The sequence below is a fragment of the Microtus pennsylvanicus genome, chromosome X (assembly GCF_037038515.1).
Source record: "Microtus pennsylvanicus isolate mMicPen1 chromosome X, mMicPen1.hap1, whole genome shotgun sequence".
NCBI classification, from domain to species: domain Eukaryota; kingdom Metazoa; phylum Chordata; class Mammalia; order Rodentia; family Cricetidae; genus Microtus; species Microtus pennsylvanicus.
This window is the reverse complement of record NC_134601.1, coordinates 100,350,509-100,422,597: the sequence shown is the minus strand read 5'-3', so window position 1 is coordinate 100,422,597 and position 72,089 is coordinate 100,350,509. Positions and strand designations below refer to the sequence as shown.

The 72,089-nt window shown below is 39.2% G+C and overlaps 1 protein-coding gene across 1 annotated transcript; it reads left to right on the top strand.

Annotated features, from left to right (window-relative positions):
* The first annotated feature begins 32,000 nt into the window (after positions 1-32,000).
* Positions 32,001-36,379, top strand: Nr0b1 (nuclear receptor subfamily 0 group B member 1). The gene is made up of 2 exons (XM_075957596.1): positions 32,001-33,185; positions 35,784-36,379. Exons 1-2 carry the CDS (start codon positions 32,021-32,023, stop codon positions 36,026-36,028), a joined length of 1,410 nt encoding a protein of 469 aa, XP_075813711.1. The 5' UTR covers positions 32,001-32,020; the 3' UTR covers positions 36,029-36,379.
* Positions 36,380-72,089: the final 35,710 nt, after the last annotated feature.

Sequence of the window (72,089 nt, the reverse complement as noted above, 5' to 3'; positions counted from 1 at the left end):
ATGTTTTAGAAGCCAGGAAAAGTGCTTTGAATGCCCTTTTGCAGGCAATGGGTTCCAAGAACATGTCACAGTATGTGACACCTGAGCAGCTGGCAACCCTGTGCAGAGCAAGCATTCATAGTAGTAGTGTCAGGATTAGAGTGATTGTGGTCATTATTTGGGTTTTTGAATTGATGCTTCTTCAGTGTGCTAACCAAAGAAATTGACATACTTGAAACCTCAAGACCATTGGGTGATTTCTGTTGGAGCTCGTCATCAAAGACCTTTTCCTTGTGGTAGATGGATCCCCTGTTTGATGTTTTTTTCAAATAGTGAAGAAGCTCAAGAAGCATCAATTCAAATTAAATAGTAATCTGTTTAGAAAGAATTCCAGTCATGATGTGGGAGTGTCATATCAATCAGAGTGGCCCCCTATGTGATGGACTAAATCCACTTAAAAACCTGAGAAGGCTTAAAAATAAGGGAGAGAGAGTTTAACATAGATTTTTGCTGTTTGTTAGTGGCGTGCTGTAGAGAGATTTCCTGATTTGGCATCAGCAGCAGAAAAAACGCTGTGTCATTTTAAAGCATGGCTTCCTGGGGCTGCGCTGCCAGCGTGAACTCTGGCTTTAAAGCATTTCAATGGATTTTATGGGACTGGATATTTGTGTTTCTTCTTGGGATCGGAAGGAGAGTGCTCTGAGACCCTGCAGATGGCTCAGCGCTCCCCGCCTGCACCTGGGCAGACAGCAGAATCAGGCTTAGGCAGGCGGAAGAGCATGGCAGATTCCTGCCGCCATATAGAGATGTGTTTTCAGACTGTGCAGTGCTCTGCGTGTCAGATTTGGATGTAACTTGGATGAAAAGAATTTCTGTGCTGCACGCTCAGTCTTAGAATTAAAGTGCTGAGTGCCACTCCTACCTGGCGGCCCCAGAGCTACCACAAAATGGTACATCCTACATTTTGAAATTTTCCTGACTCAGCAGCAGGAAAAAACTGGCTGTTTTAAAATGCCGGCTTTCTGGGCTGTGCCGCCATTGCGATCTCCATCTGGCTCCTGCGGGAGACAGAGCTTTTGAATGGAGCATTTGGAGTAAAGCTCTATGGCTTGCTTGATGGCAATGTGGACTTGCTATGTGCCTGGAACAGTGCATGCCACAGCTCAGAGGCACAAGCAGCTCCGCCATGTTGGACTGGGCGGGGGAAGCAGGCAGTATCTGTTTTTGACCTAGGAATGTCACAGCTTAGATTTTTAAGCGCTTAGTGATTTAAAGGCGCAAAACAAACTGCTCCTGGATTGTAAAAAAAAAAATTTACAGATTCACAATAAAACAGATTCAGACACTGTTGGATGAATGTACATAGGCTTGGGAGAGAGAAGAAAAAGAATATAAAGAATAAAGTTAATGTCTTAAAAAACGGGTAAAGTCTTTAAAGAGACAGAGTACAGATAGTTAAGAGATTAAAAGAAATAAAGAAAATTAAGCCACGTAAAAATGGAAAATTCACAGAGAGTCTGGATTATGTACATTGTGTTTTCTTTAAAATTTTTGACTGTGAAGAAGCTAAGTACAGAGACACATTTCATTACATGGGCTGCCAAGCTAAACCAGAATGGATATAAGGGTATTACGATTTCAAAATTTGGGTCTAAGGATATGATGCTTTGGAGAGGGTCTTCTTTTGTTTTCACAGAGGACCAGACCCTGATCATTTCTTCTATTCTGATATGGTATGATGGAGGACACCCTCCTGAAGGGTTGCTGTGAGCATCTTCAGAAAATTGCTTCGCTCAACTGCCAACTGAGATAAACCTGGCACACAGGTTACACCCTAAATGATCAACAGCGCCCCCATTCAACAGGAAGCAGTTTGGAGAGAAAAAACTGTGCCTATGTTCCCAAAATATTGTTTATAAATGTTCTTTTACATTTAAAGGGGGAAATGATATAGGTATGAATAATTTGCATTGGTATGGATTTTAAGGTCAATTTTGTTATATGTATATGTATTTCTGATCTTGATTAAGGTATTGTGATTGTGTAGTTCATTTTTAAAATGTAATGTATAATTAGGAAATGTAGATTAATGGATAATCATCAGTAATAATCAAGCTTGTAGTCATGTTAGTTAGATTTTCTAGATATATAGAGATACATTTCAGTTAGATAGACATTCTTCATATCTTTCAAAGACTACAGAATAGGGCATTTAATGTTTTAATAACTTAGGACTTTTCATAACAATGAGACACTCTGCTCCTGGCAGCACTAATCTACTTCAAGAAGAAGATGGGCATCGAAGAGGATCCTTATGGAGTTTGATAGCCATTTGGGCAAGAAACTGCTCTTGCCTGGACTATTGCATAAACTGGACACAGAGAACTGCCTTTGAAATTTCCTGCTTTGTGGAAATGTCTGCTGGAAACTATGGGCCTGTAGGCCAAAGATGGATGCCCCAATGGTACAGAGAAACTTTGGAAGACTGTCCAGGCAGCAAGATGTCTCTGTCATTTCTAGAATTTTGGATTTCTTGTTTGCTTGGGTAATATTATATCCTTCTGGAGTCTTTGATGGAGTTAAAGAATATATAGATAGTTATAGTTTTCCTTAGTTATGAAAAAAGATAAAATAGATATAAATATTGTAACTGTAATTCTTGCTTGATAACTGTTTCATTATATGTAATTTTGCTATGTTAAAGTTAAAGCCTTCCTTTTTTTGTTTAAACAGAAAAAGGGGAAGTGATGTGGGAGTGTCATATATCAATCTGTTGATTTCATTGGTTAAGCAATAAAGAAACTGCTTGGCCCTCATAGGTTAAAACATAGGTGGGTGGAGTAAACAGAACAGAATGCTGGGAGGAAGAGCAAGTGAGCTAGACTCGACAGCTCTGCTCTCTGGAGCAGAGACGCCATGCTCCCCTTTCCTGGGCGGACGCAGGGAAAGCTCTGCTCTCTGAGGCACACGTGATGAAGCTCTGACCCAGGATGGATGTAGGCTAGAATCTCTCTGGTAAGCCACCTCGTGGGCTATACAGATAATTAGAAATGGGCTAGTCCAGGTGCGAGAATTAGCCTAGAAGAGGCTAGATAGAAATGGGCCAGGCAGTGCTTAAAAGAATACAGTGTCCGTGTAATTATTTCAGGGTATAAGCTAGCCAGGCAGCCGGGGTGCTGGGGATGCAGCCCCGTTGCTCCTATTACAACACAGTCAGTCTTGAAAAATGAAGATACAGAATGAAGGGAGGGGCAAATACAATCCAGATCGTCTGTGTGTTCTCAAAAATGTGAAGATCAATTTGAAGTTTATGGCTTACCAAGGAGCTTCTGAGAAAAGAATGATTTAAACTATCAGGCAGACCAGAGCTGGGACCAGATCAGTGGCTGCATGTCTTGCTGTCATGCACCACCCTGGGTTCATCCCTAGCTCTGTGAGAGAAAGAGGGGGCGGGTGGGAGGACTGTTTCTCCTGATGGATTTAATGCAAGAATACAAAAGGGTTTCCTTTGAGTGCACATGCTTCCCAATGCATTTTTTGTTTTGAGAAAGAGTCTCACTAAGAAGCCTTGAATGCTCTGGAACTGAAAGAGTTCTACCTGCCTCTACCTCCTGATTGCTGGGATTTAAGGTATGGTACACCATACCTGGTCTCCCAAAGCCATCTTTTTTTAAAAACGTCTAAATTATGAATAATAATTTAAAGTTCAGCACTTGAAAACTTGTCAGAAACATGGAGAACTCTCTGGTGTTCTGTTCCATCTCCAGCATATTTTAGGCACTAAAAATGAAGCTTGGAAAAACAGAGACTCTCAGGTAGGCTGATTGTTTTCTTCTTGGTGCTAGAGTAGCACTTGATACCTTGCTCCTGCTAGGCAAGTACTCTCACTAAACTATACCCCTAACCCTCAGGTGATTCTGAACTACATTGCAGTCAAGAAAGAGACTTCAAACAACACTGTTTTTAAATTTTTCAAGAAAGGAAATTATATCATTAGTGTTCTTTAAATACAGTATCATTTTTATTTCAGCTAAACATTTAACTGAAAAATGAAAGCCTTATAAAACATTTTTGATATACAATATAGCAGTTATGAACCTTTTGTGATGTTAATGAATTGATTTGTCACTCTTAAGAGAGAGTGAACTAATGAGGTGATTGTATCCTGTACAGGAACTCTGAGAAATTAATCACTCCTTTTTTTAATTTGATAAAGAACCAAAATTAGTAAAAAGTATTTTTGAATAGACAACTTTTAATTGAAAAATAAAATAAACAAGTGAAATTACTTTATAATTATATATTTAATATAATTATATAATTATAGATTACAAAAATATAATCTAACGTTAATTTATAAAATTAGGAAGTTTAATGTTATGCTCTATTTAAAAATAATGAATCAAAGTACTCCAACTCCAACAAGTAACCAATTAAATATTAATAAACAACTTCATAATATTTTTTCATGTTAAGTATTATTCAAAATTCAATATATGTGTTATACTTAGAGTGCATTCCAGTTTAGAATAAGCACATGTAAGGTGTGGTACAGTGCATATATTGGTGGCGGTGAATATATTAGGCAACAAAAGGATAAAGGGGTAACAGTACATTTCTTTGTAAATCTTTTCAAATAAATTTCAAAGATTTTGTGTTTTGTAATATCCTTTCAACCCCCTGTTCATTAGGCCATGTGTATTGTGTGTGTATATGTGTTTGTGTAGAGAGAGAAAAATATATATGGCACAACAATTAATGGTGCATACTGTATTCAGAAGTGAAGTTCTCACAACATATTCTCTTTCATATATATATATATATATATATATATATATATATATATATATATATATATATATTTTGATATTGAAATAAGGCACAAATTCCATCTCCTGTGATGGTAGATATACAACACACAGTGACATTCAGAGAACACAAGGAATGAAATGAAGCAGTATTTTTTGGGTGCTTGAAGCCAGTTTTTTTTGAAAGCTGGCATTTACAATACTTTCTGGGGCTGTGCCAGAACTAAGTATACTATGAGCTAGGTGGGGTCAGAGATTAAAAAACGACACAAACAGGCAGAGATATCCAGACACTGAGGTAGAGCAGAGAGGAAGAGAGAGTGAGTGGGGAGGGAAAAGGGTTTGGATTATGGATCCAGGCAAACATTCTCTCTTGATTGTGTCTGAGAGCACGGCTGTTCTTGGGTCTGGCAAGATAACATAGATAGCTTATAATGAAATTATGCCACTTACAAGCAATGCTCCTTATCTTTGTTTTCATTCTCTGCCTCGTTACTTCTTTATCTACCTGTTGATTCTTAAGATTGTATGCCTCAGTAAAGTGTCAATAGCAAGTTTGCCTATGCATGCATTTTGTGCAGAACACAGACTGAATTAGGTTAGTCCTCCAAGGCTACTAGTAAGAGTTTCCTGACTGCATTGATAGGTTTTTTTCCCACTCTCTGAGATACATTTATTTGGATCCATTGAATAAAATGGATCTCATATTTCTTTTTTTTTATTGAAAAAAGGAAAAAAAAAGTTTCCGCCTCCTCCCAGCCTCCCATTTCCCTCCCCCTCCTCCCACCCACACCCTCCCCCCTCCCTCTCCAGTCCAAAGAGCAGTCAGGGTTCCCCGCCCTGTGGAAAGTCCAAGGTCCTCCCCCCTCCGTCCATATCTAAGAAGGTGAACATCCAAACTGGCTAGGCTCCCACAAAGCCAGAACATTTAGTAGGATCAAAACGCAATGCCATTGTCCTTGGCTTCTCATCAGCCCTCATTGTTCGCCATGTTCAGAGAGTCCGGTTTTATCCCATGCTTTTTCAGTCACAATCCAGCTGGCCTTGGTGAGTTCCCAATAGATCAGTGTGGGTCTCTGTCTCATAGTTCTTTTTTAAAAATCAAATTAACCCTCATATTGTTACTGCTTAGTTCTACTATCATTGCTTATACTTTTCAGTTAACATTTACTGAAATCTTACTAAAAGCTATCGTGTGCTGAGAATTGATTACATCATTTCAGGATACTAGAGAAGCTAAATAAGAAGGTGAACCCAAAGAAAAACATATAGTCATCAGCCTGGATATTGGAAGTAGACAAGATTCCTGGGCAAAAATTGGGAACTGGGGGGTGGGGTGGGATGGGGGAAAGGGGAGATGGGGAGAGACAAGTGAGAAGGGGAGGATGGAGAGAGCTTGGGGAAATGGGATGGTTGGGATAATGGAAGGATGGATATGGGAGCAGGGAAGTATATATCTTAATTAAGGGAGCCATTTTAGGGTTGGCAAGAGCCTTGACTCTAGAGGTGTTCCCAGGGGTCCAAAGAGATGTCCCCAACTAGGTCCTGGGGCAGCTGAGGAGAGAAAGCCTGAAATGGCCTGATCCTATAGCCATACTAATGAATATCTTACATATCACCATAGAACCGTCATCTGGCGATGGATGGAGATAGATACAGAGACCCACATTGGAGCAATGGACTGAGCTCCCAAGGTCCAAATGAGGAACAGAAGGAGGGAGAACATGAGCTAGGAAGAAGTCAAGACCGCGAGGGGGGCACCCACCCACTGAGACGGTGGGGCTGATCTATTGGGAGCTCACCAAGGCCAGCTGGACTGTGACTGAAAAAGCAGGGGATAAAACCGGACTCTCTGAATATGGTGGACAATGATGGGTGCTGAGAAGCCAAGGACAATGGCACTGGGTTTTGATCCTACTGTGTGTACTGGCTTTTTTGGAGCCTAGGCTGCTTGGATGCTCACCTTCCTAGATCTGGATGGAGGGGGGCGGACCTTGGACTGCCCACAGGGTAGGGAACCCAGACTGCTCTTTGGACTGGAGAGGGAGGGGGAAGGTAGTAGGGCGTGGGAAGTGGGGGGAGAGGGAGGAAAAAGGGAGGCGGGAAGGAGGCAGAAATTTTTAATTAATTAAATAAATAAATAAAAGAATTTGAAAAACTCATGCAGCATGCAGGCTCTTTTCTCTCTTGTTAGATTGATGATTCTTTTGGTGGTTTTTGTTTGTTTGTTTGTTTCCATCTCAAAGTTATTATCATCATATCTTAATCTAATCTAAAATTATTCTAAGACTTTGTTTTAACTATGGTGCACACAGAAACCTGTGAATATATGTTTCAATATCAATATTAAAAGAATAAGAGCCAAACTGTCTCCTGGAACTCAATTGTTTTCCTTAACAACTAAAGCTAACCGTGTACTATGCAGCTCCTATTAAAACTTATAGACCCCCCCCCCAAAAAAAACCACCTTATGGGGTGTACACAATAATATATTTGCATTGCAGATAATATTAATGTTTAACTAAGTTGAGAAATTTGTCCACTTTTGAATATAGTCTGCAACATTAATTATCGTGCTATACTACATGTCAGAAATGAAAGTTAGATCACTTTCTTTAGCCCTTGAATCACAGCAGTTACATCCATCTTTATCACTCACTACCATTTCATTCAATATCATTTGTTTTTGCTCTACCTTGTCTTCAAATGACTTAGACTCTGAAGTAGTCACAAGCAGAACATGATCTTCTAGCAAATTCCTTTTCAACAATTGGGAATGCTGAGTTATCCTTTCTGACATTCTTTATAATCTATCCCATTCATGTATCAAATATCATTTTCCCTCACTTCGATCATTCTTAGTTCTAATATTTCTTTTAGTGCATTCGTTTCCAAAGCATTCCTTTCACAATGATCAGGTAGCCTGAGAGATTTTGGAGGTTTGTGTAAGCAGAGACTGTTTATTCCTTTCCCAACCATCCAGACCTGAATAATCACACAGAAACTAGATCAATTATAACATTGTTTGACTGATGTGTCTTAAGTGTATTTCTAGCTAGTTCTTGCATCTTAAATTAACCCATTTCTATTAATCTGTGTATCGCCATGAGGCTGTGCCCTACCAGTAAGTTCTGGTGCCTTTCTCCTTCGGCAGCTACATGGTGTCTCTACTATCTGCTATCTACACCTCTTCCAGCCTGGCTATATTTTGCCCTGCCATATGCCAAACCAGCTTTATTCATTAACCAATAAGAGCAACACATATACAGAATGGCATCCCATATCAGGCTTGGAAAGGGCAAATTATATTTTGTTGCTGTCCCAGTTTTCTTTATATTTAAGACAGTGTCATCACACTTGGCTGAAAAAATGCCCTTAATTAAGTCTGAGGAGAGAGTCTACACCTCTTTCCTATGTATAATGCCATTATTATTATAGTATGGCTTTTTAAAAAATTTATTTAAGTTTTGATTACGTGTGTGTGTATGAGTTTATGTGCATCACGCACATGCATCACGTACATGCAGGTACCCAGAGAAAAGAAACTGTTGAATGCCCTGAAAGTAGAGTTACAGGTGGTTACAGGTGATTGTGAACCACTTGATATGGACCTTAATCTTCTTTATCCAATACAAATACTGAGCATAACTTTCTTCTCAGTACATGATTTATGTCTATCACACCAATCTGAAAAGTCCCTCAGTAGACAGTATCCACACTGCACCAGGGCAGAATATATATAAATAATCATGCTTATAAAACAAGTGAAAGATGAAATGTGTATTTGAAGGAGAAATATGATATAGGAAAATCTGAAATCCTTGAAGTAGAAATATTCAAAAGGGGATGTAAATTGTTCTTATTTAAAAAAATTCATACAATACATTTTGGTCATACCCTTTCCCCTCCCCAAACTCTTCTTCCCAGAACCTCACCCTATTGTAAGCTTCATGTTCTTACTCTCTCTTATATAATACAAAAATAAATATTTAAAGACACACAGAGAACAACAACAAAATGATGTCTTGTACTGGGCCTCTATTCCTGTGTATGAATTCTTCTCTGGAATGTAGTTGATCTACTCACTCTAACTCCATGAAAGAAAACTGATTTTTTCCCCCTCTCAGTTGCTATCAATTACACATAGTTTCTAGTTAGTAATGGAATTTTGTGTATAAATTAAAATATATATGTTGCCAAAACTAAAAATACAAAGATTTTCAGCCTTTATAGAAGCAGGCTTATAGGTAAAAGAATGCCAAACAGGAAATAAAACAAATGCAGACTCTAATCTAATCTCCTGTGAATCAAAGACATATGTTTTGAAAGATGGGGGATGAAAACAAATATTATCATTATTGCCAATAGAATAGGTTTTTGGCTCTCTATAGGAATCTTTGCATTTTTATAATAAATACGAAGTCATTGGCTACATATAATTATAACTATAATTATTAAAATTACAGCAACACTAAGTGATACACATGATAGTATAATTCCATGATTTCGTAGACACTTATATTTAATATATTTTCAGTTGAAAAAAATAAAAAAGATAACTAAGACATACTCATAAGGCATTCATAAGGATAGGATATTATTTCACCAAATCTATGTGGGCATTTAAGTCTCTTTTGAAGTAAAGAGTATGCTTTTTTCTCTTGAGATTGATTATCCCTTAGCTGTTGGGAAAACATTAAAATGACATACATGCTTTAAGGTACAGTTAAGATCAACATTTCTCTTTCTTGTCTTAGGATATATTCAATCTTTTATATAGCACTCTCAAAGTTCTTTTTCAAATAGGATTCATTCTATCTAATATTTATTGAAAGTCATATGTACAAAACCATATGCTAAGCTATGAGGGTGCAATGTGGATGAAATAAGAGTTTGGTTTTTTTTTACACTTAAGGAGTTTGTAGATAGCCTGGTACAATTTATTTATGACAACTCTTTACATGAAACTATCTCTTTGGTAGAGAGAAAAAATAGCATAACTATTGAAGGCAAAATTTTAGTAATTTTAATGTTTTATGCACCCTAAGAATCAATTATCAAGCTTTAACAAAAAAATTCCTAGACAATTACATATTCTAAGCAATTTTTATAATGAGTTTCAATTTAACCAAAAGAGTCTAATTTACTGGTCATGTTGTCGTAAATACCTTTAATTTCATTTAAAAATAAGTTTTTTAATAATGAATGACATTCAACAGATGACTGGAACAATACACCGAAGTAGTAAAACCACATCTTAGATTAAAAAAAAAATAGGTATCTTGGACACAGTCAGAAAAGGCAGCTGTGTCATTAATCATGTTGGGAGGACAAACATTCAATACTAATTGCCCAAATGAACAGGAAACACTGGGTCTCCCAAAGATATATAGCATTTTAATTACCATAACAATCATCCTTCCAGCCTCCTGCCCCAATTTGATTGCTTACTGATTTCTTTCTAATGATACATCTACAAATACTTTGTTACACTAACCAATTATTGGAAGTAACTGATTGCATCAAAGTGTCCTTGATGTACTTTATCCCTAATAATCCTTTCTTGTTCGTATTAGCCTCAGAAATATCAACCAGTCTGGAATAGATCTCCACTTCTGTGAAACCCAGAGACTCTCCATAAATTCCTTTGCAGGTACAAATGATGCTTCTGTCCTTTAGGATGAAAGCAGCAATCCACTGGCCCTCTGGATTGTGTGCCTATTAGTTCTTTTTTTTTAAAATTAATTTTTCCATTCAAAAATTTACACTTCCTCCCCTCCTCCCATTCCCCTCCCGCTCCCCCACTACCCCTCCTCCCCTCCCTCTTTAAGAGAGAGCAGGGAACCCTGCCCTGTGGGAAGTCCAAGGCCCTCCCCCCCTCCTTCCAGGCCTAGGAAGCTTTGCACCCAAATAGACTAGGGTCCCAAAAAGCCAGTACCTGCAGTAGAAACAAGTCACAGTGCCTTTATCAATGGATTCTCAGTCAGCCCCCATTGTCAGCCACATTCAGAGTCCGGTTTGATTGCATGCTCATTCAGTCCCGGTCCAGCTGGATTTGATGAGCTCCCATTAGAACAGGCACACTGTCTCAGTGGATGGACCAACCCCTCTGGGTCCAGACTTCCTTGCTCATCTTTTCCTCCTTCTGCTCTTCAACTGGACCTTGGGTGTTCAGTCCATTGCTCTGGTGAGGGTCTTTGTCTCTATCTCCATCAGCTGCCAGACAAAGATTCTATGGTGATACTCGAGATAATCATGAGTGTGATAGTGGGGCAAGGCCAGTTCAGACACCCTCTATTCTGCTGCCTAAGGACCTAGCTGGGGGCATCCCCGTGGACAGCTGGGATCCCCTCTAGAGCCACGTCTCTTGCCAACTCTAAGATAATATAAATATCTTCTTCCCTGCTCCTATATCCGCCCTTCCTCCATCTCCACCTCCCCCCATCCCCCAAGCTCTCTCCAGTCTTTCCTGTCTCCCTTCTCTCTCCCCCTCTCCCCTTCACCCCAACCCCAACCCAACCCCTACCCTCATGCTCCCAACTTTTGCCTTGCAATCTTGTTTGCTTCCAATTTCCAGGAGGATCTATATATGTTTTTCTTTGGGTTCACCTTGTTATTTGGCTTCTCTAGGCTTGCGAACTATATAGGCTTAATGTCCTTTGTTTATGGCTAGAGTCCACTAATAAGTGAGTACATACCATATTCATCTTTTTGTGTCTGGGTTATCTCACTCAGGATAGTGTTTTCTATTTCCATCCATTTGCATGCAAAATTCAAAATGTCATTATTTTTTATAGCTGAGTAGTATTCTAATGTATATATATTCCACACTTTCTTTATCCATTCTTCCATTGGGGGGGGGCATCTAGGTTGTTTCCAGGATCTGGCAATTACAAATAATGCTGCTATGAACATAACTGAAAAAATGCTTTTGTAGTATGATTGGGCATCTCTTGGGTATATTCCCAAGAGTGGTATTGCTGGATCCTGAGGTACACTGATTCCCAATTTCCTGAGAAACCGCCACACTGATTTCCAAAGTGGTTGCATAAGTTTTCATTCCCACCAGCAATGGATAAGTGTTCCCGTTACTCCACATCCTCTCCAGCATAGGCTATCATTCGTGTTTTTGATTTTAGCCATTCTGACAGGTGTAAGATGGTATCTCAAAGTTGTTTTGATTTGCATTTCCCTGATAGCTAAGGAGGTTGACCATAAGTGTCTTTTGGCCATTTGAACTTCATCTGATGAGAATTCTCTTTTCAAAAAACCCAGGATAGCCAAAACAATCCTATACAATAAAGGAACTTCTGGAGGCATTACTATCCCTGACTTCAAACTCTATTACAGATACAGTAATGAAAACAGCTTGGTATTGGCATAAAAACAGAAAAGTTGACCAATGGAATAGAATCAAAACCCAGATAACCCTCAAACCTATGAACACCTGATTTTTGACTTATGAGCTAAAAGTATACAATGGAAGAAATAAAGCATCTTCAACAAATGGTGCTGGCATAACTGGATGTCAACTTGTAGAAGAATGAAAATAGATCCATATCTATCACCATGCACAAAACTCAAGTTCAAATGGATTAAAGACCTCAATATACATCCAACCACAGTGAACCTGATAGAAGAGAAAGTGGGAAGTAGACTGCAACACATGAACACGGGAGATCCCTTCTTACATATAATCCCAGTAGCACAGACAATAAGAGAAACAGTGAATAAATGGGACCTCCTGAAACTGAGAAGCTTCTGTAAAGCAAAGGATACTGTCATTAGGACAAAAAGGCATCCTACTGAATGGGAGAAGATCTTCCCTATTAGTTCTTTAAGAAAATAAAAATAAGCCGGGCGGTGGTGGCGCATGCCTTTAATCCCAGCACTTGGGAGGCAGAGGCAGGCGGATCTCTGGGAGTTCGAGGCCAGCCTGGTCTACAAGAGCTAGTTCCGGGATAGGCACCAAAGCTACAGAGAAACCCTGTCTCGAAAAAACCAAAAAAAAAAAAAAAAAGAAAAGAAAAGAAAAATAATACTGTCACACTGAGGCTTCTTTCCAGTAATAACATAAATAACTTTTGCAGCTCAGATGTCCATGTAGGATAACAAATACTTAAAGAAAAAGACTAGCAGCATATCCACAATGTACTTTACATAATTGATTGGAAAGGTGGCACACTTTGGTTTGGAGACAACACTTCACTATGTAGCTCATGCTTTCCTTGAACTCTGTATATAAGCCAAGTTGTACTCAAGAGTGCAGTGCTCCTGCCTCAATCTCACAAACACTGGAATTACAGTCAAGTGAAGTCATGCCTGACTTAAAGCCTTCATGCCATTTAACTCTTAGAATAACTGTCTTCAGAAGCTGATCACCTTATATTATTTTTATTTTATTTATTCCTTTAAATTTTGTAAATTTATACATTGTATTTTAATTAAATCCATTTGCCATTATCTTCCTCCAGTGCTCCCCAGTACTCCCCTGTAGTCCTCCACCCAACTCCCTCAAAATGGCATACCCTCCTTTTTGCCATTGTTACTAGTAACCACCTGCGTCCAATTACTGTTTCGTTGATCTGCTTTGGTGTGGAGCCATTCCCTGACACATGGTCGTCCTACCAGCAGTCCAGACCTGAAATGTGAGGGACTTTCTTCTCAGTAACCAATTCAGCTGCCAATAGCTTCTCTGCCAAGAATTAGGGAACTTCCCCATGCCTATACTCTCAAAACAATAAATAAATGAAAAAGAAAAAAAAACTTTTCAAGTCAGAAGCTTCTTTTTGCAGTAGATGGATGGAGGTTAATACAGGTACCACAGATGATGAAAGGGCAGAGGATCCATAACTATGGAGCTCTCATTCTCAAACAAGACGTCTATTTCATACCACTTCCCTTAAAGGCTCAAGATCAATCTAGTAAATATTTCATCATGGATGGGAGTAAGATCAAAGAGCCCTTCTCTTTGTAGAGAAGTTGCAGGCGGTACAAAGCTACTAGGTGAAAAAAAAATCAGTTTCCTTCAGGGGCGGGAACCCTACTAGTTTTCTCATGCTACTGTGAACAACCATACACCCACATGAGTTTGGACACACTGACTGGACGCAGTAGATTATATATAAATAAACAAGAGGATATGAACATGAGGAGATGTGCTGGAAGAAGGTCATAGGAGAATTCGAAGGAGGGAGGATTGAAGAGTGGATTTGCTCAAAATAAAATGCTTTCAGGGAATAATGGGGAAAAGATGCTTCTTCATCCCTCCTTCCCTTTTTCTGTATTTTTTTCCTCCTTTCCTTCTTCTCTTCATTTTAAAGTTTTTTATAGCAAATATATTGGTAGTAGATCTAAAACTCATAAACAAATAAATATTATTTGGAATAATGATTAGTATGTAACTCACATTCCGTCTTTGTAGGTAGTTGCTATAACTCTGAATTTCTGTTAAAAAGAGAAAGCATGGCTGGAGATGTCATAATGGCCCTAATGCACTCTAAGCGAGCACTTGATTCTTGAGCAACAGCCCCAGTGAAAGAAAAGTCTTGATGCACAGTTTGACATAACCATACAATATTAGGGTGATTTTCTTCCATGATAAAATAGGATTTATGTTTTTGCCTCTGTGTGCAGATAATTTGCAAACCCCAGCTTCTTTCTGCAGTAGATGGAGGTTGATACAAATATCCTCAAATGACTGAAGTGCAAAGAATCAGTGACTATGGAAAATTACTTCTTCCTATTTACTTATCCCCAAACATTTCTCGTAACAGAATATTAGAGAATATGTAGGAAGTTCCAGTTGCTAAATTTTCAGTTATTTATAGCCCACACAATTTTTTGAAGAAAAATCAACAGAAGTTCATATGACTACTAAGAGCTTAAAGTGTTCTGCTTTTTTGTTTACCCATGACTGAGATAAGAGGTACATGCACTCATGTGGCTACGGCGGGAGGGTCCAGAGTTTAAAATCAATGCCAGTTTCGGCTCTATACTGAAATTTAGACCACCCCAATATACACATCAAAACCCTTTCTCAAAACAAAATAAAACAAAGCAAAATACATCAAAAAATGCATGAAAAACCTACATCTCTATAAGCCCATTTTACTGCACTGTGAAATACTATAAGCTCCCTTCAAATCACCTTTTTCTGAATTTTCAAGTCACTTAGAGTCAACAAAGTCAAAAGTTGATATTTTAAAAGATTAACATAATTTTTTATGCTTAGGTAGACTGACCAAGAATACTAGGTAGAAATTTCACATTACTAACTGTAAATATGAGGACATTACTACCAACATTAGAGAAAAAATAATTCCAAGCAAATACTACAAAGAAGTATACACTAACAAACCACACACCTTAGACAAAATGAAAAAATTCCTAGAAACTCACAAGCAAAAATACCTGACTCAATAAGAAACAGAACATCTAAATGAGCATGCTAAGAGTTTAAATTGTTTATCAAAGAAATTCCAACAAAGAATTTGTGATTAGGCAACTTCAATAACGAAATCTACTCAATGGCTAATTCCCAGTTAATGCCAATATTTCTTATAATATGCCAAAGAATAGAAGAGCAAGAAATGATTCCAATCTGATCCTTTATTCCTATCCAAATATATGTATAATATGGCAAATACAATTATATATAATTAAAGTATATGGTGTAATTTGACTTACGTTTACACTGTGCCATGATTTATACAAAAGTTAAATTACCTCCTACATAGTAACTCTTGTTGTAGTGAGAATATGTAGATTCTATTTTTTCTCCTAATTCCAAATATACAATAAAATATTAACTATACCAATCATATTATATACTTGTTTACAAAGCTTGATCTTCTACCTGAAAGTCTGATCCTTTTGCCCAAATCTTCACTTCCCCAAGTTCAAGCACCTGGAAAACATCACTGTCCACTCTTCTTTCCTCATTCATCTTTCTTTAAACAGGGTGTCATTATGTAGCTCAGATTAGCCTAGAACTCATTTTGAGCACAGGCTTGCCTCAAACTTTTGATTTTCCTGGCTCAGCTTCACTAGTGTTGGGATTACAAATTTGCAATACTATACCCTGGTTACTCTTCATTTCTGTTAAAGTTTTCTAGATTCTAAACATGTCATATAGTATTTCTCTTTCTGTTTCTGGTTTGTTTTAATTAATATAAAATCCTTTTTGTGCATTCATTTCACAAATATCACGAATTTTCTTGTTTTCGTAACACACACAGGGTTTCTTTTACAGTTGAGACACAAAACACAAATTCAAAGGAAATCTGGAGTATTTGGAGCTACAGAATAGGTGGCAGGGGAGCGAAATACAGTCAAGACTTTGAAACTAGCACATAGCACTTCATGAATAAAGTAACACTTATTTTAAATTTTTTAGAACTTATTCTACTTCAGAAATATCTGTCTACTCCAAAATTCATTTTCTTTTCTTTTCCTCTCATAATACAGCAGGCAAACTTCTCGGAACACATGGTTGGGAGGAAAACAATTACTTTTCCCACCTACTACTATTATTGTGCTAAAGGAACATAGCAATAAAATAACTTTTAATGACATATTGCTATAGCCCTCATCAGAAAAGCTTTTTTTTTTTTGCAGTAGGTGGGTATAAACACAGAGACAGACCCACAACTAAGCAATGTTCAGAGTGTGAGAGACTTTGGAGCACTAAATCCTAAATGGGATGTCTTTATCACCCCCCCCCTCGGGGGTCTGGGATCTATGCAGAAGAGGAGGAAGAAAGACTGTAACAGATGTGCTAGATGACACCAAGGAAACAGCATCAGCTAGGCACAGCAGGACTGAGGCACACAGGAATTTACAGAGAGTATGACAGCATGCACAAGACCTGCACAGGTTTAAAGCCAGAACTGAAAGGGAGAACTGGAGACAATTCTTACCCCTAACCAAAAAGCTCTTTCAATTGATGTGTGTTGGAAAAGAGTAAGTCAGTTTTCCCCAGTGAAGTGTCACTGGGTATATAAGCCGCATCCAGGGTAGGTCCCATGTCCAGGAGTAGTTGACCAACACACACACACACACAAAAACTTCATGGAGTTTCTGCTTTATTATTTGTCTTATTGGTCTTTCATTTTGATTTTGATTTTTTTGTTTTGTTTTAGCTGAGAAGGAGAGAGAGAGATTGGGTGAATAGGGAGGATGGGAGATTTGGAGTTGGGAAAACAATTCAATCAAAATATAAAAAAAAATGAATAAAATAAATTATTGTTCCCAGTTTTCCTTAAGCCAGCTATATGTTTATGACTAGGTTCAGTGTAGCATGAATAATAAAAACCCAGAGAGAGAGATAGGGGTTCAAGTTGAAGATCAGAAAAGCAAAGCAACCAAGCCACTAGAGAGCTCTTACTTCTACCAAGGCTCAGACAAAGTATTGATCCTGCAGTGCTCTCCACCAACCTCAGATTCCACACTCCACTGAGTTCCTGTCTCTTCCTGTTTATATTCCTCTCTCCCGCCAGCCATATCATTCCAGTCTCCACCTCCCTAGTGCTGGGATTAAAGGCGTGTGATCCCAAGTGCTGGAATCACTTTTGTGTGAGCTCTGTTTCTCTTTTAGATAGATTCAAACTTGTGTAGTCCAGGGTAGTCTTGAATTCACAGAGATTCATCTGCCTCTGTCTCCTGAGTCCTGGGATTAAAGGTATGTGGCACCACTTCCTGGCCTGTACGGTTCACTGGTGTGGCTGCTTTGCCTTTGACCTTCAGGTAAGCTTTATTTATTAGAACACAGATAATATACCACAATAGTTCAGGTCAGTAAGGTGCAGAGAAAATGGTGGCATATTAAATTACTAGTAAATATGTTAAGAGACATTTAACCACCTAATTAGTTTGTCATTCATCATCCTGCTTCTTAGAAAGGAGAGTCATTGGGTGGAGAGAAAGTTGTCATTTTGACTGGAAGGCTTGTAACAGTATCGGAGAGAAACTATAGAATGGTGCCCATGCTAAATCCTAAAAAATATTGAAATTACTTAAGAGCCAGGAATTTTCATACAGGTCAATTGTAGGTAAAACAGACCAGAAATTCTATTCTGTTAAAGGAACTGTTGTTTTGAATTGAATGACTGGTTGTCAAAAACTTATTTATCCATACCCAACTAAGTTTTTAAAAGAAGGTAGGAATACATATATTATGCAATAACAATTAGTGGAAAAGTAGCTATTAATTTGAAAGAGAATAGGAAAAGGAATGTGGGAGAGTTTGGGGCAAAAAAAATGAAGGAAAAATGTCAGAGTTATATTAAAATCTCACAAAAAAACCCAAAAGGGATGTGAGAGGGTGATTAAAATGAACATTTGGATACACTGAAAGAAGAAATATTATACAATGTCTTGAGAGATATTCAATAATTATCATGATAAGGAATAAAATAGTATAAAATCCTGCATTTTAACCTATCCGACTCCTCTGTTACATACACATTTTATGTAAATTAATCAGAATTCAAAACTGTATCAAAAATATTGTAATGATACATTACTATAAAAGATAATAAAAGTCTACTTTACTAAGATATGATTTTTTGCTCTTCATAATGTCTGTGGCACGATTATGGATATATAGAAACTCTAAAGCTACTATGATATCAGCATTTGAAGAATTTTGCTCCTCCAACCAAAGGAAAGTATATGCTCTTAGTATGGTAGAAACCTAAAAATCATGGCTGACTCCATAATTTCTCTTCTGCCATACTATTTGTTGCAGAATAGTAAATTCAAATGTTTTTATGTCTATAAATGAAAGAAAAAAGAGAGTCAGGTTTTTTTTTAAATACTGTTGTAAAACATCCAGGCATTGCACAGCTATGCTCCATTTGAGCTCTCAGCAATTGTGATGACTCACAGAAGATCAGTACAAGATTGGGACCACTAAAGTTTTGAGATGGAAGGGAGAGAGTTCATGAAGGAACACATAAGGGGTTTACAAGAATCCTCCCCTTAAGATATATAGGCATTTGGATTGGTGCATAAATCATAGGGGATAGGTAGTGTTCACAACACAGACATATAAACATATACAAGGCATTCCTTGGCGGTTTATCCACCTAAATGTCACCAACGCTCCTGCAAGGTGCCCTAATTAAATTAATTATTCCACCAAGCATCTCTTGGATAGAACAGTTTCTTTGAAGCCCATCATAGAATTAATAGGCACAGAACAACATAGAAAACCATCCATGGAACATGTAAAGTAAAAGAAATGGTAGGTTTTATGGGACTTAAATAACATATTCGTCACACCTTAAGAAATTAATATACCATGGGACGAATGTGTCCAAAGTACAACCATGTTCCATTTGGAATGAAAGAAATATATCAGTAGTAGTTTATTTTCCTTGATTTATTTTTGTTAGCATTTATGAAGCAGAGTTGACTCTTCTTCCATCAAGTGCTTATTTAGATAATGTTAGTACAGAAAAGAAAAAAGTTAAGGCCTGTTAACTCACTTGACTGGAAAATGGAAAACAAAACCAGGACCTCAAAACTCTTTTTGTATTGAGCAGGGGGATGCTAGAGATCCTGATTTTAAAATGTGAAAATTTGACCCATCTCATCTAACTAGTTGATTCTGATCTCAGTATTATATTTTTATTCCTTCCTTGGAGTAATGAGCAAAACAATTTATCATACTCTGTGCAAGTGGTTTAGTGTCATCGGAGAGCTGAACATGAGGATTGTAGTTTTAATATGAGAAGACTGGTGAATATAGCTGAACCATGAATTGCTTGTATACAGTAGGGGAACTTTATATACGGCTTTTCCTTTCTCTGCTATTCCATGTTATTAAAGACTAGACCTGACAATGGATTACTGTATTTCCCTGTGCGAGCTAAAATAGTGCTACCACGAGACTTAGGTCTACAGCTTTAAAGTTAAAGTTTAGGAGTGAATTTTTTAATATAAGAAAGTGTCATTATTTCAAAATTTACTCTGATAGTAGACTATTATTAATATTTTAACACATTGATACATTTTTAATGAAGAGTGTAAGTTTCTATGATACAAATTCATTTCATGAGGAACAGAAACTTTCTGCAGTGTGGGTAGTACTGTGTTAGATAACAGGAGAATGCCTTTCTTTTACTAGGAGGCTTACATATCCTGTTTCATTGACGTCAGACTTGTCCAGGTAACCTGAGGCATCCTTCCTTGTAATAGCTGCCACATTGGTGGAATGATGAGGATCCAAGCTAAGGCAGTCATAGGACTTGGCCTTCTCTTAGGTGGTATGTAAGTATACAGATGCTCTCAACAAGTTAGAAGAACATAAGAGATTCACTCGTGGTTTCCTGGAATCTATATTTTCCAAGGGAGAGTTTAGTACTGACTTTTTTCTATACTACTTTGTATAGTGTACTCTTGCTATGGAGACTCTATGTTTTGTTACTTCTCAGGGTCTAGTATAACTGTCCATCACCCCAAGTTTCAAGTGTTACTCACTAGTACCACAATTTCTGTCCCATCTTATCATTTTGCTAATATGATAAGCTGAACAATATAGATGTAGGCATAGGATATACCATTCCCATTAATTACAAGTACTATTTTAAGGTTTATTTTTGTTTTATGAAGACTTCCCCATTTGAAATATGATTTCGTTACCTTATTATAATACAAAAAAGACAATATTGGGTTTTATTTTTACACCCATTATTTTCAAATATAGCTGTTTATTGGGGTTACTTGTCTGGTCTGCTTCTTATCAAATTGTGTCCAGGGCATATCCTGTTTTCATGTAACCAGAGCCTCAGTAATTTTATAAGATCTCCAGACAATACCAAAAGTCAGCTGTATTTGAACAGTCAAGGTTTACAGAGAGATCCTCACACTTTAATGTAACATAGTGTATTATGAATATCTATATTATAGAGGCATTTTGGAACATTTAAGTAGCCCAATAATTAAATGTATTGAATATATTTCTGTGCATGCATATATGTACTGATCAAACCAGACAATTAACATTTCCATCTGCAATTTACCACTCTTCATTGTAGTAACCTTGCAAATACTGTCTTTTAGCTCTTGGTAAAATCCATAATAAATTGTTTGGGGTTATAATTCTCACTTTATGATGTAAAATATCAGAACTAAATCTTTTGCAATGGTGTTTTGGTACCTATTATATAATTTCTGTCTATTTTTCTCTTCCTCTATCATGCATAAACTTAAGTAACCAGTCTTCTACTCTATTTCTATAAAATCAAAATTCATGTTTTCCCACGTGAGTGAGAACGGACAGAATTTGTTTGTCTATATCTCAATTATTTCACTTATTGTAGTATCCTCTGGTTCTATCCATGCTGCCACTAATAGCATTTCACTATTTATTATGATGAATAATATCCCAGTGTGTGAGTACTACACTGCTTTCATCCATTTATGTGTTGATGACCATCTTCACTAATTCCATGTATTGGCTACAAGGAATAATGCTTCGATAACTATAGTATTATAAATATCTCTTTAATAGGCTGATTTTATTTTCCATAGATAAATATCCAGTACTGGTATTTTGGGGACCATATAGTAGTTATGTATGATGTTTTTGAGGAAAATGGATACTGCTTTCCATAATTGCACTAAGCTGCAATCTCCACTAACAGTCTGTAAGAGTCTCCCTTTTTCTGCATAAAGTATTTTACTTTCGTGGTTTTAATATTTTAATTAATTCTATGAGAATTTCATATAATGAAGTTTTAAAAGTGTATAAAATATATTGCGTTTTAAATGAAATACTATAATTTGTGATATCACAGAATATTGTACTTCTTCCTCAGACTCTAAGGGCTATATTTAGAAATTTACTTAAGTATACTTGTTTGGGCCTCCCTTTCTTATTATATGTAAGTGACTGAGTGCTAATAAAAAGCACTATATGCTCCACTTTAATAAAATACAGCTGAGGTTTGCACAGAGAGAAGCAATGCATTATACAATTTACCCTTTTAATAGGACTTAATGGCCTTGAAATGTGAAAGGCTTTGCTCTACTGACCCTTAATCAAAGAACTTTAAAAGGATACCTAGCAAATCAATATATAATCATAATAAAAACCTTAAGTGAACTTTTAACAGATGCTAAACAAGTTCAGCCCATTTAACAAGTTGAGTCTATTTGGTATGACCTTTGCTGTCTAAAAAAAAAAGACATTTATTATGAAATTAAAGCTTATTTACAGACTTAAAAGATTCCAGTAATACACAAGCTACTTTCTTCTTGCACAAAAATCTAGATACAGACCTGGATGGAGGTGGGTGGTCCTTGGACTTCCCACACGTCAGGGAACCCTGATTGCTCTTCAAGCTGATGAGGGAGGGGGACTTGATCGGGGGAGGGGGAGGGAAATGGGAGGTGGTGGCGGGGAGGAGGCAGAAATCTTTAATAAATAAATAAATAAATAAATAAATAAATAAATAAATAAATAAAATTTTAAAAAAATCTAGATACAAGAGAAACACCAGAATATAATGCAGTGTTTCGAGGATTGGGAATCTTAACAGAATTATTATAAAATATTTCAGTTCTCATTCACGTGCATTCTCTCCTACTTGTAGAATGTTAACATCAAATGCTAATATTGCTGAATAACTACTGAATCAGTTTTGAGAAAGGTAATTTCTACCTTACAGAGCACTGAACAAGGCTCATAAAGAAGAGAGGGTAGACACAGAGGAAGAGCAGGTGTGGGTGCTTGATAATTGTTTAGGTGACTAACTATGGAATTGCCCATAGAATAACAAGGATTTGCTCAGCCAACAAGAGAATGGAAAGAAATTCCATTAATTCTGCCTTGCACAGAAAACAGGGAGAATAATCAGGCCACATTATCCATCGTGTTCCATACTCTAGGACCTGCTCTTAGTTCTAGAAATGGAACCGAGTGCTTCAGTCCCTGTTTTCATAGGATGAATATTCTTGCAGTAAAGTCCACTAATCAAAAAATAATTCAATGAAGAAGTATGCTCAGTAATAGCAGCCAAGAAAACTGAGGACGGAATCAGGCAGCAAGGATAAAGAGTTCAGAAGTGGCATTTCTGACTAGGGGTTCAGGAAGAGCATATGTACGAGTGTAGCTAAGACCTGATGGCAGTAAGAAGAAGTCAAGTGATGTGGAAGGCTACAATTTGAGGACTGTCAAGGAGATCAGATAACAAGGGCATAAAAAGCAAGTGATAAAGAGTTGGAAAGAAGAAGTCAGGTCCTTTAATATGGTAAGGGCTATACTTTTATGGGACCATAAGCCAAGGATAACTCACATTAAAATGAGGGATTAGGGTTCCTGCATCACTTTTTTTTGTTTGATTTTTGGTGTTTTTTGTGGTTGATTTTGGCTTTTTTTTATGGTTTTTTTTTTTTTTTTTTTTTGGTTTTTTGAGACATGGTTTCTCTCTGTAGCTTTGAAGCCTGTCCTGGAACTAGCTCTTGTAGACCATGCTGGCCTCAAACTCACAGAGATCTGCCTGCTTCTGCCTTCTGAGTGCTGGGATTAAAGGCTTGAGTCCCCACTGCCCGGCTTCCCACATCACATTTTAGCACAGAATCTGTGTAACCAAGTCTAGAGGAGGTTTGTGCAAAGTTTCATCTCAAAAATGTGTACATAGACCCAAGGTATTGAGAAATTCCTCAACTCTGAATTTTTCAAAGTTGGAGCTGGTTCGGGAAACGACTATTATGTTGTTTGTAAATTGTCTTTTTCATCATCTGGAGGAGGAGGGTTGAGAAAGGAAAAGAGTTAGTTAGGGGAAATGATTATCCAGTTATGGGTAAATGTTCTTGCCTGCTTTCTCCCCTCAAGCCCCACTTCCTTAAAAACCTGAATATCTTAGAGTATAATGGCAACGTGGTTTTCAAAAGTGAACAAGCTCAGCAGAGGCATGCCAATGTGCTCATTGTATCACTTGAATCAACTGTGCCCTATGTACTTGGAGTCATCTCCTGGCAACCAGTTCTGGATGATAGGCCACAAATTTCCCCTGGCATGCCTCTCATCCCTTCCCTAGTTTCTTCTGTTTTAGACCTCGGATTATAGTGCAGGTGGTTAACTAGTCCCCCTCATGCCACTGTGACTTACTTCATACTGACTTATTTTGTACCACTATAAATTCATAGTTGAAGAGGACCTTTAACCTAATGGAATAGAAACTTATTGCTAATTCAGTGTTCTTTGTGGTGGATAATTCTGGAAAGCATTCTGTTATACATCTCTTGGAATACCAATAGAAACTCCTTTGGTTCCTTTAATAGTGGCCATGGTAACACACTATCATTCTGGTGTTTCCTTGGTTCCAATTTCATATTTCCTATACCTTCATTATTGTTCCGGAAATCATCTCTCAGGGAAGTCCTCATCTCATAACTTGTTTCTGAGACCTTGAGCTGAGTCAGTTTGTTTGGGGGTATTTAGAATTAGTTTTGGCTCTTCCTTTCTTTTTACAACCCAACTATTCGTCATGGCAAAAATATCAGCTTGGAAGTGAAATTTCTAGTTCTCTTCATTATCCACAATTTGCTTTGCTGCAAAAAAAAAAAAAATGAACTGTATCTGGTGAATTTTTTTCATTTATGTTTGCTGTTGTTTACTCAAAGAAAATAATGAGATTGTTAACACGAGGCCTGAATGACTTACATGGACTGCAGGGATCTCTTACTGTTCAGCACATTTGTAATGTAAACGTATAGAGCCTTTTCAATGCACAAATTTGGTATAAATGGGAAACGTAACTTCAGAAAACCTAATGCTACTGACTTAACTCACCATCTACCTCTAACAATTCACATTTCTGAGGTACTGCTAATGTTTCTTAAAGATATATAACATTATTTTGTATATTCTCAGCAAGCAAATAAAATGTGTTTGCCCTCACAGTACTGACAGTTAAACTAAAAGCTGATTTTGTTAAGACAGGCAATCAGTATTCAACACACTGAAGGACTGACCTAATTGTTAAAAACCACACAATCAGGTGAAAGGCATAAAGGCTGAGCAACTTAATGAAAGTAAAGGAGAAGTAACTATGGAAGAAATCCCTCGCTCGTTGTTGCATTCTGGAGTTATATGTGCTTTCAATATGCCTTTTCACGGGCAGCGTAGATGTGATGATTGTGAAGAATAAGTTGCTAAGAAAAGCCAGAGGGGAAAACAAAATTTCCTAGGAATTACAGCCTCATATAGGACAGAAGTCTGTCACTAAAATTGCTATCAGAAACCCTGGATGTCAATGGAGTAACCATTTTCTAACTTTGTCCTATCAGTTGAATTGGTCTCATTGCAAACAGCCAAGTCAATGACACAATCATTTTCAAAACTGTAAGTTGGTCAAGTTCATCAAATAGATACTTTTACCAACATCTGGCATGAATATGGATTTAAAAACTCAGTAGATTTAGTAAAAAGTAAATCAGTTTGACGAATGTTACATTTGGTGGTTGTTTGATTAAGAAATTTGCTTTTATTTATTTATTTATTCATTCATTTGAAAAAGAAAACAAACTATCTCTTTTCATTATACATACCGATCCAAGTTCCCACTCCTGCCATCCACTCCTCAGAAAGGGTAAGGCACATTGCTCTGGGGAAGGTCCAAGGCCCTCCCTACTACATCTAGGCTAAACAAGGTATCCCTCCAAAAAGAGTAGGTTCCCCCAAACACCAGTACAAGCACTAGGGATAAATCCTGGTGCCACTGTCAGTAGCCCCTCAGTCTGCCCCAGCCATGCAACTCTCAAGCACATTCAGAGGGGCTAGTTTGCTTGTTCCTTCCTTCTCAGTCCCACTGGTGTTGGTGAGCTCCCATTAGCTCAGGTAGACTGTGTCAGTGGGTGTACCCACCATGGTCTTGACCTCATTGGTCATATTCTCATTCCTCCCACTCTTCATCTGGACTTTGGGAAATCAGTCCAGTGCTCTGATGCAGGTCTCTGCCTCTGTTTCCATCAGTTGCTGGATGAAGGTTCTATGGTGATAATTAAGATACTCATCAGTCTGACTACAGGGCAAGGTCAGCTCAGGCACCCTCTCCTCTATTGCTTAGGGTCTTACCTGGGGTCATCCTTTTGAATTCCTGGGAATTTCTCTAGAGCCGGGTTTCTTACTAGCCCCATAATGGCTCCCTCAATCACTGAGAGCAACAATAAACATTAAGTTGCTTTTAGAATATTTCAGGATCACAGTGATTAGGAAAGTTCTAATTTCAACTCAGCAACTGGAATCAACCCTTAAGATGGTTGATTACTTTTTTTGATAGCTCATCTAGAAGGTAATATGGGTTTTATGAACTACTCTAATTTTACAATACTGCTCACATGATGTTCCCCTTGAAAAATAAAGAAACCACCACTGATATTCTCTGTCACCCATTTACTAAAAGGACTGAAGTCGATGGCATCCAATCTGATAAGCCCAGGTTTAAAAACTGGATCAAATTTCAAATCATCCTGTCTTCTAAGGTCACATAGTTTACCGGCAAAGGTCAGTTTTACAATTTTATCCAATCTTATCCCCACCTGGACTTGACTCCTACATCCTTTAGTGAAAGCTGCATGACTTTGAAGTTGAAGGTTGTGTTCAGGCAGGCAGGACAGCTTTACTCCCACCTTGAGTTGGAACAGATAATGGATTCCACAAAGCAGGTGTCCAACTGGCCAAGGTCATCACACAATGAGTTGGTCTTGATATCTGAATTGCAGTTAGGGACAGACTCAGCATATGACAGGTTAATTTGATAAGTGTCCTTTTGTCTTACTATCATAATGGCCTGAGACTATGGAACAAATCAAATGAGAAATTCTGTGTCTGCCTTAGAAGGTTATGTCTTTGCTAATCCTGTAGTGCCCAGCAGGCTAGCAAAACACACTGGTGTATTTGGATGATTTTGCTTCCCAAGGGCCATTTGTTCGAAAAAAAAAATGGAAAGTGGAAATATGAAGTCAGTTTTCTCCTGACATTTCCAAGGATGAATACTTCTGAAGGACAAACAGGCAATCTCTCTTTAGAAACAGTCAATCCAAAGAGCTCAGAAAGTCCTTCAGAGTTGTAAATAGAAGATCAGATCACCACTTCAAGGGAAAATGCGAAAAAACTAGAAGACTCAGCTACTGAGAAAGAACAGGAACAATGAGCACATTACAAATTAACCTTTCTCTCAAGTTCCAGTCACATACACTAACGTAAAACCCAGACTCAAATGCACCAAATACGTAAGAGTTATCTATAATTAAAGTAAAACAAAATGGGTTTAAGTTTCTAGGCTATTTTAAAACATAGTAAATAAAATAAAATATTCTTAAAGAAATCCTTGAAAGGCATTCAGTTAAGGTGCACATATTACAATTACTTCACAGCCAGGACTGTAACTTAATTGTTAGACAACTTGCCTAGCATTCCTGAGGCCCCTGGGATCAGTCCCCTGCCCTGCTCAAACGTATTGTAGTCATGCATGCCTATAATACAAATATTCAAAAGGCAGAGGCAGGAGAATCAGAAGTTCAAGGTCATTCTTGACTACACAGCATATTGAGGCCAGCCTGAGATATATCAGATTCTGTTTCAGAACAAAACAAACAGGAAAAAAAATAGCTTGCAATGTTTTATTTTACGTACTACTCTGCTAAATGGCAGAACATCAGACGCAAACAAATATACATTTAGATTACTATATTCCCATTTGTACTTAACAAAGGGGCAGCAAACGTTTCTATAAATCACCAGAGTGAGAAGAAGATATAAAAGTCTTTTAAAGGCTTTACAAAGTAGGCAGAGACAGAGGAGAATCCCATGTCAAATATTGATTTATAGAAATTTGTCCACATTTCATGACAGAGAAAGCTAACCTAAGGGTGATTCATTGAATTGAATTATGTATTTGACAATGGCTCAATATCTAAACTATATAAAGAATTAAAAATTTTACATACCCAAGATCCAAATAATCCAATTAATTAATGAAAAATGATCCAACCAGACAGTTTTCAAAAGAAACACAATAAATATATGTGAAAAAAGTTCCATGTCCTTAGACATCAGGACAATGCAAGTTAAATCTACCCTGGAGCTCTCTTTCATCCAGTAATAATGTTTCTTATGATGAAAGAAAACAGCAAATGCCAGCAAAATTACAGGAGAAACCTAACCTATAAGGGTTGGTGGGAGTGACAAGTAATTCAACCCCTATGGGAATCAGTATGGAGGTTCTGCAAAAAAACCTAAAAATAGAATTTCCAAATAATTAAGCTCTGTCACTACTAGGCGTATATCCCAAAGGAATCAAATTCCGTGGGAAACAGAGATACGTATACCCATGCTTACCATGGCACTCGTAATAATAACGCTTAAGGTACCAGTGTCCATCACTGGATGAATGAATACAGTGTAGCACACATGCACAGCGCAATTGATTCAGAAATAAAGAAAAATGAAATCATATTTTTTGCAGAAAAAAATGGAAGGAAAATGAACATGTCAGACAGAATAAGCCATGATGATTGCCACATTTTCTTTCTTGTATGAAACTGAGAAGAAAGGGCAGCAAATGAGTGTAATATGGGGAGTGGCCATGATAAAATACATTAAGTGCATTAATAAAATTGTCTCAGGAAGGCCATGACTCCGTATAATTCACATCTCTTAATAATAATAATCAAAGAACACTTTGAGAGCCCATTATATCTTGAGAACAGAGGAGTCCTAATTTTTAACTGCTAACTCAGTTCTCTTTTTGCTTTGCTGTACGGATTGTAACAACATTTGTACCAGGAGCTATGAATCTAACAAAGTCTGCTTCCTCCCTAAAGAGTCAGCAACACAGAGACTGTGTAGGAACAGGCTGCCTTTATGTTGTCAGATTACAATGTTCTTTCTTTCCAAAGTTAAAGTTGCCCAACAAGCACATTTTTGAGGATCTACTGTATGTAGAACATTAAACTAATTGGTAGGTACGGAGTGACAGATTCCTTGTATGCAAGCATCTTTGATATGGATTGGGAGAGACAATTGCTAAGCATCGTTTAACTAAGGAAACAGATCATCAGAGGCTAAGAAGAAAATAAAATTATAACTAGTGCCAGGTGGTGGTGGTGCACACTTTTAATCCCAGCACGTGGGAGGCAGAGGCAGGTGGATCTCTCTGAGTTTGAGACCAGCCTGGTCTACAGAGTGAGATCCAAGACAACTGAGGAAGTTAGACAGAGAATCTTTGTCTGGAAAAAAATTATAGCTAGCATTTTGACATTAAGGTGAAAGACTTGGGTAGCTTGTGTTTTAGCTAGGCTAATTGGGGGTTAAGAAAAAAGATTGTTAAGCAGCAATATCAAGTATAATTAATACAGGAGCTTGAATATTCAAAATGACAATAATAGAATGGGCAATGAGTTAACATTGTCAATATGAATTCTTCTTGTAGATCTCACAACCCAGGTGTAGTGATATTTCATTTGTATTTTAATAAATAAAGTCTGCCTGAAGATCAGGGAGTGAAACAGCCCCACTGGCCAGTCTTTCACACCAGACATTGTAACACACACCTTTAATCTCAGGAACCACACTAGTTTGCCATAGAAACTGGGCAGTGCATGCCTTTAATCCAAGTGGTGCATGCCTTTAATCCCAGCCCTAGAAAGGAATATAAAACAGGAGGAGACAGTTCTCAGTCTCAGCCTCATTCTGAGACTCCTGGAGGATCTCAGGATCGCCATTTCAGACTGAGGTAGAGGTAAGAGCCAGTGGCTGACTGTTTTGCTTTTTTGACCCTCAGGTTGAAGCCCAGTTTCTGTCTCTGGGTTTTTATTACTTGTGCTATACCCCTGAGTAGTTTGAATCTGGAAATGGGGATATAGAGGATAAGTGGGGACAAATGCTTGAATGGAGAATGAGGAGCTTCAGCAAGAGAGACAGCGTTATGATAGTGCTTTTCAGTATTACTTCTTGTTCCATAATGTATCCCCTGCTGTCCTACAACTGAGACTTACCATGTTTAATAGTCTTCTAACTATTTTAAACAAATGAACTCATATATAAGAACTATATCCTAGATACTACTGTCCACTTTTTACATGTAAGGTGCTGAGGAACTTTCCTATGGTTGAACAATGGGCCCCCCATAGGTGTGCAGGCCCTAGTCATAAGAAGCTGTGAATTTATTTATGGAGTGAAAGAGGTTTTGTAGATGTAATTAAGTTTAGGATTTTAAGATGGCAATATCCTTCTGGATTTTGTAGGTGGATTTAACACAATCGCAAACTTTCATAAAAAAAATCAGAGGTTAATATGGAGACAGAAGAGGGACTGATGTGTCCAAGAGCCAAGGAATGCAGGCAGAAGCCTGAGGAGGCAAGGCAATAGATTCTTCCTTTGAGCCACCAGAAATGAATGGTGCTGCCGTTTTAGTCTAGTAAAACTGACTTTGGATTTCTGGTTCCTCAAACTGTCATATGATAGATTTATGTTATTTGTGTTGCTGTACACCACTACATTGGTGGTAACTTTTTTATCGCAACAATAAGAAGTATGTTCCCTAAGGCCATGGAACTACAAAATAACAAAACCAGGATTTAAATGGAGTTCATTAGATGACGGGGCAAGAAATTAAACCTCTGTAACATAGGACCTATCAAAGGTAGAAAACAAATTAACTGTTGAGTACTCTGCCCTAAATGTGACATCCATATCAAGCCTCCAAGACATAGGGTGTATTACATAAGCTATGGCAAAAAGACTATAAGAGAAGAATGTTACGAAACTCTTTCTTTTGTACAAAACAAAACCATTGCCATCTTGAACACATAGCAGTTATGGCTACCCATACAAGATCCACAATAAACAAGATAAAAATAAACAAACAAACAAATAAATAAATAATAAAAAACAAGGAAGTAGGGGGACATTAATTGGGATGAAGAGGAGAAGAAAATCAGCAGGAGAAGGTGACTAAGTGATGGTAATAGGGGTGAATATGATCACAGTAAAGTTTGCACATGTATGAAATTGTCAAGACGACAACAGGGAAAACTGAGGGTGCCCTCAATTTTCTTATGTTTTCGTGGCCCCACAGAACTGAACGGGGAGGGAACAGAAGAGGAAGAGGGAGAATGGAAACCAGAGAGAGAGGTCCCATACCAATTGCTGTGTTCTAATCCCCTTTCATGTTCAGTAACGCCAAAGGCTGGTGCTCTTAAAGTTCGGGGGCTTGTGAGTATAAGAATTGGCAAGTTACACAAAGCCAGACGGTTGGATAAAGAGAATCCCCTATTCTCATGTGAAACTAAAGAAAGGAGGCTCCCAGAAAAATGCCCAGCATTCGGGCTTTCTGAATCTTGTTTTTGTCATTAGTATCTTAGGATGGTTTGAAACGGACAGTAATCAGCTTTCTGCTTCTACAAAAGAATGAGAAGTTCCCACAGTAACAACCCTGCGATTATTATGTTCTCACGATTCAGCTACAAGTGCATACTGTTCGCAACCCCTGCCCCCAGCTCCGTGACCCGAGCATCCAGGACAGAATCGGTGATTAATTGAATTAAATTGAACATTTGTTATTGACTGCTTCCACCAATAATTTTCACATTTAAAGTGCATATGTGCATTCTGGGGATGGATTTCATTAAAACTCACGTGCAGGTAGTTTGGCTGGGGCTGAAGAGAAAGCATTTCAGCCTCTGTGTATGATGCTGACGCTACTAGTCTAGGGTCTACGCTTTTCAAGGTCTTAGTAAACGAGAGCTCACCTTCCAAACGTTTTACAAAATGCAAGTTATACAAATTGTGATCGCTCCATAAAAGTTTATAAAGATGCCATAGAAATGGACCGTTTTCCTGTTTAAGCTCTTCTTCCCCCAATAAAGGGAATAGATTAGATGTCCAAAGGCAAGAGTTGGAACAGAGCCCTAACTCGCTGCCCCAGGTTCACTACTCTTCTCCAGGTAGGGGAAAAAAGGATAGAGTGAGGAAGGAAGGGAGGGTCCAAGAGCTCCAGGGCTGAGACGTTCCCCTTGGATTTCCAGCTTCTAAGGAGTGTTTGCCCCTTTGAACTTCTGAGGTCAGGAGCACACACGTGCAAGCGCAAAGGCGCACCCCCCCCCCCCTCTGCGCCCTTGTCCAGGCGGAGGAGGCGGACGCGCTTGCGTGCGCGCTCAGTATAAATAAGTCCCAGGCGGCAGCCACTGGGCAGAACGGGCAGCAGGAGCGTCTGGCCATGGCGGGTGAGGACCACCCGTGGCAGGGCAGCATCCTCTACAATCTACTGATGAGTGCAAAGCAGAAGCAGGCAGCTCCGGAAGAGCCCAAGGTGCGCTTGGGGGCTCAGTGCTGGGGTTGCGCCTGCGGCTCTCAGTCCGTCGTGGGTGGGGAGGGACTGCCCGGCGGGCAAGCCATGCCCCTCCTGTACCGCTGCTGCTTTTGCGGGGAGAACCACCCGCGCCAGGGCAGCATCCTCTACTCTATGCTCACCAGCGCCAAGCAGTCAAATGCAGTGACCGAGGCGCCCAGAGCGCGATTCGGAGCTCCGTGCTGGGGTTGCGCCTGCAGCAGCGCCGAACCCCTGGTGGGCAGAGAGGGGCCGCCGGCTGGCCGGGCCCCCTCACTCCTGTATCGCTGTTGCTTCTGCGGAGAGGAGCACCCAAGACAGGGCAGCATCTTGTACAGCTTGCTCACTAGCGCCAAGCAGACGCACGTGGCTCCGGAAGCTCCCGAGTCACGTCGTGGAGGCGAGTGGTGGCAGCTGTCCTACTGTACGCAGAGTGTGCATGGCCCTGAGGGGCTGCAGAGAGCACAGGCCTTGGCGGTCCTGTACCGCAGCTACGTGTGCGGTGAAGAGCAGCCCCAGCAGAGCGGCGTTGCCTCTGGCACACCCGGGAGCGCGGATCAAATGCCCGCCGCTCTGGAAGAGCAGCCTAGGGCCCCCTTGTGGGACGCCTCCTCTGGCGTGCAGCGTCCGCTGGCACTCAAAAATCCACAGGTGGTGTGCGAGGCAGCATCAGCTGGCCTGTTGAAGACGCTGCGCTTCGTCAAGTACCTGCCCTGCTTCCAGATCTTGCCCCTGGATCAGCAGCTGGTGCTGGTACGGAGCTGTTGGGCGCCCCTACTCATGCTTGAGTTGGCCCAAGATCACCTGCACTTCGAGATGATGGAGATCTCTGAGCCCAGCGTGCTGCAGAAGATGCTGACTACCAGGCAGCAGGAGGCCGAGGGCGCGGAGCCTGCAGATACCCTGACCACAGAGCAGCCATCCGCGGAGGCTGTGCACCTGCCCTCAGCTGCTGCAATCCAAGCCATAAAGAGCTTCTTTATCAAGTGCTGGAGTCTGAACATCGATACCAAGGAGTACGCCTATCTGAAGGGGACCGTACTCTTTAACCCAGGTAAGCCTTGTGCACTGTCTCTCCAGGTCAGAAAAGCACCATCCCTACACACAGACACTTAGGAATTTTCAGCGGTTATAGGCGTGTTGGAGCCCACGTGACGCCTCCTGATGCGAAGCTGACGGACACATCCTGAATACTCTGCCAAGTGGGTGAGCTTCTGCCAGAAACTCCGTACTAAGCGGATTGGGTGAGGAGTAAGCTTTTTACTTGCCCCCCTACTTTTATTATCTGCTGCTACACAAGTTTCTGCCTTCGTGGGACATGGCTCTCTCTTCCCTCTTTAGCTGCCCGTGAAGTTCAGTAACATAACTTCTAAAAACAACAAACCGTTTTTGCTCATTTCACACATGCTCTGCTTACATTCCTGTTTTCCAAATGTGCCTTTAAGAAGAGTTTGTGTTGTGTGCGGGGGGGGGGGGGAGGGATGGAGGGTGGGGGTGTGATAAGTCTTTCTAAGCTCCTCCCCTTCAGGAGTTAGTTAGTAGTTCAGCCTAGCCCAGATTCTGCAAGTCTGCAAAACACAAGTAGCTCAGGTGTTTTTTTTTTGTTGTTGTTGTTTGTTTTTTTTGGTTTTTTTTTTTTTGTTTTTTTTTTTTGGTTTTTTTGAGACAGGGTTTCTCTGTGGTTTTGGAGCCTGTCCTGGAACTAGCTCTTGTAGACCAGGCTGGTCTCGAACTCACAGAGATCCGCCTGCCTCTGCCTCCCGAGTGCTGGGATTAAAGGCGTGCACCACCACCGCCCGGCGCTCAGGTGATTTTTTTTTTGGGACCACAGGAGAAACAGTTTTCTCCCTCTTTACAGCAATTGTTAATCCTGCTCTATTGAGATTCAAAGTGGAGACCAAGGTCTTAGCTTTCAGAAGTTGATATTTCCAGCAGTTTCCCACTTTCCTTGACCCTGTTTCACAGCCTTTGCCTCCCCTTAACGCACACTCCTCCCTCCTTCCTCCCTTCTCCTCCCTCCCTCCTTCCCTCTCTCCTCACTCACATTCTTCCTCTATTTTTGATTCCTCTCTCAATACGAGTGTATCCCGTCAAATTGTATGTTTTTAAATAATAATAATGCACCCACATTTGTGCAAGGTGTGACGTCTATAGAACATGGGGCCTCTTTCCTTATTACCTTTCTGTATCCCCTTGTTTTTATGTTTAAAACTTTACATATAACAAAGATACACAAGGTTTTAAATTATATATGAACATGTAACTAGGTTTTAACATAAGGAGCTAAGTAAAGGCTAAGGCGCTATGTAAACTGTGGAGTCCAGCAGTTTTATCTATCTCCACTGAAGGGAAGTTGTGTGTGGGTAGAAGAGTACAGGTACCAGGGTGGGGCAGGAAGATGTGAAGAGGAGTTGGAAAGAAGGGCCAAACAAAACAGTACAAATGAGAATGCCATAAGGAACCCTCTTTGTTTGTACCCTGAAAAGATTTTTTTTAATGCAAAGAAAAAGAACTTGTCACTTTAAGGAGAGGGCCAGTGACTGTGCTGTGAAATGTGACTGGGTGCCTTAACAAAACGAAGCTTTGGCAAACTGGAAGTAGACCTAGAGAAGCTTTGTCAGTGGGATATACACACAATCAGATAGAGATTAAAGCTTGGGTGTCAGGACAGAACCGAAAGGAGGATGTTAATACGTGGACTGTTTTAGTTAGAATTGTAATCTAGATAAGTGTTTATTGTGTTCCTTTTTATGATTTGATATGTGTCTATAATAGGAATGTTTCTTTTCTGTCACGGTTTTGATTTTTAAAGCATCATGCTTTAAATTTGAATTTGTTAAATTTCGTAGAAAAAGGAAGGAAAATTATATCATCATTTAACTAAATCTGTTTCAAAGTTACTTTCAAATAATCTTACACTCTGTGATGCTTTTATGTCTATCTTTGAACCTTTTAATACCACTAAGAAGATACTTTTAAAAAGACGTTTCTGTCAGTACTTTTCTCCAAAAGAACCCTTTGGAACATGAATTAGGATCATATTTTTAAAACTTTTTTCAAATTTGGAAAGCATGGTTAGTGAGTAAAATATTAATCCTTAGCATTTAATTCATTATGAACCTCTGAAGTAAACATCACCTTGGAGTCCAATAATACAAAACATAGGAGTTCGTGGTTTTGAGGGTTACAATCTCATGACTGGAAGTAGGTACAATTGTGGAAAGGAATGGTAAAATAGTTGCAACCTGGCAAAACTTCATATCATTATCAATTGGTATATTTCTCATAGGTATATTTCTCTTAAAATAACATCAGTTTCTTTCTCTTTTCACAGAACATGATCCGGAGCTGTGATGAATTCAGTTATATTCTAAGTGTGCTTTTGTTGGCTCGCCACCAGTGTTGTCTAAATGTGCTCAAACCTACTGCACATTCAATAGAAATCAGTGCATGTTCTTTCATTCTTAGAAGTGTTGTTTCTGAAAACTTAGGTCTGTTTTTAGCATGTTATTCTTGCCTCCAGAAAGCACTTTTAATCAAGAAGCTGGAGCCCTTTTTTAACTGGAAAGGCACAAAAAAAATCTAATGTTGAATAAAAACGTAAGATCTCTGTATTGAGCTATTTGAAATCATGTGATTTTTCTACTTCCAGATCTGCCTGGCCTGCAGTGCGTGAAATACATCCAGGGCCTTCAGTGGAGAACCCAGCAGATCCTCACGGAGCACATCAGGATGATGCAGAGAGAATACCAGATCAGATCGGCTGAACTGAATAGCGCCCTTTTCCTGCTGAGATTCATCAGTACTGATGCCATCACTGAACTCTTTTTCAGACCCATCATTGGCGCAGTCAGCATGGATGACATGATGCTGGAAATGCTCTGCGCACAGTTGTGAAGGCATGTGGGCCACTCAAGTGCACTCTCCCATAGAAGAAGAAAATGGTAGCTGTAGGCAGGAGAGTGCTAAGTATAGTGAAAGCAAACTTTCTTGTATTTTTTACATGCATAGTATATTTGTATTTGATTGAAGAAATACTTTAGTTATAGACAATGTAAAACCCCCTCTGCTCCACACTGGTTCCTTATAAAGGAAAACATTTGCTAACAATAACATAACTCCATATATCTTTAAGATCGCAGTACTATGATAACAAGCTAATTTCAAAAATGCAACTTCTCTTTCCATTGACCCAGCCAAATCAAATTTATAACAGTAAGTTTTAATAAAATTTAAAGCATTAAGTATTAATTAGAGAGTGTGTTCTTGGTGTATGCGTCTTCATTTTTTCTTTTTTTTTTCTTTTTTGGTTTTTCAAGACAGGGTTTCTCTGTACCTTTAGAGCCTGTCCTGGAACTAGCTCGTGTAGACCAGGCTGGCCTCGAACTCACAGAGATCTGCCTACCTCTGCCTCCCGAGTGCTGGGATTAAAGGCGTGCGCCACCACCGCCCGGTTGCATCTTCAATTTTTTAATGTAGCTAACATAACTGAAGGTATGTTTATAAGTAACTTCATGAGATTTAACAGTTTGTCAGTGCCAAAGAAAAGTTATTTTGTCTAGACTCATTTCTAACTCCATTAACTACATAAAAGATTGTCATTTTTCCTACTTGGTACTCACAAGGTAATTTATGTTCTGAAAGTGAAAAAAATATTTTCATAGCTTGAGTTTTGAATTTTTCTATATACAATTATGGGTCTGGACTAAAGTTCCATAATAGGCCCACATTCTGTCAGGGGGGCATCATCATCTCAAAAAGATCAACTTGACCATAAAACCCTAATTATATCCCACCATTTAGGTACACTGTTTGGTAACTATGAAATTACACCATCCTGACTTGTAATTATGAAGTTGCCTCCAGCAACTCCTTTAAATATAATCTATAAAACTATTTCTTCCTGTCGCAGATAAAATTCAAGACTATATAAATCTATTCACTTTGAAGAAACACATTGCCTATTAGTAATCAGCTAACCTGGTCCAATATAAAAATTCATTTAAAGGGATCTTTTTAAAAAATCAAGACAGGGTCTTCCTCTCTTGCTAAGCTTGGCCTGAACTCAGAATGTATCCTAGGTTGGTCTCCAACTCCCGGAATTACTCCTGCTTACCTTCCCAAGAGTTGGGATTATAGGTGTATGTCACTGTGTCCTCCTCAAGAGGAGTCTTTATATGAAGATCTCTTTGGCAGTCTGGTGAATCTTATTGGCAACTTGTCAGGGTCAGGCACTCAGAGCAATGTAACAACTGAAATAGTTAGGATTTCAAAGGAAATTAATCATCTCCATGAACAATATTAATATTTAAATGTATAATTATTTTACATGAGGTATAATACATGTGCTTGTTATCAAGATGTTAGGTAAGAAATTGGCAGCAGGTGTACTATCTGATGTAATTTAAAAGCATTGGTCAGTGTAATTGTAATTTCAACATATCTACACTTCAAATGTAATAAGAAAATATGTACCCCAGCACATAGTTCTATTCAGGGCTAAGAATTATGCAAATGATAATAGAATGTATAGATTGGTAATAAGGGGAAAGGGATATAGGCAGAATGTGGAAGAATTCACAAGAAGGCCTCCTTTTGCTCTCTACCTCCCAGGAAGTGCCACGGTATAGTCTCCCCATAGCAATGAAAGTTCATAAGCGTATCTGCAGCATTTCAACATTTCTTCCCCAAGATAATCTATAAGATTCAGAAAGGAAGTTATTGGATGAGTGTACCCCTTTCTCCACAACTTCTCCAGCAAAGGCTATCATTGGAGTTTTTTTATTTTAGCCATTCTGACAGGTGTAAGATGATATCTTAAAGTTGCCTTGATTTGCATTTCCCTGATCGCTAAGGAGGTTGAGCATGACCTTAAGTGTCTTTTGGCCATTTGAACTTCTTCTGTTGAGAATTCTCTGTTCAGCTCAGTGCCCCATTTTATAATTGGGTTGATTAGCATTTTACAGTCTAGTTTCTTGAGTTCTTTATATATTTTGGAGATCAGACCTTTGTCTGTTGCAGGGTTGGTGAAGATCTTCTCCCAGTCAGTGGGTTGCCTTTTTGTCTTAGTGACAGTGTCCTTTGCTTTACAGAAGCTTCTCAGTTTCAGGAGGTCCCATTTATTCAATGTTGTCCTTAATGTCTGTGCTGCTGGAGATATACATAGGAAGTGATCTCCTTTGCCCATATGTTGTAGAGTACTTCCCACTTTCTCTTCTATCAGGTTCAGTGTGTTCGGACTAATATTGAGGTCTTTAATCCATTTGGACTTGAGTTTTGCTGGTGGGAATGCAAACTTGTGCAACCACTTTGGAAAGCAGTGTGGCAATTTCTCAGGAAATTCGGGATCAACCTACCCCAAGATCCAGTAATACCACTCTTGGGAATATACCCAAGAGATGCCCTATCATATGACAAAAGCATTTGTTCAACTATGTTCATAGCAGCATTATTTGTAATAGCCAGAACCCGGAAACAACCTAGATGCCCTTCAATGGAAGAATTGATGAAGAAAGTGTGGAATATATACATATTAGAGTACTACTCAGCGGTAAAAAACAATGACATCGTGACTTTTGCATACAAATGGATGTAAATAGAAAACACTATCCTGAGTGAGGTAACCCAGACCCCAAAAGATGAACATGGGATGTACTCACTAATAATCGTTTTCTAGCCATAAATAAAGGACATTGAGCCTATAATTTGTGATCCTAGAGAAGCTAAATAAGAAGGTGAACCCAAAGAAAAACATATAGTCATTAGCCTGGATATGGGAAGTAGACAAGATTACTGGGAAAAAACTGGAAACGTGGGGGTGTGGTGGGATGGGGGTAAGGGGAAATGGGATGAGAAAAGTGAGAAGGGGAGGATGGGGGGAGATTGGGGAAATGGATGTTTGGGATAAAGGAAGGGTGGATATGGAAGCAGGGAAGTATATATCCTAATCAAGGGAGCCATCTTAGGGTTGGGAAGAGACTTGACTCTAGAGGGGCTCACAGGTGTCCATGGAGATGTCCCCAGCTAGTACCTTGGGCAACTGAGGAGAGGGAACCTGAAATGATCCTATTTTATAGCCATACTGATGAATATCTTGCATATCACCTTAGAACCTTCATCTGGCGATGGATGGAGATAGAGACAGAGACACACATTGGAGCACCGGACTGAGCTCCCAAGGTCCAAATGAGGAGCAGAAGGAGGGAGAACCTGAGCAAGGAAGTCAGGACCGCGAGGGGTGCACCCACCCACTGTGACAGTGGGGCTGATCTATTGGGAGCTCACCAAGGCCAGATAGACTGGGACTGAATAAGCATGGGATGAAACTAGACTCTCTGAACATGGTGGACAATGAAGGCTGATGAGAAGCCAAGGACAATGGCACTAGGTTTAGATCCTACTGCATGGACTGGCTTTGTGGGAGCCTAGCCTATTTGGATGCTCACCTTCCTGGACCTGGATGGACAGGGGAGGACCTTGGACTTCCCACAGGACAGGGAATCTTCAGACTCGAGAGGGAGGGGGAATGGAGTAAGGGGAGGGCAAGAGGAGTGGGGAGAGGGAGAGGAGTGGAAGGAGGGGGAGGGAAATGGGAGGTGAGGAGGAGGCAGAAAATTTTTTTTAAACAAAAAAATTAATTAATTAATTAAAAAAGAAAGGAAGTTATCTTTACTTTATTTTTTCATTGTGATTAGTTATATAGGCACCCTCTACCTAGCATGCAACAAAATTCCAAACATATAGAAGAAAAAGTGGTCAGTATGAATCACTCTGCAAAAAATGATTTAGGCACCATGTCACTCTTAGGAGTTCGAAAAGAGTGAGGATGCTTCCTAAATCAATGTTCTCAGCTGTCAGCTAAGAGCTTACTTTTTCAGCAGGCCCTTCCATGCACAACAATCAGGTAACTGTGTTCACTCTTTTCCTGTGTGTATTCTACCCCTATGAGCCATTGTCAGGATGTCTTTAAGCAGTGGAACTATACAGTAGTATGAGAACAACCTGTAACATTGATACCAGCGTGTGTTAGGAAGCCCAGGCTTAGCAGTTGAAGTAAATCCCATCAACTTCAAGTTCTGTCTAAGATAAGCAGTAACTTCTATCCTTATTTCCTTCTGAATCTTTTCTTTTTCCACCTGATCCCTCTCATCTGTGGCCAGTACGTTGAAGTTGACCTAAGCATCTTCCAAGGCTGAGGGAATGATGTGATGATTAGGAACTACCCGCAAAATGCACAATCCCCAAGAGTTCATAAGGATCACAAAGGCAGCATGGTAAATAAATTTCCTTCTAGAGCACTTTAAAAGTCATTAATGACCTACTCCCGCTCCTCAATGCCTGCCTCTAAGACATCTTTTTTCTTTGATTCATTTTATTTTTTTTTATAATATTAGTGTCCCTATTCAACACGCCTAACTTTGGGGTATTTCTTAACTGCTTTAAACTTTTTTCACCCTGCCTTTTCTATTCTGAGAATGGTGACTGTACTTGCAATCCTAAAACATCAGAAGCTATGGGAGACGGCTAAATTGAAGCCAAACTGGGCACTATAGTGACCTTCAGGTCAGCTTGAGCTACAGAACAAGGTCCACCTCCCAGAATTATTGAGATCAAGATGAGGAAGTATTATCAATTTGCAGTACATAAATAAGCTTTGAAAATGCTAAGTGAAGTGAATCAGCACATGAATAAAATAAAATTAAGTGGAATTTTTAAAGGAAGAACATATATGAGCATATATGAGCATATATGAGATGGTGGCTATTAGGAGTTATCTATTTTTGCCTTTATCCTTTTCAAGGATTGCTAAAAATTGATGAAGCTATTGAATACTTAGATTTTTCTCCATAAAGCATATGAACTTTCTCAGTTGAAAGACATGCACATGAAATGGATTTGGTGACAACATGATTTCATCAAGTGTAAGGTATTACAGTAGGCTGTGCTCTGTGCTTCTCCAAGATATAACTAGTCTCCAGTTAATACTTAGATGTTGAATGCCGGATATTAAAAGATACCATCATCATGAGAAAGTTATAAACATGTTCTGGGCAGTGGTGGCACACACCTTTAATCTCAGCACTTGGGAGGGAGAGGCAGGCAGACCTATGTGAGTTCTAGGCCAGCCTGGTCTACAGAGCAAGTTCCAGGACAGGCTCCAAAGCTACACAGAAAAACCCTGTCTCAAAAACAAAAAACAAAACACACACACACACACACGACTAAAAAGTATGTTTTGCTTTTATTGTTAGTCATACCTTTCGGATTTTTTCTTTGTGGCTTCCTCTAACTAAAATGGCCCATGTAACTTGTAGGAAATTAAAAGAATATGCCATTTTATATCAAACATTCAGATGCAACAGTCAGAAATACAAAGGTGTGAATGAAAATCACCTTTCTTCAAGAAAGCTGACTCAAGTCACTAGTGATCCATTTACCATTTACAGGCTCAGACACAGTGATGACGCCAAGGAGGGCTGGGGACGCTAGTAGCACATCCACTGAAAAGGTGCCTACATTTTCTATGGCCTTTCTTTCCTTGTGCACAGAGAAAGAGATGTGCAAAAAGAATAAACTCATCATCCAGATTGTACTCAATTTCTCGTCTCCTCACTTTAGGGGGAGTTAACTCTTTATGTACTAAATCATTTGAAGGATCCAGAGTGCCAACTTTCCGGGGCATGGGTTTATTTTTTTTTCTAATTTCATAAGTAAACTGTACCTCTGGCCACAGGCACTATATCTGCTGCTGTTCCTCACTACTACTCACATCCCAGGTTTTCAGCAAGCTCTTTCCCTTTGGCAGTCCTCAAATGACACTGGAGCTGTATTGAAAGAAATGGTCATTCTACAAACCACTGCTGCTATCATCACTGTGTGGTTATCCCCGCAATCACCTTCACATTAGCATGTGTTAAGGAGACTTTTGGAGCTTCACAGTTGTTCCTACTCGGACCTGAGATTCATTACAGAGGTGTGAGAATATGCTGCCGGCTCATATCAGGGAAAGAGAGGCAGAATGCACAAGAGTTCACGTGTAGGCATCCTGCTTTACTCTCCTGCCCATTACAGGGTCACACAGAATGAACTCTTCCCTGGAAACAAAAAAAATGCATCAACCTGTAAGTGAGGAGTTTGTCCAGTGAAATCACTAGAGATTCCGAGGTTAGAGTGGTTTATTGAGGCTGACCACATTGGTACTCCCTACCTGTCTTGTATCGAAATTCCAAATAGGCAGAAAACAAGCAGGTGCTCCGGGCAAACCACCTGTGTATAGTCCAGACACAGGGAATCACTTTGATGAGTTAGGAAAGAAGAGAACATCCAAAGGAGAAGTTCCCAGATGCAAGGCAAGATCATGCATACTTAGACCTGATATGGTATTCTTTGCCAAGACTGTTGTGCTATATTACCTACATTTATAATTGAAGGATAAGAAAACATAGTTAAACTGAAGGATAGTTAAAATATTATTTTTCCGAACTTCATTTCACTCAATCCCTGACTTCTATTTACCATCTTCTTGGTGAGGCAGTACACTAATTATTGACTTAGAACCTACGAAATTCAATAGCTACTTTTTCTCATATGATTGTTCATAAATATAATAATTAACTACAATGAGACACCAAATGATTCTAACCATATCCATTTCACCACACTTTGAACTTCTAATCTTAATTTTTAGTGATTAACTTTTTTTAACTTTCTTTCTGTTTTATTGAGAAAAAAAACAATTTCCGCCTCCTCCCAGCCTCCCACTCCGCCCCCCCCCACTCCTCTCCCCCTCCCTCTCAAGTCTGAAGAGCAGTCAGGGTTCCCTGCCCTGTGGAAAGTCCAAAGTCCTCTCCCCTCCATCCTGTTCTAGGAAGGTGAACATCCAAACTGGCTAGGCTCCCACACAGCCAGAACATGAAGTAGGATCAAAACCCAGTGCCATTGTCCTTGGCTTCTCATCAGCCCCCATTGTCCGCCATATTCAGAGAGTCCGGTTTTATCCCCTGCTTTTTCAGTCTCAGTCCAGCTGGCCTTGGTGAGCTCCCAATAGATCAGCCCCACTGTCTCCGTGGGTGGGTGCACCCCTCTTGGTCCTGACTTCCTTGCTCATCTTCTCCCTCCTTCTGTTCCTCATTGGGACTTTGGGAGCTCAGTCCAGTACTCCAGTGTGGGTCTCTGTCTCTATCTCCATCCATCGCCAGATGAAGGTTCTATGGTGATATGCAAAATATTCATCAGTATGGCTATAGGATAAGATAATTTCAGGTTCCCTATCTTCAGCTGCCCCAGGAACTAACTGGGGATCTCGCCTTGGGCACCTGGAAGCCCCTCTAGGTCCAAGTCTCTTCCCAACCCTAAGATGGCTCCCTTAATTAATATATGTGCTTCCCTGCTCCCCTATCCAACCTTCCTTTATCCCAATCATCCCGTTGCCCCAAGTTCTCCCCATCCTACCCTTCTCACTTTTCTCTCCCCATCTCCCCTTACCCCCCTCCCCCCACCCTTAAGATCCCGATTTTTTGCCTGGCAATCTTGTCTACTTCCCCTACCCAGGAGGATAGCTATATGTTTGTCTTTGGGTTCACCTTCTTATTTAGCTTCTTTAGGATATCCAATTATAGACTCACTGACCTTTATTTAAAGCTATATGTATGTGTCTTGTGCAAGTAGCCACAAAAGCCAGAAGACTGTCAGAGCCCCCAAAGCTGGAGTTAGAAGAGGCTGTAAAGCATGGATGTGGGTTGTGAGAATCAAACTCCAGTCCTCCAGAGTACCAACAAACACTCTTAACCATGGAGTCCCCTGCTCGTCTATTCTTACTGTCATATCTTGCCGCCTACCTTTGCTGATAGTCATGGGCTATTTGCCCATGGGACTCATGATACGCTACAGAAGTGGGGACAGAAAGAATGTAAGAGCCAGAGAGGTTCAGGGAGTTTTCTGTGAAAGTATATCTCCTAGAAATGTCTGAAAAGCTACACTCACAAACTCTCACCAACAGGACTGATTAAACAAAACCTGAAAAGGACTCCTACGGATATGCTAATGTGGAAGACAGAAAGCTCTAGAAGCCTCAACCCTACACTAAGAACTACAACCAATTAAGGAATGTTGAGAGTGGGAGAAATAAATCTCCACAGGGAAGAGCACAACAATTGGTTATATAATACCAAATGGTCAGCACTAAAAACATATACATACAAGTAACATTATATAGACCAGGTAGGTTGTAATTTATATACACATTATCTATCTCTATCTTGTATGTAGGTATACATACACACACACACACACACACACACACACACACACACACACACATACACACATGGGTAAGGAAAAGGTGCCATGAATTTGAAAGAGAGCAAGGGTGATTTACATGGGGGGGAGGGTATGGAGGAAGGTATGGAGGAAAGAAAGGAAAGGGAGAAAATGGTGAAATTATATTATAATTTCTAACTAAAAAACAATTTAAAATATTTCCATTTGTTGTTTTAAAATATTAATATCTGAGAGTTGGACAAATGTTTGTTCATTAAGTTTATAAATATTTTAATAACTTACAATGCCAAAGTAGACTTTTTTATTATGTTCATGGGATGAATTCATGGTGGCAACATTATGTCGGAAAACCTTTATATCAAAACATATACTCAATTTCAGAGCAAAAAAAATGAAAAGTTCCGGAAGATATTTTAAATTATTAAAATATGAAAGATTCAAAGTAGTCTACAGAAAGCAAAATCTAAAAGTAAACAAAAGTAAGAAAGTAACACATAGCAAAGCAAACAGGGCAAAATATATAGGAAAAAGAAAACTATCCTGAGTAAGATAACCCAGATTCAGAAAGACAAACACCGTATATTCTCACTCATAAGTGGATATTAGATGTAAAGCAAAGGATAATCAGGCTACAATCCACAATACCAGAGAAGCTAGGTAATAAGGACTCCAAGAGGGATGGCTAGATCTCCCTGGAAAGAGAAAATAGATGAGATTTCCTGGGTAAACTGGGAATGGGGGCAAGTAGAGGGACGGGGATGTGGGAAAGGAAACATGATGGAGCAGGATGGTCCATTTTGGGGAGGGACAGAGTGGAGAGCAATGAAAGAGATATCTTGATAGAGAGAGCCACTTTGGGATTAGGGAGTAAATTGAAGCTAAAGAAATTCCCAATAATCCACAAGGATGACAGCAGCTAAGACTCCTAGCAATAGTGGAGAAGGAGCCTGAACTGGTCTTCCCCTGTAATCAGATTGGTGAATACCCCAACTCTCATCACAGAGCCTTCATCCAGTAACTGAGAGAACCAGATGCAGAGATCCACAGCCAAGCACCAGGCCGAGTTCCAGGAATCGAATCAAAAAGAGGGAGGAAGGAGTATCTGAGCAAGGGAGGTCAAGATCATGAGGGAGATATCTACAGAGACAGCTGAACCAAGCTCATGGAAACTCATACCCTCCATTCAGACAGCTATGGAGCCTCCATGGGACCAAACCAGGCCCGCCCCCATATGTGGGAGACAGTGGTGAAACTTGGACTATCTATGAGGCACCTGGCAGTAGGAGCAGGATCTACATCTGATGCATGAGCTAACAAAACAAAACAAAACAAAACAAAACAAAACAAAAACCCGTGTAACAGCCAAATAAGAACAACAAAAAAGAGAGAAGTATTGTATTCAACATTAATATCTCAAAATAAACCTAGATAAGAAGGAGAAAGGTCTTTTTCAATAAAAACTATAAGGCATTAAAAATCATTGAAGAAAATAGAAGAGAGAAAGAACTCCATGTGAAAAGACCTATGTAAATGGATTGACTGAATTAATACAAGGAAAATGGCTATATTACTGAAAGCAATCTACAAAGATCCAAAGCTATCCTCATCATTCCCACAAAAATTCCATAAGAAAACCTGCTACTTTGTAAGCAAGGTAAAATTATAAATTTTAAAAGTAAGCAGATTAAAACATAATTACATCATATTCTCCTTTCCATTTCTCCCCTCCAACTCATTACATGCTCCTCCCTCTCAAATTAAAAATGTACTAAAAAGAAAAATATCTACCCAGAGCCAGTGGGAAGGGTAGGCCAATGTCTTTCATGGACCCATCATACTAGTTAAGTCAACTAGAAAATGAATATGCCACACCTGTAATGGCCAGCTTCTCCATTACCACCATGTTAATATCAGTAAGTTTTAGATTACTACCAAAACAGATAATTTGGCTCAAGGAAAGTTGATTGAATACTTAGAATTTAATAAAACCAATAAAGCTCCAAATCAAGAAAAAATACAAAATAGATAAAAAAAATAGGCAGAAAAAATATTTTGAAAATTGCATTTTAAAAAAGTCCCATGATATACTCCATCTGCTTGGTCTTAAAATTACCTCTAAAATTCATATTGAAGAACAGAAAACCCCAAGTATTCAAATAAATCTTGAGTAAAAAGAACAATGCTGGAGGTATCATACTGGATTTTAAGTTGTAATATAGAACCATAATAGCAAATCCAGCATACTGGGCCCTTAACAGACATATCAACCAATTGAATACAAGAGAGCACTGAGGATTAAGCCAATGAAGATACGGTCTCTGATTCGGTTCAAAAATGCCACAAATATAGGGGAAGAAAGATAGCCTTTTAAAACAAGTGCTGTTGGGAAAATAGATCCCTATCTCTAACTATCTCTCACCAAGATTAAGACAAAATAGATAAAATATTTAATGTAGGTCCAGAGACTTAGAAATTGCTCAAATTAAATACTTTAAGATACAGGCATGGGCAAAGTCATTTGAATAGGATGCTGGCAACACAGAATATAATGTGAAAACGTAATAAATAGGATTGTTTGAAATTTGAAAGGCTTCTGCACATGTAAAGAAACAATTATCTGAGTGACAGACAGCATACTGAATGAAAATGAGATCTTAACCATGTATCTCACAGGTGATATACAGAATATATAAGGAACAAACAAAAATCATCATCATCAACAACAACAATAAAAAGCTGGTGCAGGGGGTCCTTCTTTCTATGTGTTTCTTGTATTGGATAATTACTAAAGAAACTGTCTTGGCCTGATAGGGCAGAACTTAGGTAGGTGGGGAAGACGAAACTGTATTCTGGGAGGAAGAAGGCAGAGTCAGAGAGATGCCATGGAACTACCAGAGATAGACGTGCTGGAACTTGGCTGGTAGGCCACAACCTCATGGTGATACACAGATTAAGGGAGATGGGTTAAATTTATATGTAAGTATTAGCCAATAAGAAGTTAGAGCTAATGGGCCAAGTAATGTTTTAATTAATACAGTTTCTGTGTGGTTATTTTGGGGCTAAGCTAGTCAGGCAGCCAGATGAACAAGTATCCCTCTCCTGTTACAAAGAGCTCCACTAGCGAAGCAAATAATTCAAAAGTAACTAGACAGTGGTAATGAGCAGACATGTCTCAAGTGAAAAATATAAGTGACTATTATGCATATGGTAAAATGTTCAATATCTTTAGCTGTCAGAGAAATGCAAATCAAAACTACATTCAAACCACATTGTGTTTGGTAAAAGCTTGTAATCCCAGTACTTGAGAGGTTAGAGCAAGAGAGTTGTGAGTCTGAAACTAGCCTAGGCTATATAATGTGACTTTGTCTCAAAAAAACTGAGCAAAATAAAACCACAAAGAGGAAATGAAGGAAGGAGGGAGGGACGAAGGGAATGAAGGAAGGAAGGAGGGAAGGAAGGAAGTCAAGCTATTCTGAAATTCTATATACTAAACTAAAAAGAAACAACAAATGCTGGTAATGATCTAAGGGAAAGGTAATCATTACACATTCTTTGGCAGTATGCAAATTGGTCTAGACACCATGAAAAATAGCATAGAGACAATAAAAGAACTAAAAATAAATCTACCTACCATATGATTTAGTTGCATCAATCCTCTGATATACACCCTTAAGAATAAAAGCAAACATATAATATAGATATGCAAATGTGAATATGGACTGATTGATAGCTAACTGGATAAAGAGCTTGCTATGCATGCCAGTAGACCAGAGTTTGAATCCTCAGGACCTATGAAAAAAAAGCCTGGCATGGCAGTATACACCTATCATCTCAGAGCTGGGAGTTACAGACAGAAGGATCTTGGAGGCTTGTTGGCCAACCAGTCTAGCCAAAATGGCAGCCTCCAAGTACAGTGAGAAACCTGTATCAAGAACTACAGTCTAGATTGATAGAAAGGCATTCAACTTCAATCCCTGGCTTCCACCTGAATACATACATGTAAACATCACACACACTCACACACAATACTTGCATATCTATGCTTATAAGTACAACATTAACAATAGCCAAATTATGCAATCACCCTAAGCACTCATCAACAAATGAATAGATGAAGAAAATAATCTATACAGTAGATTATTGTGTATTTGCTACAGAGTAGAGTATTATTCATTCAGAAGTAATAAATCGATGTACTTTTCAAAAAATTGTTGGAGTTGAACATCATCTCATTAAGTGAAATAAGACAGACTTAAAAAAGACAAGTATCACACAAAACTTTCTTACGTGGAATCTAAACAGAAAGGTACATCACAAAAGTACAAGGGGATTTATTCGAAAAGCAGAAAGTTCAGTAGTTGGGAGCACAACAGTTACCTAAGGGAGTGCAGCTATTAATCATATATGTTCTATTCATGTTTGAAAATGTCAATACAGACTAACTATACTATATAATTTATATGCAATAATAAAAATATTTTCTGTTATTTGTTTATTAAAACAAATTAGTACAAACTAGTGAATACTTCTGGTAGTCATATGATATTAGTCACAATTTGGATCATCTTTTAAGAAAATCTAATGCTTTTTAAAAGAAATTAATGGTTTTTCATTCATATGTTTTTCATATATTTTCCTTGGGTTTTCTGATTTTCCTTAAATTTAATCAGGTAGTTAATTTTCTGTCTATTTTGAAGGTCATTTGAGATAATATTTTCTCTAAGAAACAGTTTTATATGTGAAGAGATAATTTCTTCTTGTCCTCCACCACTCTCCCTATGCTTTGTTTTTAAACTTTTATAACATCAAAGAATATTACTCTAAGCATAAATTAAATCACCTTTCTCTGTTTTGGTGTTTGTTATTTTACTAATGTAACAGGAAGATATCAAATTGCTTTATTGCCATTAATGAGAGGGAGAAAGGAGGTTAACAGGGATTATACTTCCTCAAGATAAGTGTAATTTGTCTTTTAAATTACTTTGAGAATGAAGCCAAAACAAACTTTTCATTACAAAATCATGAAAGTGAAAAACCTCAGAGGTTTACAAACAAAATTATCTGCCTTCATGCTATGTTTAGGGCTACTGAGTAAAGGATGGGATGCTTTCCTCCATTGTGGAGTTTGTGGGGTATAAAATAAGGAGCCATGCCCATCTTGCTTGCTGGCTTCTCTTTTTCTGTATAGTGGCAGCTCTCCAAGCCTCCCATGGACAGCACTTCCCAGGTCTTCTCAGAGCAGATTGAGCAGGCAGCAGCTGCAACTCGTCAGGCAGGGGAGTCTTTGTTTCCCTTGACAGGACAGCAGCCTCTCTGGCTCCTGGGCTGTAATTTCTGGGATGTGTCAAGTTTCTTCTGGTGTCTTTCTTCAAAACTGAGAAGACATGTTGGCAATGTGCACACAGTGGCTTTCCTTCTAATACTAGAAACCTGGAGCCAGTTTCCTCAGCTTCCAGAGATATGAAAAGGAAGATTTACCTCTTATATCATTACTAAGATCAGGTTTCGTAACTGAAATCTTCTCCACATTAAAATTTTTCTTCATCTCTGATATTTTTGGCAAGCACATTCCCTCAAAATTTGAATATTTGGTTGATATGCTTTGTATTTAGTATATATAGAGATCCTTTGGGCAATTTCAATTGAACTAAGCTCTTACACAAAACCAGACCCTAAGTCTTCTGTGCTCTATCCTTTACTATATAACCTACATACAAAAATGAGTGATGATTTTGTCATAGAATAAGTCCACTTAGACTTAGAAAATTGTAGTAGATAGTGGAATTATATTAAGAGAGCATGAGCTCCATTCCTCTTGTAGCTTCTTTTCTGAGTGTCCCTGCAATAGTATTTTCAACTCGCTATGACTCAGTATCCTCATTTGCAAAATAGAGATGATAATGGAATCTACATCATAGAGATGCTATAAGCATTAAGTTTTCAAAAGCCTGAAAAGTTTAGGGCACAGAGGAAAAACTTCAGAGATTTTGCCAATCCAAACATGTTAGCTGTTAGTATTCCAGGGTAGCTGCAGTTTTGATTAAGATAAATCTTCTGGGGCAGGAGACTTTTAGCTGCACTGTAGTGTTTTCTTGATATCTCATTGATCATCTTAGTGCTAATTACGTATCTGCTATAGATACTCAATATTAACACTGTCAGGTATAGGATAACACGCAATGAAAGGTAGTTTTATGGTACATAAAAATGTCTAGCTGGGGTTGAGTTTTTAATGAGAAAGTCCCAGTTAAATGGCAGAGGCTATCTGAAGGCTATCAAAAGCCTTTCACTGTGTAACTGATTTGGTATTTTCCTCACTGCTCAACTTCTGTACCTCTTCATTACAGGCCCAGAAATGTAAACTCCTTGGTACATTTTCTAATGATGTACCCATGCCTAAAAAATCAATTCACAACTTAATTGCTTTTACCAGGAAATAGTGTATATTATTTCTCACAGTTTCTCTGTCCCAGGAATCAAGAAATTCAGCTGGATGACTACAGGAGCAAGAATATTCCTCTCTTCATATAGTCTCAGGCCCTCATGAAGCCCTCTTTCATTTAATATATTACAGTAATCTAACTTCTTTTGTGGTGCCCAGCACTCCAAGGGTGAAAGTCTCAAAAGAAAGAGGCTTTTGTCAAGGCTGTGACCACCAACCATATCATGAGGAAAAATAGTCATGGAATTTGTGCTAATACTCTAAACCACCAGTTATGCACAACGCCGCTTATAACTAAGGTGCCTCTAAACTCACAGAAGTATCAAATAAAAATAGAAATCTCATTTGTAATGAAAAATAAATTTGTCAGTCATGCTACAAACAAAAGCTAGTATGATGTATGTATTCTCTTCCAATAGATGCACTATACTAGATACTAAAATATCATAATGTCAGTGGTTATATATATGAGACAGTAAAAACAAAAATATTGGAAACGTTTAATGTCACCAGTGTTGTGAAATAGAATATTTGTTTAACTATGTAAAGATGTGTTGCATTTCTTTGTGTTGTAGAACAATTGTTTAACTATGCGAAGATGTACTGTATTTGTTTATGCTGCATTTGTTTAACTATATAAAGATGTGTTGCTGTTTCACCTTGCCTGCCTAAGGCAACTGATTCAACTAATAAAAAGCTGAATAGACAATAGCTAGGCAGAGGAGGAATAGGCAGGGCTGGTGGGCAGAGAGAAAAGGGGAACCAGCCAGCCAGGGGCCAGACAGACAGACACAGAAGCAGAAAAGCAGGATGGGACAGTACATCGATGAGGTGAACGAGCCTGGGGCAACACAAAGATGAAGAGAAATGAGTTAAGTACAAAAAAAAAATAACTAGCTAGAAAGAAATCCAAAATAAGGTGGAGCATTCATAATTAATAATAAGTCTCTGTGTTATGATTTGGGGGCTGGCAGTCCCGAAAGTCCACTACACACAATAAATTCATATCCTAATTTCGGTGGAGATTGTGTAGTTGTTTGGGGGCATTTATTTTCACAGTAATGATGTACTGATGATGTTCACATTGATTTTATTTTTCTTCCTTTACCAGTAATATTTGTTGCTAATGATATTTCTTCCAAATTGAACATTTAAAAATACACAAGCCTCATATCCTTCTTACTCACCCAAGAAATGTCATACTTTTCTAAATGTTATCCTTAGGAGACAACCATATTTTCACAACACATATGAGTATCAGCCTAAAATTTAGTTGTTGAAGAAACAGTCCAGGTAAAGTAGTTGCCTAGCACGCAGGGAACCCCAAGTTAAACTCCCAACTGCATATGAACTGGGTGTAGTGATGAGGACTACCTCCCAGTACGAGGGAGGTAGAAGTAGAAGAAAAGGAAGTTCAAAAACAGTTCAAGGACAGCCTGATATATCAGGAAACACTGTCTCAAAAAGGGGGAAAGAAATATTCCATTGTTTACTCCTTCAAATCAAAACTGATTTCTAAATGCTGTATGTACAGGATAGTGAGATATTTAACATAAACCATTATTCAGTCATCTCCTCTGCCAACTTGGACCTGAGTGTCTATATCTAATAGTGACTTATGAGCACCTTAGCGTCATGAAACTCCTCTTTGTTCCACCTCCACTATGCTTGAAATAGAAATCTCTATCAAGGCTGGGAACTGAATATCTCAAGTTTTGCTTTTTCAAACTGCTCTCCCAATCCCTGGGAAACTGCTGCCAAATGTGTTGCTCCTTGTCTGTTACCTGACAGGGCTTTTGTAATCTCAGCTTTGTGGAAACCTATCTTTTCTTCATTCTGCTGTGGGTCATCCAGCACTATCTCTTAATGCAGTGAACTATTTCTAAACCGAGACAACATAATGCGTGCAAAAGGCCGCAGATAGGCTCTTTAAAATCTTGGAAAATAAGCTGGGTGTAGTGGCATATGCCTTTAATCCCAGCACTCCAGGGACAGAGGCAGGCAGATCTCTGTGAGTTCAAGGCCAGCCTGGTCTACAAGAGCTAGTTCCAGGACAGGCTCCAAAGCTACAAAGAGACCCTGTCTCGAAAAACAAACAAACAAACAAAATAACTTGGAAAATATAAAGTAAAAAACATTCGTGATTAAGTTCTCCTTATAAAATATACTCCTGACCTGATTAAGTGAAGTCCTCTATTCCCTCTATTAGGTACCTGGACTGCCTCCCAGCATAAATTGAACATATATGTCCAGAAGGCACATCTGGAATGCCCTGCCTCTCTTGGTACAGATTTACTTGAGTTATATGTTTACCAAGAATCTCATGCACTAATAGCAAATCTATTTCAGTCTATTTTGTTATTGTAACTTTAAGTGACTTGGGGTCAAATCAAGACATGCCATACCCCAGAAGGATTTAATTATTTGTTATAGATCAGTGATTGGTTGGTGTTCTCCATTCTTCTCTGTTGCAAATAAACACTTTTGTAGCACGCATCTTGTCCCTGAGTTATTGATGAAAATTCTGCAGATAACTTACTCTATAGAGAAGAGTATAAATCACCTAGTGAGCATGGATCTTCAGTGACATAAGTGGATTTCAGTTGATTTGCCTAAGTATAAAGTGAATGTGTTTCCTAGGTGGGTAAAAGGACAAAACCAACATTTAATGGCAAGAAGAGTTGGTCTATCTGATCACATATCAAGGTCTTTGAAATATAAGTTTAATGTATGCAACATAACTTCTTGGATTGAAGTTGGGGTAAACACAAAATGAAGATGTGAACGGAACTGATATTTGCTTTTTCATTCAGATACAAAAATGGTGTATGACATATACAATTATTTTTTAAGATTTATTTTTATGTATTGTGTTTCTTGCTGTGTGCCATCTGTGTGCAAGTTCCCTCAGAGGCCAGAATAGGACATGAATTCACTGTATCTTGTAGTAGGAGCTGCGGGCCCCTTCCCACAGCCCGGTTCCCGGTGCCTGGCTAGCTTATGCTCCGAAATAACAACACACAAACTGTATTCATTTAAACACTGCCTGGCCCATTTCTATTATTGTGTGTAGCACCGAGGTGCGCTTACCGGGAAGATTCTAGCCTATGTCCATCCTGGGTCGGAGCTTCATCGTGTCTGCCCCAGAGAGCAGATCTAAGGCGTATGAGCTCACTTCCTCTTTCTCCCAGCATTCTGTTCTGTTTACTCCACCCACCTAAAGGCTGGCCTATCAAATGGGCCGAGGCAGTTTCTTTATTAGCCAATGACCTCCCTCCATCATTTCCCCTTTTTCTGTTTAAACAAAAAGGAAAGGCTTTAACTTTAACATAGCAAAATTACATATAACAAAAGTTATAAAGCAAGAATTACAGTTACAATATTTACATCTACTTTATCTTTTATCATAACTAAAGAAAACTATAACTATCTATATATTCTTTAACTCCATCAACGACTCCAGAAGGATATAATATTACCTAATTAAACAAGAAATAAGAAATTTCAAACTCTAGAAATGACAGAGACATCTTGCTGCCTGGATAGTCACTCAAAGTTCTTTTGTACCATTGGGGCTTCCATCTTCAGCCTTCAGGCCCATAGTATCCAGCAGACATTTTCATCAAGCAGGAAATTCCAAAGACAGTTCAGTCACTTTCTGCTGTGTCCTGCAGAATGTCTCGCAGACTCTTCCATAAGTCAGGAACCCCGAGAGACTCACCTTTAGGCAAGTTCAGCAGTCCTCTCTCTGCGGATTCTCTGTGTCCAGTTTATGCATCAGTCCAGGCAAGAGCAGTTTCTTGCTCAAATGGCTATCAAACTCCATAAGAATCCTCTTCGATGCCCATCTTCTTTCTTGAAGTAGATTAGTGTTTGCAGGAGCAGACATGTCTCATTGTCATGAAAAACCCTAAGTTATTAAAACATTAAATAGCATATTCCGTAGTCTTTGAAAGATATGAAGAATGCCTATCTAAAATATATATGTGTACATCTAGAAAATCTAACATGACTACAAACTTGACTATTATTAATGATTATCCATTAATAACCTATATACATTACATTTTTTAAAATATTTATTTATTATGTATTCAGTGTTTTGTCTGTATGCTTGCTGAGGAAATGGTGTAGGAGGGTCTTCCATCTATGTGTCACTTTCATTGACTAAATAAAGAGACTGCCTTGGACTTTTGATAGGACAGCAGCTTCGATAGGCAGAGGAGACAGAAAAGAATTCTGGGAGGAAGAAGCAGTGTGGCAGATGCCATGATTATCTGGCCTGAGATGGACGTAGGTTAGAATCTTCCCAGTAAGCCAAGATCCCATGGTAATATACAGATTACTAGATATGGGTTAAAACAAGATGTGAGAGTTAGCAAAAAAGAGGCTAGAACTAATGGGCCAGTCAGTGTTTACATGAATACAGTTTCTGTATTATTATTTCTGGGGCTAAGCTAGCCATGCGGGAGCCAGGCAGGATGAAAAGCATGCCTGCTCGCTTCATCACTACAGAGGAGGAAGGAGGAAAATGCATATATAGATCAATTAAAACAATTTTAAAAAGCCTGGCAGTGGGGGCGCATGCCTTTAATTCCATCACTCAGCAGGAAGAGGCACGTGGATCTCTGTGAGTTCGAGGCCAGCCTGGTCTACAAGAGCTAGTTCCAGACAGGCTCCAAAGCTACAGGGAAACCCTGTCTCAAAAATAAAAATTAAAAAGAAGATAAACAATCATGAACTCATAATGGCCCTTTTCTCAGTGAGCCCCTAGATGAAATCTTCCTAGAAAAGGTTCCTAGGAATCAGAAAGAATAAAATATACTACTGTTTTATTGATACATTTTTGGTTTCTCAAGAAAGGGTTTTTCTGTGTAATAGCACTGGTTGTCCTGGAACTAGCTCTGTAGACCAGGCTGTCCTAGAACTCCCAGAGGTCCACCTGTTTTTGCCTCCCAAGTGCTGGGATTAAAGTTGCGTGCCATCATCACTCCGTTTAATAATTCTTTTTAAAGCATCCTAAAGTGTATCCTAAAGGCATAGTATCCAGGCTATTACATGTCTAAGTTCTAGGATACACATTATCCTTACCTGTCACAATCATTCCTCATGTGGTGATCATATAAATTAAACAACTGAATAATATACTACATGTATAATTTATTTGAGGAACCTGTTATTTTGTATTAGCATTTTAGCTATCTATGAATATCTATTTAGCAACTACAGATTGTGGAAACTAAAAAACCTTCCTAAAAGATAGTGGAGTAGAATAACCACCCTACAAGTATGGGACCTAGTAAAGATGGTTTAATGAAAGAAGTACACATTTCCAGAGAACTTAAAATTTCTGTAGTATATAGAAGGAAAGGATAAAATAATAAAATACCAGTAATCACTTTCAATATGATTTTGCCTTGAAATTCTAAGTGAAATATTCTTAAATTTGAAATTTCAATCACTAATAGAAAGCAGAGCTTTCTGGAGCACACAGATGATCTCTCCCATCCTTATACATTTAATAACAGTGTTTTAAGCTTCTAAAACTTGTAGGAGAAAATGTTTCACATTTCTTCAGCCATCATGCATTCAAGTTTATCCAACACAAGTTGCCTTCATCATGCTGCCTAAATTGTGCTCCAATGACGTCAAAGGAATATATTTGAGCTACATCAGAGGTAGGTTTAGTGTCCAGTCTAATGTGGACTCCATGAGTAGTCTCTAGGTCTGTCTGCAAAACAAGGTTTATGATGACACATTAAGGTAGCGAGCAAAAGAAGGAATATAAGAGTTACAGTAAAATTGACTAGTGAGAACAAACAGGTCTAAACTAAGGAATTATCTTTGATTCTATCATGATCATCAAAAGCCCTCAAAGAATCTCCATGAGTCAGACATAAAGTAAGAAAAATAACACTTTAAATTATAGAAAAAATATGTTTGATGATATTGTTAAAATTACCAAATAGTTGAAGCATCAATCTTTTGCAAAAGAACTTTCTGGAAATTAATATTAAAGTCACGGCACTGTCCAGAGTATAGGTTTCAAGTATAATGGTATCACAGATGAACACAACACGAGTGTATTGTGATACCTAGATAGTCATAAAATACAAAGGAAAAACTGGACTTGGTTGCATAAGCTTAGCTCTTGGGAGTTGGAGGCAGGCGTTCAAGACCAGTCTTGGCTACATACCACATCTAAGACGGCCAGACTGAGCTACTTCAATAAAGGATCACTTGAAAATAAAATTCCTGTTGCTGAAGACATATGCACTTAAGACACAGGTCCAGGAAGCTTCTGAGAAGGACCTGGCATGATGCTTTCTTCCTGATGGGGAATATTATTTTAAGGTGTGTGATTTTTGTTTATTCTGCATTTGTTTTACTCTGTAAAGCTGTGGGATTTTGCCTGTCTAAAACACCTGATGGTCTAATAAAGAGCTGAATGACCAATAGTGAGGCAGGAGCAAGGATAGGTGGGGCTAGAAGGCAGAGAGTGTAAATAGGAGAAATCTGGGATGAGAGAGTAAGAGGTGCAAGAGAACAAGGAGAGGAGGACATCATGGGCCAGCCACCCAGCTACACAGCAAGCTATGGAGAAAGAAGTAAAGTAAGGTATACAGAAATAGAGCTACAAAGCAAGCCACAGAGAAATAAGTAAAGAAAAGTATACAGAAATAGGGAATGTTAAAAGCCCAGAGGCCAAAGGTAGTCGGGATAATTTAAGAAAAGCTGGGAAGAAACAAGCCATTCTAAGACCAGGCATTCATAAGTAAGAATAAAACTCTCCACGTGATTTATTTGGAAGCTGGGTGGTGGGCCCCTCAAAATGCCAAAAGAGTCAAATATCCTACAACACTTTGGTGTACCAACTTGGGGCTATCTAGAGGCCAAGAAAGCTTGAAAAAAAAAAGTGGCTCTTTTAAAAGTTTGTGCCTACTGGCAAGTCCTTGAGCTGATAATACATTAAGTAGTAACAAAAAATGAAGTAAAAATGCCTGCCACAGCACAAGCATCAGCATTCTAGGGCTCTAGGAAAGTTGAATGCAGTTCCTGATCAAGCACCTCCAACCTGGCTGCAAGCTTTGGGCTTGGCTTTCAGGACTCGGCCTGAGAGTGGACAGATCCAGCTGCTAGAGGACACAGAGGATCCAGGCATAGCTTAACAGTCTAAAGTTAAGGTCAAAAAAGGCTCAAAGATACACAGTAAATAGGTGCAGATGGAAAAAACCTCTGAACAGGTTCCAGTGTGTTTTACAATGTGTGTAAGCTTAAGATAGAAAGAAAATGGATATAGGCAGTCTTAGAAAGAAATAGATTAAAAATAATAAAAATTTTAAAGAGACAGTGATGTGGGATTCCCCTCTGTATGCTGTATGCTGTGAATACCATTAGTTAATAAAGAAACTGTCTTAGGCCTCTGCAGAGCAGAATAGAGAGAGGTAGGCGGGAAAAAAACTAAGATGATTGCTGAGAGAAAGAAGACAGAGTAGGTGAGACGCCATGGAGCCACCACAGGGGAAGGACGGGAGCTGCCATGTGGAACCTTGCCAGTAGGCCTCGAGCCTCGTGGTAAAATATAAAATAATGGATATCGGTTAATTGTAGATGTAAGAGCTAGCTAGCAATACACTTAAGCTATTGGCCAAACAGTAGTTTCTGTGTGATTATTTTGGGAGTCTGGGTTGCCAGGAAATGAACAAGCACTCTCGAACTACAAGACAGTAAAAGTACAGTAAAAGAACAGGACCATGTAAAGATGGAAAACATAGGAAGTCTGGATCCTGTATGCTTTTGTATTGATTTTGAGCTTTTTGATAGTTGAAAAGCAAAAGACAGCTACTAAGAAATCTGGAATTGGGAAAGGGAGTGTGAATGAACCAGCTGAGATATTTTTTGTTTGTTTGATAGTTTTTTGAGGGTTTTGCTGTAGCTTTAGAGACTGTCCTGGAATTAGCTCTTGTAGACTAGGCTGGCCTTGAATTCACAGAGATCCAACGGCCTCTGCCTCACAAGTGTTGTGATTAAATGCATGTCCCACAACCGCCTAGATATTTTAAGAATGCCTTAACTTTTAAAAAGTCAAAAATGTATTTGTCAAATGGAAATAAAAAATGCTTATAGAAGAGGTTTTCCTTTGGTTCCACAGGAAATAAGAGGCTATGGATTCTTTTTAGGTTGATTTAGATCTGGTTTAATCAGGAGAGGCCTCCTGAAACTTGACAAGTAATATCTATGAACAAAGGTTATAACTGGTCTTCGCAGGACTTGGTCATTATCTCAAATTTTCTCTTTGCCCACATTCAGCAGGAAGCCGTCTATAGAACACAACATCTACATTCCCAAGAGAAAAGGGGGTGTGGGTATATATATATATATATATATATATATATATATATATATATCTCACATATACACACATATATGGTTCTGCATAGCAATCTATTTTCATATTTCCCTGAAAGTGTGATTTAATTCATCTGCTTTGGGACAAAAAAAAAACATGAGCTAAAGTTTGATACTATATATAAATTTTGATGTATCAACCATTCACAGTAAAAGAAAACATTTTGCTGGGCAGTGGTGGTGCACACCTTTAATCCCAGCATTCGGGAGGCAGAGGCAGGCGGATCTCTGTGAGTTTGAGGTCCGCTTGGTCTACAAGAGTTAGTTCCAGGACAGGCCTCAAAACTACAGAGAAATCCTGTTTTGAAAAATCAAAAAAAATTATTCATGATATTTGGATTAATGAGTAATACACTGAACATGTAAATCTCAGCAAATGAAGTGTTGTGAAAGGACAGCATGAGGGAAAATACTAAGATTACTGTGATGGCTTTGAGGGCATCTCACCAAAGCAGCAGCATATCACTTGCAGAAGACTTCTTGCATTGTGTGCCTAGTTCCTTAATGTCCAAGTACCAAAGCCATTTATAATACAACATTGAACTAAATTGGCCTTGTACTTCTCTTTGGCCAATATACTGGCATGTGAGTGAAAGTGTAGGAGTTCCAAGCCTAGCCCTCCAATCACTATGCAGACTGCTCGCTGGAGCTGCTTCCACTTTTTTTTTTATCTCCTCCCCTTTCTTTTTCGTCTTCTCCTTGGATTCAGTTTGAGTTAGGCTGGGGTGGACTTTCAAGGTCTGGATTCGAAGCTCTTTCCAATGAAGGGCAAGTGAAAGCAAACTTGAAATGCACTTAGCTGAATTTATCCAAGCAAGGATACAATATAGAACATCGGAAAGTCATTGATAAGAGGAAAATGATGTTATTTTGCAATTTCAACCTACAAAATCCAATAAAATGCCCATCTGTGTTTTTGCTATAAGCATCTATCTCTAATGGAGTATTTCATATGTTTTCAGCATTCATTTTTCTTTTCCATTTATATACTTCTAAATTGTATCTAAGATATAAACATGATACACAAGATTGTGATATTTTGATATGTGTATCCATTATGTAATGTTTAAATAAGGATAAGAAGAACAGAAACAACTCCCCACCATGCCATGAGGCTGGAGGGGACAGAACTCAAACAGGAACTGCCCAGGGACTCTAGCCTCAGTCTGCTACACAGTAACAGCAACAACTCTGAGCCATTCCATGCATCTGGCTGGGCCATGACTCAACCAAGTGCCACCCGACACCTATGATGCTAGACAGTCAGACCTCATCATAATACAGGGTGGGGAGGTGGAAAGAAGTGGTGGAGAGATTCATAAGATTGTGAGAGAGGCAGATCTGAAGAGGTGAGGGTAATGAGAAACAGGCTAAAGTGACTGGCCTGCTTACAACCTGAGTCCAAGGTGATGTCCTGACTTGGGCTATTGCCAAGAGCCAATCTTGGTCCAAGGCCCTAAAGCAGCTAAGGAGGCACCATTTGATGTCTATGGGTCCTGTCACAACGAAGAGCCATGCAGAGGCCACCTGTCACCTGGTGCCAGGCAGGTGTACAAGGACCATGCTGCCACAGGGGACATGTCAATTTGAATGGCCCGCACTAACACCTGGGGCCCATGGTGATATCCAGGTCCAGGTTGGTTTTGAGGACTGTGTCTGGGTCTGTGGTCCTACCACAGCCAGGGTCTGTGTTGATGTCCAGTGGCCCATGGTTCCACCAAAGTCCAGATGGATGCCCAGAGTCTAGGCTACAACCTGTGACCATATTGGTGCGTGGGGGCTATGCTATCACCAGGGCCACACTGAGTTGAGTGGCCAGCACTGTAACTGGGGCCACGGTGTCATCTGGGCCAGGGTTTCTGCTGGGGTCCTTGTGTAGTTCTGTGACCCTATAGCAGCCAGGTTTGATGTCCATAACTTCTGAGACACTGAAGGTCATGCCCATGCCAGGGGTCTAGGCAGCCGCTTGAGGTCAGCTTGGTGTCCAAGGGTCACATTTCCATGGTGGCCATGCTGAACTAGGTAGCCTGAACTGCCCACCTAGGGCCATTGTGACATCTGAGCCCTGGCTGTGGCATAGGGCAATATCTGGGTCCATGGTCCCACTACAGCCAGGGTCTGTATTGATATCTATGACCCATGTTGTCACCAAAGGCCATAACCCTCGCACTGAGTATGCATCTCACCTGGGAAGCACACTAGAGCTGACCCAGTTGTCAGGGACACAGATGAACCAGCCCTGAGTGTATGAGAGCAGGAGAGCTCACCACACTCCATCCCCTTATACCCCCTACAGCAATCAAGAGAGACAGGACCTCTGCATTGCCTGGGCATGACAGTGAAGCTGGCCTTGGTGGTATGAGAGTGGGTGAGCCAGAGCCAATGGTCTGAGAGGTCCCAATCACTGCTGCAAACTGCTTTAGGTAGGCTCTCTGATGCAGTGCTGGAGAGCTCACCTGGGTGGTGACAGTGGGGGAAAACTGGCAGGCTGACTAGCCCAGCGGCCACCCATGCCCAGAACTAGGACTATGAGCTGGCCCACCCCAATAATCACTATGAAGGAGACAAACCTATAGATCCAAGACTGCAGGATGCAGGACACAGGACAACAACAGGATATCAAGAAGGAGCCTTAGTGAGAGCCCATTATTGGTAGCGTAGCCAGAGGTCTTGAAGCAGAGCGATGACTTGTGGCAATGAACAGTTACAAGTGAACATGCAAGGGCTAAAGGAGTAACAGTGTGGCTCAAATGGCCACACTACAGCTTCTAAGAAGAGATTCTTGTTTTTGTTTCTGATTGTTTGTTTTGCTTTGGCTTTTTTTTTTATTTTGGGGGTTGCAAGGGTGGAGAGCATATGCGGGGGACAGAAGATGAGTGGGATCAGGATGCATGATGTGAAATCCACAAAGAATCAATAAAAGTAGTAGAAAAAAGAAATTAGATTACTCTAATTTTCATGATGTTTTTATTTCTGAGCAAATAATATATTGATCTATTTTCATAGCATAGTTCTTCCTCTTCCATGAACTACATACACTGGTTTGGTCTTCTTCATCCAAACAGAAAGCCTATTCCCCCAAAAAAAGACCTCTATCACTCACAAGACTTGACTTGGGATGACAGTGTTATTCTGGACAGAAATGGTCTTTAGTTAGGTAGCTGTAATGTTGTATTCTGTGTAGTTTTATGGTTTGTCAGAGTGTGATAACATTTGTTCTGTGACTTGGACCATAATATAATTCAGATTTGAATAGCACATTCTGTATTATAATAATAAATAATTACAATAGTGAAAAAAGGATAAGCACCCCTATGCCTTTAAACATTCCACTATGGTAAAAAAATTAAAATCTTGTCTTTTGTCATATATAATACAAAATCATTATCACTGTGCTATGCAGCAAAGCATGAAATGTCTTCTTCATATTTAAATGTAATTCAGGACCCACTAACTAACTTCTCCCTGTCCTTCCCTCCCTCCTTCTTCTCCTTAAAATGAAATATAATGATGCACACTTATGAAAATATTCTAGTAGCACAGTTTTCCTACAAATGACGAGCTTTTATGTTTTTATGAGGCTCAGGTAAGGTGCTTTGTGCCAAAGCCCCAGAATAAAACATTATGCATTCTTCACCTTTTCTGACAGGTATCAGACTGAAACTGGAAGGCATTTTCTAAAACATTCCCCTCTCCAATTCTGCCCTTCAGTCTTTGATCTATGGGGGCATGAAGCACACTTGGTTCAGAAAGATACATTTCCAGATTTAAAGATCTCTTGTCCACAAGACACAGCATCTGTCTAAATAATGGATCTCAGTACAATCTCAGGAGCAAACAGTACATTATAGTTGGCTGCACTTCATTAGCCAGTTATTTTGTACCTTCCCAGACGGTTAGGAAAATTGCCCTGCTGTTAGAATGTTTCTGGATTTCACTAATCACCCTGCACTCACACAGATTAGATGAAATTGCCTTTTGTATTCTTCTGAAATAGGCTTCAAATTGGTTTCCAAGGACTCTCTTGGAAAGATATTGCCATTGTTTCCCAGATCGTGTGTCTTTTCTACCAGAAACCAAACAAGAAACTAGGTTTTAATTCTTGCTCGTATGACCTTTCTTTTGGACACTGCTTTTCCCTCCAGTGTATCAGGAGTGTGCTTTAAAATGAAATAAAAACCATAATTTTAAAAGTAATCGACCAAGTCTTTGTTGTTTTCTTGTTCCAAGTGACATGACTAGAGAAAACTCCATACATATAGACGGCTGCAATAGAATAAAATAAGCAGGAAAGGTCAAGCCCCGCTCTTAACTGTAGGCCTACAAACCTCTGATGACTATTTTTCAAGAAGCAATACTGCCACCTGGCTGTGTAAGACAGAGAAATGACCACTGCCTTCATTTTCTATCCAAATCCTTTTGATGGTCCACCTGCTCCTTGATTTCCACCTATCTATGGAGCAGCCTAGAAATCTGGAAGATTCCTGTTGAATCCCAGGAATACAAAATACAGGGTCCACAAAACCCAAACAAGATAACTGAAAAAGACCTCAAGGGCTCTGTAGAGCACTGTTTGGAGTTCATGAAGATGAAATCCATAATGGAATTGCAATGGTAAGGCTATACTACCCTGCAGATCTGATATCGCAATTTATTTCATTTGCAGTGCCCTGAGAATTCCAAACCTGCACTTGTGACTACAAGTCATAAGGTGCATAAACTTTGAGGAGAAGACAAATAGGAGAATATGAGGGCAATGATAATTGTTTGAAATATCAGAATTTGTCATATTCTGAATTGCTGTTAGCTTGTACTGCCTGGATACATTTAAATATCAAAAAAATGCCATTTCCCATAAAAATATTCCTGACATTTCCCCACTGGGAATTTTCCTAAGTATCTCATCAAAGTCTAAATTTATATGCTGGGTTTGTGCAGGTCTTTTCTTTGAGATTTTTATGGTTCCCCACAGAAAATCATTTAGTGAATGCACTATATATTTAAAACCACAGTCACACACACTTACTTTATGGTATTTGACCAAAGCCTACTGTTGTGATGTTTTAATGCACAGCCAACGTGGCAAAGCTGAATTACATTATGCAGAATTCCCTTCCTTAGATCTTTTAGTCAACATTGGATACAAGAGGGACTTAATAATTTTCTATAATACCAACTGAAACTGTATGTGTTTTGTTCAATCCAGTATCTGCAAGTATTTCTGAGTGCCATGTAGAAGAAACTTAGAAACTAGTAAATAAATAAATATGATAAAGTCAGCACACAAATCTCGTACTATCAAAACTAATGTTCTTCCACTGTAACACGTATATCACATATATACATAGTACTGGATTGTTAATATTCCTTTAAAATGCCCTAATGTATATTTAGCCCACAGTAAAGACTTTTGAAGAGATACAAACACTTTTTTCCAAAAGGTAGTTAAATCCTTTATTATGCAGCACAAAAGTACTTCATTTTCCTTTTCTTTGATAGTTTCAATTTAACAGTCCATCTGAGAGGGGATTTTTTAAGATAACAGTGTGAATCTAAGTTATGCAAGCTTTTTAATGACATAAAAATCCATAAAATATATAACCACACAACCAAGTTTATATATGGAAAATAATAATTTGTCAGAGTTTCAGAGTGCAGAGGCTATGTTATCTAAATAGTTTCTTGTTTTAATCATTGAACGTATTGAAATATAGTAAACTAGCAAATAATAATGCCAATTTTAAGTCATTTTACTGTTATTATTCTACCAAACATGTATTTGTAAAATTAACTCTGTAACAGGGATTTTTAAATGCTAGTGACTTTTTTTTATTATGATCAGATGAGATATAAGTTAGGAACTGTGGGAAAAGAAATTGAGGAATCTACTGATGTTGTTTTTCTAAATGGTCATGTCAGATTACCTTCTACATTCTGAACACTTATATCTATAGATTAGTGCTGCTCTCAACCTTGATTAGAGACTGTTCTTACTGTAGTGCACAGTAATTAATGCAGAGCTTCATAATCACTCACAGTGCTGAGAATAAGTGACTGTGCAGAGTGGTGCTTCCGACCCCAAGGCTTAGGGAATGTCAAAGAAGATGAAGCAGAAAGAATGTGAGAGCCAAGAAGATGGCGAGTAGTACTGTGAACTACTTCTGACCACAGCATGCCTGCCATACACCTCAATTTACAGTGTTTGTCGTTACCTTCAGCAGATCTACACAAGATCAAGCCAGTTAAACCTTCCAGCGTGGATGTGAAAAGGCCTACTGATACCCCCGCCCCATAGCTGAGGAGCTACTGGCAGTTGGTGGCTGCCAGTGAAAGTAGAGGGAGAGTCACTTTTCGTTAGGAGGGGTGGCCAATGGCAGGTTGCTCAAGTCCCATTGAATGACCCCACAATAAAGCGCAAATGGGCAGCAATAATTGGATAAAAAGTAAATTTAAAAAATTTAAAAAGGGACTGGAGAGATGGCTCAGCTGTTTAAGGCTAGGCTCACAACCAAAAATATAAAAAATTTAAAAAGATGACATGAAATTGTGGGGAGGATGTATAGGGGTTTCTCCTCATCCTTTTTGTTGTTGTTGTTGTTTGTTTGTTTTGTTTTGTTTTTGTTTGTTTCTTTTTTGTTTTTTCAAAACAGGGTTTCTCTGTAACTTTGAAGCCTGTTCTGGAACTTGCTCTTGTTGACCATGCTGGCCTCAAGCTTACAGAGATCCGCCTGCCTCTGCCTCCCCAGTGCTGGGATTAAAGGCGTGCGCCACCACTGCTTGGCCCTCCTCATCCTTTAAGACATATTAAGCAAAGATGTTACATATCCAGAGCCTCCATTTAAAGACCAGCTTCTTAAAATGTGGGCCATGACCTCACATGGGATGGCATAATTGAATGTAGGTGTCATGAAAAAAAATTAGCAAGAGCAAAAGGTTCTTCAACAGACAACATAAAAAATTAACTAAAAATGATGCTCTTAATTAATCAAAATTCTAACCATTTCTGGCAATACCGATATATGTCACTTTACTACAGCCTCAGTTCTGAACACACAAAATGTGTGCTTTTCACTCTGTATGACGTCATGCTCAACACCAACTAACACTACTGGAAAACACTTCAGTCCAGATTTTAACTTTATGCCCCGAATTGCATTTTACTGTGCATACAAACTTCTTTATAGGGTTATAATTGTTCAATTATAGAAAACAAAAGTATTTAATACATTCCTGCTATCACTCTTTAGCATGCAAGTATCAAATTACTACATCCAGTGCTGGAGACATGGTTCAGAGCTAAGTACCAACAATACAAGTGTGAGGACATGAGTTCAGACACACACACACACACACACACACACACACACACACACACACACACACAGAGAGAGAGAGAGAGAGAGAGAGAGAGAGAGAGAGAGAGAGAGAGAGAGATTGAGATTTAATTTTCGTAGCTTTAGATTTTCATGCGCTAGAATGTTCAATATTAAAATTTTCTATTTGAGTTGTTGGCCGGAATTTTATACAATATCATTAAATAGCAGAGCATGGTGATACAGGATTGATATCTTAGCACTCAGGAAACAGAGAATGTGTGATTGTTGCAGGCTCAAGTTCAGTCTACTCTACATAAGGAGATCCAGGGCTACACAGTGAGACTCTGTATCAGAAAAACAACCCAACAAAAATCATTAAATGAATTTTGGTTTGCAATTAAGACATAATTTTTTAACAATTTCTGAAATGGCCCTGAAAATGTTTCTGATATTTTGTACTTTTACTTATGCAACTTAATGTTAATAATTAAAAATAATAGCTGGACAGTGGTGGTACATATCTTTAATCACAGCGCTTGGAAGGCAGAGGCAGTACATTATTTGGTACAAATTCACATCAAGGCACATGTGTAGAGGACAAAGAACAACATGGGAAATTTGTTTCTCTCTTTTCACATGTGGTTCTTGCTCCTTTTGCCATGTGATTCCTGAGGATCAAACTCGGGATATCGGCTTTGGTGGCAGGTCCCTATCAAAGATGCTCATTGAGCCATCTTGTAGTCCCCATGACTTAATTCTTTATGTAGAAATAAACAAGTATACAACCTCATTATTATGCAAATTTGCTTTAATCTTTAATAAATGTTAACATGATTTTTATAACAAAATTATTTTCAAATAAAATTTCTTATGCTTAATAGTCAGTAAATGTTTGATTAGTATACCTACAATATATATTTCTATTCCTGGGGTCATGTAAGAGTTTTGCATGTAAAAAGAGTAACATGTGGAAAATAGTTAAACAGCCCTGACTTATCAGATGGTTCTTACAGAAGTAGGTGACTTCTGTGGATATGCGAAATTCTCTTAGCAATGTTGAAGTGGGAGATATTAGAGTATAGGGAGAGGTTCAAGTGAGTCTCTTAGTTCTTCTAGTCCTTTGTTACCAAGAACATGATGATGCATGGTAGAAACCAGAGAACGGCTTGAGGAGTTAGTTCTCTATTTCTACCTTATGGGTCCATTGGGTAAAATTCAACTCACCAGCTTCAGCAACAAATGTCTCTACCACTGAGCCACCTCACTGTCCCTGGAAGCTTCACTTATCCTACCTGAAACAGGGAGTGGGGGATTAATGCTACCACTTTCTATAGCCAGGATTGAACAATTTTAACAGTAATCCTTATTACTGATTTTTCAAATTATGAATAATCATATGAATCTTTACATAGTGTTTTAGGACTATGCACTGTCATAAGGTTATTATTATTTTCAGAACACAGTTTCTTAATTGTAGCAAGAAGGGCCGCTTGTTTGTCCCAGCCACCCCGCTAGCTTAGACCCAAAATAATCACACAGAAACTGTATTAATTAAAACACTGCTTTACTGATTAGCTCTAGCTTCTTATTGACTAACTCATATTAAATTTAACCCATCTCCATTAATCTGTGTATCGCCATGTGGCAGTGGCTTACTGGCAAATTTTCAGCATGTCTGACTCTGGTGACAGTTCCATGGCATCTTTCTGACTCCCCCTTCCTTCTCCTAGCATTCAGTCTAAGTTCTGCCCTATCAACAGGCCAAGACAGTTTCTTTATTCATTAATGGTAATCACAGCACACAAAGGGGACTCCCACATCACTTAATCATCAAAATTATGTCAGGATCAATATTTTTTATATATTAAAGTTAAACTAATTCCTCTAAAACAAAATAAAATATCATTTTTAAATAAATTTTATCATTTATTTTATTCGTTTGAGTGTTTACCTGCGTATGCGCCTGTAACACACAGAGGCCCAAAGAGGGCACTGGATTCATTGGTACTAGTTACAGTGAGCTGCCATGTGGGTGCTAGAAACCAAACTTAGGCCCTCTGTAAGAACAGAAAACACTTAGCTGTGGAGCTATCTCTCTACTACCATAATGTTTCTGATAATAAAAAATTAATGCATGCATAATACTTAAGTATTCATGAGAACTAGTCTCAAGGTCTTAAAAAGACATTTGGAAGCTAAATAATTTATTCAAGAGCCATAACTAATAATAGTAGAGCCTAGATTAAAGCAACAGGTATCTAGATCTTTGATCATATGCTTTCAGTCCAGAAATTTCATTTTAAGATGGTTAAGAGGCAAATGGACTACATTTTTTTAGTTTTTTAAATTGATTCTTTGGAAATTACATATCGTACAACCCCACCGATTACACTCATTTTCCAGTCCCTCCTTATCTGTCTCTCTCCCTCATAGCATCACTACCCCAAAAGAAAATTTAAAAAAAAACATATTAACAAAGCAATCAAGCACACACACACAAACAAAAGTCCACTCTTCTCCTCTGTCTTTCCTGCCTCTCCAATACTTCTTTGTTCATCCTGGTAGCTGTGTGAGCTTTTGTCTGTAGCACAGTATACTCTTTTGTTCACTCAGCTTTATTTGTAATGTTCGTCAGGTTTAAGGACTCTAGCATCTGGTACACCATCAATGCTGAACCCTCACCAAGGCAACTCTCAGATATCCTGCTGTTGTCCCAAGTCATGGAAATACTGTGGTGGTTTGGGAGGTCTTTCTATCTATGTGTTGCTTTTATTGGTTAATGAATTAAGAACTGCTTTGAGTCAGTGATAGGATAGAACAGAGCTAGGCATGGAAAACAAAACTGAATTCTGGGAGGAAAAAGGAGGAGTGAGGAAGAAGCCATGGATCTCTGCCTGAGACAGATGCTGGGAACATTACCTGGTAAGCCACTGCCATCTGGCGATACACAGATTAATAGAAATGGGTTAAATTAATATGTAAGAGTTAGCCAATAAGAAGTTAGATCTAATAGGCCAAGCAGTGATTTATTTAATACAATTTCTGTGTGAATATTTTGGGTCTCAGCTAGCCAGGTGACCAGGAAGAACAAGCGGCCTCCTTGCAACACTGTGGCTATGCTTCCACAGGGCCAATCTCTTCAAGCACTCCCACAGGTCATAGATGGGGTAGATGGGCCCATGCTCTAGGGTGCTGTAGAATAACTATTCTGTACAATGTGAATATGTATTACTCTCATTGGTTAATAAAGAACTGCCTGGCCTATAGGTGGGCACGAAGACATTGAGTGGGAGAGCCAGACTAGGAGGATTCTGGGCATGAGGGCAGAGTCTGGACTAGTGAGCAGATGGCAGAGAGAAGCAAGATGGGCAGGCTGTACTGAGAAAAAGCACCAAAGTACATGGCAAAGTATAAATAAAAATATGGGTTAATTTAACATGTAAGAGTTATCTAATAACAAGTCTGAGATATTGTCTGAGAATTTATAATTCATATTAAGCCTCTGTGTGGTTATTTGGGAGTAGCTGGTAGGACAGAGATTTCTGCCTACACTAGGAGCCAATTCTCCAGAGCCCATATTGAGGAGTGGGACCATCTCTCCTGAGTGTGGGGCCAGCCCTCCTGCTGCAGTACCCAGTGAGAGACAGAGCCATCTCCCCAGCGCCAGCAAAAGAACGGTGCCAGCTCAGAGTTGTCCTCGGATTTCAACACATATGCTGCCTATGGCCTCCTAGAGTTACATGGGCCATGGAAAACAGCATATACTCCAGCTGCAGCAGAACCACAGACCCATACAGTGCCCTTGGCTGTAGTTCAGGTCCAGACATTACCATGTCCTGAGTTCCAATGCCCACACCCAGATCAGTATGGCTCTAATGGCAGCATGAAGTCCACAAGCCATCTCTAGTCAGAGTCTGTGTTGATGTCTGTTTCCCATGTTGCCTCCAAAGACCACATAGATGCCCGAAGTCTGGCATGTCATCTGTGACCATGTTTGTGTCTAACGGCTGTGCCCATCTGAATAGACTGCACTTCCATGGTCTCAGGTGGCTGAACAGACCCCAGGTATCTGTATAGCCCTCAATGGTAACAGGAGCTCAGACCCAGGCTGGTATAGAACCATGAACCCGGACATAGTCCTCAGCAGCAGCCTGGGTCCAGATGTCACCATGGCCCTTGGGGCAGCACAGGCCATTCAGATATGTATGGCCCCAGTGGCAGCAACAAAGAATACCAACATGGTCTCATGTGGTGGCCCAGACCCTGGGCATATACCTTTGGTGGTAACAGAAACGATGAACATCAACACAGACCCTGGCTGTGGTAGGGCCATAGACCCAGACATGACCCTTGGTTAGAGCTTGGGCCTGGACATTACCATGGCTCTGGGTAGCAACACAGGATTTCCAGATCAGTACAGACCTGGTGGTACCATGGTCCTCCATCATCAACATGGTCTCAGGTGGCTGACCAGACCCTGGGCATTGCATGGCTCTCAGTAGCAATGGGAGCCAGGATCATTAAGTCAGACCCTGGATGCTGTAGGGTCATGGACCCAGACATGGCCCTTGGCAGCAACCCTGGCCCAGATAGCACTATGGTCCCTGGTGGTGGTACAGGCAACTCTGGTCAACATGGGTCCTGCAGAAGCACAGATCCCTGACATGAACATGGCCACAGGTGGGGGCTCAGATTCTAGGCATCCATGTGTCCTTTGGTGGCAACATGGGCTATGGATATCAACATGGTCCCTGGCTGAGGTAGGAATACCATGGCCCCAGGGACAAGCAGGCCACCCACATCAGCCTACTCATTGGCATTTTCACTTCATCTGTTCTGCCTCTTTCCATGTCACATGAACCGAACCACTTTTCTCTCTCTCCAATTTCTCTACCATATATTTGCTCATCATAATGGGACCTGCCTATGTATGCCTTCAGCTAGTCTAGGCTGTGAGGAACCTGGCAGAATTGTGTGGGCTTTTTTCCCTCTGCCTGGGCCTTGAGGACCAAGGTGGGAGTGTGGATGTCTTCATTCAGCCAGTTGAACTGTAAAAGACAATTTTTAAAATTATGAAATATCATAGATTTATCTTCTACAGATTTTCTTATTAATAAGCATCTAAGCCTATTTTCTATTGGCAAGGCATAGTATTACAGACTTTGTTTTTGATTATGCTTTTGGTAGGGGCTACATGGAGAGAGAGGAAGAAAGAAGGGAGAAGAGAGAATGTGTATGGATGACGTTATGTCTCTTTTTTTTCTTACAAAGTCACCAGAAGTCAATCACAGAATCCTTACCCTGATGACCTTATCTAATCATAATAATATTCCAGAGGCCTCATCTTTAAAACACCATAGTTGGAACTATAGATCATAATTCTATCATTTCAATACCTCACAATGGTGTTAAAACTTCCAAGTGAGGTTTGGAAAAGACAATCCATACACAACTTATGTCATCTTGATACAGAAATTTTGATGGTATCTTGATATGGGATTCCTCTCTGTAT

What these genes read in the sequence shown, in the direction of transcription:
- Nr0b1 (XM_075957596.1), top strand. Translation starts at nt 32,021, where the DNA reads ATGGCGGGTGAGGACCACCCGTGGCAGGGCAGCATCCTCTACAATCTA. An exon ending in GACCGTACTCTTTAACCCAG is followed by an intron (nt 33,186 to 35,783) that starts GTAAGCCTTGTG and finishes TTCTACTTCCAG; the next exon opens with ATCTGCCTGGCCTGCAGTGC.